General features: G+C 46.4%; 1 long non-coding RNA gene and 5 other non-coding genes across 6 annotated transcripts; all 6 read left to right on the plus strand.

The window, feature by feature from the left end:
* Nucleotides 1-24,363: 24,363 nt before the first annotated feature.
* On the plus strand, nt 24,364-36,974 carry LOC125756518 (uncharacterized). Its single transcript, XR_007414562.1, has 4 exons — nt 24,364-24,620; nt 31,236-31,353; nt 33,402-33,601; nt 36,838-36,974. It is a non-coding gene; the product is annotated as an uncharacterized LOC125756518 (long non-coding RNA).
* A 5,452-nt stretch (nt 36,975-42,426) lies between these two features.
* Trnar-ucg (transfer RNA arginine (anticodon UCG)) lies at nt 42,427-42,499 on the plus strand. The gene has a single exon. It is a non-coding gene; the product is annotated as a tRNA-Arg (tRNA).
* A 244-nt stretch (nt 42,500-42,743) lies between these two features.
* On the plus strand, nt 42,744-42,815 carry Trnar-ucg (transfer RNA arginine (anticodon UCG)). The gene has a single exon. It is a non-coding gene; the product is annotated as a tRNA-Arg (tRNA).
* A 6,459-nt stretch (nt 42,816-49,274) lies between these two features.
* Nucleotides 49,275-49,347, plus strand: Trnar-ucg (transfer RNA arginine (anticodon UCG)). Its single transcript has one exon. It is a non-coding gene; the product is annotated as a tRNA-Arg (tRNA).
* A 3,901-nt stretch (nt 49,348-53,248) lies between these two features.
* On the plus strand, nt 53,249-53,321 carry Trnar-ucg (transfer RNA arginine (anticodon UCG)). Its single transcript has one exon. It is a non-coding gene; the product is annotated as a tRNA-Arg (tRNA).
* A 15,224-nt stretch (nt 53,322-68,545) lies between these two features.
* On the plus strand, nt 68,546-68,618 carry Trnar-ucg (transfer RNA arginine (anticodon UCG)). Its single transcript has one exon. It is a non-coding gene; the product is annotated as a tRNA-Arg (tRNA).
* The last annotated feature ends 3,471 nt before the right edge of the window (nt 68,619-72,089 follow it).

Below are 72,089 nucleotides of genomic sequence, written 5' to 3' on the forward strand. Positions count from 1 at the left end.
AATGGTCACCTGCTCTTCTATCACATTCAACGCATGGTTCCCTGGCGTCACGTGGGGCGGGAGCGCTTTGTCTGAGGTTAGTCTTATTGACTCAGACTCAGATCAATGACGGTGCCGTGGTCCCTTAGGAAGTATCGCATCCACGGAGCAGTTTTGTAGGATTACAAAGCTCGCAGGATAGATAAGTCCGGTTTATTGATGGTGACTCTCGCTGTACAGACACCAATCGGCGTTATCAGGTGGCCTCCAGCTGTCCAGATTTCGGGTCCACTCCAAGCAGTCTTTACTTTCTTCAGCTTGGTGGCGGATTGCCCACTGACGACGGAATAGTCAGCCCCAGTGTCGACGAAAGCGGTGACGTTGTGGCCATCAATGAGAACGTCGAAGTTGTTAGTCCGTTGCCTTGCGTTGCGGTTAGGTCGCGGCGTCACATGGCTGCATCGATTGCTGCGGTGCTTCCATGCTGCGTCGTAAGGTCTTCTTCGGTCCGCAAGGTTTCGTCAGCAGGGCTTCGTCTGCTTCGCATCGTTCTGCAAGTCTTGTCGCGTTGTCGTCGGCGGCGGCCGCGGAGGATCTTCGGCATTTCGTCGTACAGCAACCGCACCTCCACGGTTGCTGCCTTAGTTTCCCGGATAAGGGCTAGGCGACCGACCCGTTTGGGCCAGTGTACTGCCGGCGCTGCGATGACATGTAGCGGCCGGGCGACGGCGAGCGGGAAGGGTCGTTCTTGCCACTGTGTTCCGGTGAGGTAGTCGTCGATGTCGCGAAGCCGTTTCGCCTGGCTGCGGGCACGGCGCGTTAATGGCGAATCCGCGTAGCCCCATCTGTCGGTATGGCATCGGCGGTATGTGTGGCCGGCTTCCCCGCAGTGATAGAAGAGCGGTCGGTGTCAGGGGCACGCCAAACGTCGTCTTTCGGGGGGCGCAGCGTTGTCTGTCGGCGGGCGGTTATGGCGTCGGGGTGGTGGTGGCGGCGGAACTGCTGACGGCGGTGCGGCGTCTTGACGGGGCGAGGAGGGGGGGCGCTGCATCGGGCGCAGCAGCATAGATCAGACTTCCGGCTCAGGTTGCGGCGGTGACTGCACTAACAGCAAACACTGAAGTTCTTCACGAACGATCTCGGCTATCGAATTCCTGAGGTACAATCAGGGGAACATATGCAGCTCTCACGCACGACCGCTCTGAAGGCCTCACGCAGGTCGTTGGTCCCCAGCACTTGAACATCCCCGTTAGTCGACGGTCAGCATGCGGCGGTTATATTGCCTAGTGTGGTAAAAAACAGGTCACTGACCAATGTCAAAAAGCAACAAATGACGTTTCGGGATCCGTACGGATCCCGAAACGTTTGTTGCTTTTTGACATTGGTCAGTGACCTGTTTTTACATTTACCTGACAGACGGTATTCCGTCGAACTCTCGACGACATTGCCTAGTGTGGATTTCTAGTGCCTTTTCGATTGTGGGTCCTATGAAACTAATTTAGAGACATCTTCGCGGGTTGCGCACAAGTCCGGCGAAAAGTTCTTCCTTCACTCCCACATCGGAAGCGAACCTTTTTTTTCTTCGGACATGGTGGTGGGTCGGCATGGCGAAAAAACCAAGTCATTTCTTTGGTGTACAGCCCAATATTCTCATTGGGGAGCTGTACACGGGTCTCTAGAAGGGTTTCAGCCCTTTCTTTCAGATGACACTTGTGAAAGTGTTCAGGAATTCGGTGCGGAAGAGGTCCCATGATGTTAGCGGGACTCTCGATTCTCAACCAGGTCCTTGCGCCATCTTCAAGGGTGAAGTAGACACGACGTAGCTTCTCGTCGCAGTCCCAATTGTTGAATGTGGAAACCCGGTCATATGCCTCCAGCCAGCTTTATGGATCCTTGCATGGTGACCCACGGAATGTCGGCAGCTCCCTCAGTTGCATGACGACCGTTGTAGGTGCCACAGCGGATGTCATTGTCGCTGTTGTCTTCTTCGTTGTGATTGTGGTCTTGTCGAGTAAGAGTCCGTATTCTGGTTCAAGACTTTGCTGCCTGCGACTGGCTCGCTGGTCAGGGTGGTGTCGATGTTCCCTTGACGGTGTGGGCTTGGCTCACGGCAGAGGGGGGCGTCGGTACATGGGCTGGGAAGCACCTCCACCAGATTCACGGGGTCGTGACATCGACGAAGGTGGCAGTTGGCGTGTCGAAGATGAAACTCTTTATTTGGCCGAACTTGTGGCCGGGAAATGGAAAGTCGGACTACAGCATACACACCGTACACTGATACATATTTAAAGAAAAGCGGCGCACAAAAAACGGAGACAAAGAAGAGAACCACACACAGCGCTGCGCGGGTTCTCTTCTTTGTCTCCGTCTTTTTGTGCGCCGCTTTTCTTTAAATTGAATCTGCACCAACTCGCCCAACTTTCTATTCTGGTACACTGATAGCGGCGAACAGAGCGTCGGCTGTCGATGAACAGACAAGCGGTGAAGCGTTATCGCTGGTTGTCACGCAAGCTCTAGAATAAGCTCGAGTATTCGCATCTTGCACGTAATCTCAACAAAACGATCTACAAAATCGCGAAGCTTCTCGAACAATGAGGCGCAGTTTGCGCTGAGCGTTGCTGACAGTCTTTGTGGGCGAAAACCAATACAGCAAAAGTGATGATAAGAAACGCACATGGCAGTATGAAAAGTACGTGTTGCTGAGACAAAACTGCAGCAGCTCGCTCAGTTCGAGGATGTGGAAGGGGTGCGACCAGGAAGACCACTGTCTGCTTTTAGGGCTTCCTCGCACGTGGCTACTGCCAAGTCCACCGGGACCTTGTTAAAGAGTGACATGACGTCGAACGAGACCATGGCGTCGTCTTTACTCAGTGTGACATCCTTTAACTTAGCAACAAGAGCAGACAAATTTTCTATGTTTGTCGAGGTCTTACCGGATAGAGGACTCACACCTGGTGAAGGTAGCCCGATAGTCGGCAGAGCGGTGATCTGGTGAAGTCGACAATAGGCCGAAGTGGAACGCCAGGCTTGTGGACTTTTGGCAGGCCATACATTGCAGAGGCTGAACCGTTCGTGCAGAGCAGACGGTGATTGAACCGGTGTGGGCAGAGGAACCAACTTGAACAAACTGGCCAATGTTTTTGCAGCTTAGTGTGTAGTCTGCTTGTGGGGTCGTACGCTATAACAGCATACATATGATGGTCTAGAGCACTGCACGGGCCGGATTTTACGGCCCGGCCCGGCCCGCTTTATGAAGCCCGAGCCCAGCCCGGGCCCGTGGTTCCAAGTGCGGGCCCGGCCCGGGCCCGGGCGTACTTGACCGTACCCAGCCCGAGCCCAACCTGGGCCCGTCGTTCCAAGCCCGGGCCCGGGCGTTCATTATTAAACTAATCAAGGGCGCGTTTGTTTATGACCAGGCCCGACCCGGGCCTGCTAGAGGATATTAGTTGTGATGATGATTATTAATGATGCCGTGCGCTTTGTAGCGGGCGATCGGACGGAAAATCCGTTGTGTACATGCATCGAAATGTTGCTTGCCCGCGTGGTAGCTCAGCGGTTAAGCTGTTTCGCTGTTAAGTCCTAGGACGCGGGTGCAATTCCCGCGGCCACGGCGGCCGCAATTTGATGGGGGCGAAATGCAGAAACACCCCGTGTATATACTTATCTTAGGTGCACGTTAGAGAACTCGAGGTGGTCGAAATTGATCCGGTGCCACTACGGCGTGCCTCGTAATGATATCGTGGTTTTGGCAGTAATACCAAGGAAATAAATGAAATGTATCGTATGTGTCAACCTCGAATAAAAGACCGAAATCTTTATGCCTCCCATGGGAACCACGGTGATCTGGCCCATTGTTAGTGCTGTTAATATATATATATATGTGTGTGTGTGTGTGTGTGTGTGTGTGTGTGTGTGTGTGTGTGTGTGTGTGTGTGTGTGTGTGTGTGTGTGTGTGTGTGTGTGTGTGGTGTGTGGTGTGTGTGTGTGGGTGTGTGTGTGTGTGTGTGTGTCACTTCAGCTTGGCACAGTATACCTTAGACCATGGAATGCATAACATTCGCGTGTGCTCGAAGGCCCGACTTGCGCCTTTTAATGAGCGGGTCCGAGTCCGGCCCGGCCCGCAGCCTCAAGCCCGGGCCCGGCCCAGGCCCGCGGCTTCAAGCCCGGGCCCGGCCCGGGCCCGCACTTTCAAGCCCGAGCCCAGCCCGGGCCCGCCGGAAAACGCTTCGGACGGCCCGGCCCGGGCCCGTGCAGTGCTCATGATGGTCACCAAGGAGGTGACTGTCATACGCATGCTGCTATAGCCTACGTATACGTGTCAGTCATACATATGCGTATATAGCCTACGTCATACGTATATGTATGCGTATATCTAGCCTACGTATACGTGTCCGGCATACATATACGTGACTGTCATACGTATGTCACGAGCAACATGACAACCTGTGCACATGCGGCCATACCTTACGTCGAAGACATCAGCGAGGCACTTTCGTGCGCATTTTCAAAATACGATTTGCGCATTGCTCACGTCCCAACCAGCAAGCTCCAGAAGCAGCTCGTCATGTGGCCGCCATCGTCGCCAAGGAAAACAACGTGTCATCACGCCGGCTTCTGGAATCACTAATCATTCAGTCGACACCAGCTACAATGAACAGGACACCAGGACACTATGCCTGCCATCTGCATGCTCGTTGCGTCACGTTCTGCCTATAATTGACAACAACTTCGAGTCTGCTCAGTGAACAAGGAACCCGTATGCGGTTCCGAAACGTCGATCATCTCATCCGACTTGGTCAGTGACGGTGAATATTCTCAAGAAGGAAGAAGTATGCAGCCATGCCAGCAGCTGTGCTGCGCTTGTTGGCAACTACTCACCGTTGATGCCGTGTGAGTAGTCAGCCTTGTTGAGAGCAGCAGGCTGCATTTACTGGCATCCGTTCGGCCACATACTGCACCAGGTCCTGGCACAGGAACAGCAGGGGATGCCGAGCATCCACTATCTGCACAACCACGTCACTGCCCAAAACACTTGCATTTATTTTCATGGTCGGAGCAATTTACAACATAGCACACAGTGGAACACCGGTTATACTTTCAGGGAACCACGCAAAACCATCGCATAAATCAGGGGTCATATAATCGAAAAACTGAGAATACTGGCTCCCGTCTCAGTCTTGCCAAGAAACGGGCACACTGCCTGAATGAACCCATGGCCCAAGCTTGCACTGCCCCAAGGCTGGTACATTAAATTATATCTTTAAAAAATGACAGCCAAGCATTAGACTCCAGGAGGTGAAACCGTTAAGACACAAAACTGCTATACCATCCTCCACTACCTTGGCCATGAGCGAAAAAAGAAATTCTAAGTTACTTTTCAGGCATTCGAAAGGAGTGAAGGATGGTATAGAGTTTCGTGTCTACGCTCAGCTGTGAACAAGACGTGTCCTCATAGGATGAAAGAAAGCGTGACGACAAGTAGGCAGAATAAAAGCGTGGGTTTCCCTGATCATGGTGACTAGGGCATGCGAAAAAGTCATCCGAGAGATCAAGTCGGCAACCGGTCGGGCAGGTCAAGAAGTACCTGTTGAAAAAGAAAAAAAATTCCGCAGTCGTGCCATATATTCACGCGCTGTCGCATGGACTAAAAAACGTAGCTGGTAGATACGGCATGGATGTGGTTTTTTCGGTGCCCAACAAATTAGGAGGCATTTGCCGTCATGTAAACAAAAAGCAGAAATGAAAAAAGCAAAGAAGAGTGTAGGCTGTGGCGTGAAACACTGGTCTCAAGCAATCGAGTGTGCCACGTGTGTTGTTTACCGAATCCCCCTGTCATGCGGCGCCGCATACATAGGCGAGACAGGAACGTGTGTTAATGTTAGGATAAGAGAACATGATTCGAGTGTACGTAGTGATGGCCTATCACATATGGCTGCGCATTGTCAGCAGTGTGGATGTAAACCCCAGTTCAGTGAAACTCGCATGGTATCAGGCAGCATAACCAGACAACTCGAGAGATTATCGAGGCTTGGCACATACAAAGGAAAAGAGTCATGCATCAGCTTCCCGTCTGTACATTGCAGAACAAAGAAATCCTCTACTTGAATGGGTATAGTGTTTTTTTTTTTTGTTTATTCACTCCGGTTTTCATACGTTTATGTACAGGTTTGTTATCTGTGTCAGGCCACGCGTGGTTATATATTTGTGTTCTGCGCATGTGAATAAAGTTAAGTTGAGAGTCGGCACTTGTTGTTTCATGTCCTCTTTCTCGTGTGCTTTCGTCTTCTTGTGGCGCCGTTTCAGTAGTATGAACCTACATGGTTGTGTTTTAGAGCCATCTGTGTAAAATTCAGTGTAATCTTCATATTTTTCCTGAAGTGCACGAAATTTTCGTTTCATGTGTTTCTCTTGGAGTGTTTTTTTCAGGTGGGTTAGGGAGAAGTCGCAAAGCTGCGCCAAGACGAGCCAAGGAGGAGTCTCTATGGTATTTTGCGACATTCAGTGTCTCTTCAGAATCATATGGCGGCAATGCTCTTCAAACCGTAGAATCAGTGGTTTGATTGAGTGTGGTTTGTTTGAATAGTGTAGGCGTGTGTTGCATGTAGTCGTAATGTCTTGGCATATGTGCGTGGGTGACGACCCCTTAAAACGTAGGACAGAATTAATAGTACTCTTTGCTGGCACAAGAAGGTTCGTTACATTATAGTATAGACTCTGCACCGGCGATGTCCCTGTAGGCGCCACTGGACAAACAAAGATGTGATGAGCAAGTGCGCGTTTGAAACGGGCGCGACGCAAGACAAACCGAAGAAGACGCGACGATGACTTGCGACCGTAGCGCGTGTGAGCGTGAACACTTATGGTCCAATGAAGAGCCACCACTGGTCCTAGAAGAAAGCCACGGGTGTAGAACAGCAAAGCGACGAGACGTGGCCGGGATGTGACCGAGTGAAGAAGGCGACCAGGGCGAGGGAGTGGCGGCGGCAGAGTTCCTGTGTCGAGGCCGCTGCGGGCTCCCACCTAGGCGCGTATCCAGCTTCTTCAGTCGTCTGGCATTGGCCAGACACACGCTTCCCATCGTCTGGCGTTGGCCAGGCAAGACCGGCGTTTCCCGCTTCAACCCCAGTCTGCAGCTGGCGAACGCCGAAGGGGCGTCCGGCCGTTGACCTTGACTCGCCCTACGCTTCTGTCCATCCGAGTGAGCGTCTACCGCATCTCTAGCCGTCGCCGTATGCGGGAGTTCGTCTGTGCCTTGCCTTCCCCGTCTCCGCTACAAGCTCCGCGTCCCGGTGAACGGTGACACTGCTTTTTTCTCTTGTATTGATCTTCTGTGAACTGTTCGCGTCTGTTAACATGTTCCTACTCTTGTTAACTTCTTTTCCGCTTGCATTTTCTGTACTTTTCTCTCTTCCTCGCTATTCTTATTTCTGCTGTGTAAATACATTGAGTGTTTGGTTTCTGGTGTGCACAAATGGTCTCGCCTCCTTTCTTGATGACGGTTATGTCATCAGTTGAATGCTTACCGAACCTACACAAGAGCTTATTGATTAAACAGCCTCGTGACAATTGGCGTCTGCGACAGGACGAGACCGTTTGTGACACTCGACCGCTGTTCAGAAATAGAGATAAAATATGAGCAGGGCAAGTTTAAAAGAATTGGCGAGGCACATGGGTCTAGAAGGCGAGGAACTGGTGGCATGGTGCGAGGAATGCAAGAGGCGAATTTGCGAAGAGAGGGCTGAGGAAATAAAAGACAGGATCGAACAGATGGAGTGCGAACGTGAAATGAGAGAGAAGAGAAAACTTGAAGAGCTAAGACAAAAAAAAAAAAGAGGATGACCTTATTTTTAGGTCTGGCGGTCCCATGCCGCCAATTTCCCACAGGGGGGTGCCCTCCAAGCGACTATGAACTTCGTTCTGCCGAGCACCAGGCCGGAAGTGCGCTTGTCCCTATTTTACCGGTACGTACCTGGCGGCAGCAAACCTCTGCCTCCCAGCAGCGGCGCGGATGCTCAACTATTTCACCAAGGCTGTGGTGGGTTAAGGTGCGCCCAGGGGCCTTTACAGAACCTTATGGGGCGACCCTTTCGAGATGAGTACCCATTAATAACCGAGCACCAGGTAGGTGTACTCCTCTAGCCCTTTAGAAAAACCGGTGGGTTCCCGGTCGACACTGGGAATCAACCCGGTACCTCCCGCATTGGAAGCGGACGCTCAACCATGTAGCCACCACTGTGGTCTTAGTGAACTGCACTTTAGTGCGGTTCACCAAGACAAAGAGCGCAGCAGTTGCGGCTTAAACTGGCGGAGGTCGAAACGAGGCTACGAGAAGGCAGAGAGTGGCGGGAGCAATTTTCATATCTGAGCTCCAAAGAGCAGGCACTAGATGTGTGCTCCGAAGGCGGGGCCTTCACGAGTGAATCAGTATCGCTCTTTAGTGGCAGTATTGCAAACGCCAACAACACTTTAGGTACAGGCTTTCTACAAATAGAGGACAGAGGTGAGGCGGAGAGTGAGGGTGAGACAAAGCAAGGTCTAGGGACAGTGATATGTATGGCTTCGCAGAACGTCTCAAAGAAGGAACAGTCGAGTTCCTTGGCAAGCAGTGCGGTTATGCAATATGGTGCAGCAGAATGCACGTTTATTGAAGAGGCACATGGTCCTCTAAACAGCCCTGATGAAAGGAAAATTTGCGCTAAACTAGAAAAGGACAACACAAAGAAGGAACACTTAGACAGATCGAGCGCACACTACCAACTGTTTTTATTGAACGTAGAGCATCAGTTAAAATAGGGAACCCCGAACTGCGCAGACACCCCGTGGCTGCGCATAGATGCACAGACACATCGAGGAACATCACGTGTTAACGCACATTATTCATCAAAAAACACTTCTGCGCCGTAGAGCGCTACCGAGGCCTCACTTACACAACTATCTTTTTTCCCCTTAATGAAGAATGCTTCCAAAACCTCCCGCGCACACGTTTTTGCTACGTCCAAGTATTTTAGTCTGTTGAAATCGTGCTTCGCATCCACAGGCAGCGCAGTGAGCTGGCAAATTCGCCATTTCTTTATTTTTGATTGACAGCTGGTGTTCACGCGCGCGGTCATTTACGCAGCGGCTTGTTTGGCCCACATAAGACCTGCCGCAGGAAAGCGGTATCTCGTACACCACTCCTACATCGCATTGCACAACCGGGTTGGCATGCTTTTTGCTACACAGGCTACCGCGCTCTTCGCCGCTCGAAATGCGCGCGCACAGCTTCGAGAGCTTCTTAGGCGCAGAGAACACCATGCCAACGCCGTGGCGATTGGCAACCTTTTTCAGGTGTGTGTCACCCGGTGTATATAGGGTAACACAATCGGCTTCTCACGCCCATTGGACGAGTCCCCCCGCTGCGGTTTTCGCGAACGCCCTTTTAGCTTTTTCAGGAGGGTTTCAGCCACCGCCGTCAGCACAGACTGCGGGAACCCAGCTGCCTTCAGTCGTCCAATCTGAGCACTAAAGCTGGCCAGCCTCTCATGCGGGCACGACCTCACCAGTGCAGACTCCAAACACAGTGACGCGATCGCCCTCTTTACTACCTTGGAGTGTGATGATTGTATGGTAAAGGCTTCTTCTTAGCCCGCGGACAGTACGAGTAACATGTATGGTTATGTTTGAAATGATGAGCTTAGATCTAAAAACTGAAGCGTTCCCTCCTGCGGTAGCTCGTACGTAAAACATAGACCCCTCCCATACTTGTTAAACTTCATTAACACGTTGTCCACACAATCGCTTGTGCTTGTTTGTTTGTCCAAAACTACCAGGAAGTCGTCTACGTACCTGAATATCTTTAACACACCGTCAGTTCTAAACGCCTCAAGCAGATCGCGGTCAATGTAGGCTAAAAAATGTTGCACAAAATTGGGGCAACACACGATCCAATACAAATCCTTCTCTTTGCAGGTACAAACCCTTGTCAAAATTTATGATGTGTGTTTCAGATAGAACTCTAAAAGCGACATAAAATTATCAACACTCAGCCCGTTGAATTTTGAAAACCATAGCTGAATTCTCTAGAATGCAGTCCATAACACACTTAAAAAGCTCAACATGGGAGACAGAATAAAACAAATCTTGTACATCCACTGAGAATGTCAACCCAGGTGAACTTTGCCTTCAAAAAACCGCAAAACTTCGATAGAATTCTTCGTCACGAACGGATCATTCACACTCAACAGATTCAGGCATTTTTGCAAAAACATGCTAGCCTGGTGTTGCCATGATCCTTTTTCACTCACAATAGTGCGAAAAGGTATTTCTACTTTATGCGTTTTAGCACTAAAAAACACTTGCAAGGTGCTGGATTTACTTCCTTGAATTGCATTCGCAAGTTTTGTTAGATTGAAGTCCTTACACAATGTCACTGCTTTAGTTTTTACACGTGCCTCACTAGGCTTTACCTTGACGAAGTTCTTTTCGATGGCCTGGCGAGCTTTCTCCTGGTAGATTGCTGACGTCATAACCACGAATCCACCTTCTTTGTCAGCCGTCGTCAAGCTGAGACCTTTATCCTTGAAGTATCTAACAATGGCACCCAGGCTGTCTCCGGTCCTTCTTTTCGCCGGTCGACTTGTGCTCTTTTGAAGGCTTTCCACCCCGTCCAACAAGCACCTTTCTTGATTTTCTTGATCTGCTTTTCCCGCCATTTTTCGGTTATAAGCCAGAAGCTCGAAGGCAGGTACCACAGGTTCTTGCGAGAACTTTGGACCTTTCTGCAAAACTTTTGAAATACTGTCGGGAAGCTGTGCATCTCCAATCACCGTCAGGTCAGAGTCCTTCGAATCTTTGGTATTAACCACCGGTCTAAAGCTGACAGGGCTTGCCTCAAGTAGAAACACCCCACTGCTCTGTCATATCGGCTGCCAATTTCCTTCCTGCCCGCCACTTGCCTTCGGCCACATCTTCATTGAAGTTGCCATAACACACCACACGTAGCCAGTCCTGAAAGAACCGCACTTGTCTCCATAACTCCGCTTTCCAAATCTTGGCGACTCGTTTCACGTGTCCATTAGATGGCTTGACGCCACCGAACAACATCCAATATCCTGAGGGATTAGGCCTTTCTTGCGGCAAAATGCCAAATACCTTGCCTTGCATGTTGCCACGACGATATGGCTCACCAGTGCATTAATCCTGTCGTCTGGGGTCCACAAAGAAGGAGAGATAAAAAGCCCGTTGTAGAAGAAATATAGTTGATCAGGACGTCTTGAGGGGCTAGTTGGTTCATACTATGCAGGAAAATTTGCGCTAAACTAGAAAAGGACAACACAAAGAAGGAACACTTTTTTTTTTTAGACAGATCGAGCGCACACTACCAACTGTTTTTATTGAACGTAGAGCATCAGTTAAAATAGGGAACCCCGAACTGCGCAGACACCCCGTGGCTGCGCATAGATGCACAGACACATCGAGGAACATCACGTGTTAACGCACATTATTCATCAAAAAAGACACTTCTGCGCCGTAGAGCGCTACCGAGGCCTCACTTACACAACTATCTTTTTTCCCCTTAATGAAGAATGCTTCCAAAACCTCCCGCGCACACGTGTTTTTGCTACGTCCAAGTATTTTAGTCTGTTGAAATCGTGCTTCGCATCCACAGGCAGCGCAGTGAGCTGGCAAATTCGCCATTTCTTTTTATTTTTGATTGACAATGGGCGTGAGAAGCCGATTGTGTTACCCTATATCACCGGGTGACACACAACCTGAAAAAGGTTGCCAATCGCCACAGCGTTGGCATGGTGTTCTCTGCGCCTAAGAAGCTTTCGAAGCTGTGCGCGCGCATTTCGAGCGGCGAAGAGCGCGGTAGCCTGTGTAGCAAAAAGCATGCCAACCCGGTTGTGCAATGCGATGTAGGAGTGGTGTACGAGATACCGCTTTCCTGCGGCAGGTCTTATGTGGGCCAAACAAGCCGCTGCGTAAATGACCGCGCGCGTGAACACCAGCTGTCAATCAAAAATAAAGAAATGGCGAATTTGCCAGCTCACTGCGCTGCCTGTGGATGCGAAGCACGATTTCAACAGACTAAAATACTTGGACGTAGCAAAAACACGTGTGCGCGGGAGGTTTTGGAAGCATTCTTCATTAAGGGGAAAAAAGATAGTTGTGTAAGTGAGGCCTCGGTAGCGCTCTACGGCGCAGAAGTGTCTTTTTTGATGAATAATGTGCGTTAACACGTGATGTTCCTCGATGTGTCTGTGCATCTATGCGCAGCCACGGGGTGTCTGCGCAGTTCGGGGTTCCCTATTTTAACTGATGCTCTACGTTCAATAAAAACAGTTGGTAGTGTGCGCTCGATCTGTCTAAGTGTTCCTTCTTTGTGTTGTCCTTTTCTAGTTTAGCGCAAATTTTCCTGCATAGTATGAACCAACTAGCCCCTCAAGACGTCCTGATGAAAGGACAATAGATGTTTCTGCAGAGTGCACTTTCGAAGACTTTCGGGCCATCTTTAGAAAGGACGCGAAGTCTTTAGATACAGTGAGTGAAACAAGTGGCATAGCACTGTGCGTATGCCATGTCGAGAACTCTAAGGCGACAGCCGCAGAGTCTTCCTGTGTACCACTGGCAGCAGTAACCGGGGGCACAGGCATGGTCGAAGACCATACATGTAGCTCGCCTCAAAATAGCGCGACGCTTACTTTAGATCAAGTTATAGAGCGTAGCGTTCCGGGTGAAGAGCAGGGAACGACTACTAAAGCACTCAGAATGGAAAGTAGAAAGGAGTTAGATGAAGGAGCATGTGACCTGTGCATTAACAGTGAGCTCGAAAGTGGTGGCACTGATGTTGTGCAGGGTTCCTTGAGTAAAGATAAAGGAGCTAAGTTTTCGATCACATCATGCAAGGCAGCGGTTGTTCGGACGCTCTTGTCTCGACGCGTCCAGAGGCACTGTGTTGGGCTCAGATTCATTGCATCCTACGCAGAGACTAGCGTTTTAGCTCAGCGTACGAGACTTTTTACGCTTACTTACGGACGAGCGTTTTGTCGATAGTCCTTCCACGGCCTTCCGGTTGTTTTCGCTGGACATGTGATAAGGGTTGTGCGTCTTGTGTGGACGCTATCACTTGAGATAGTTGAAAGCAACCTGTAGCTGCTCTCGGATTTCGACTGAGGAGAAAGGAATGATATTGCTTGTAGATATTTTAGGTTTTCAACTTGCCTTTGGTGTGAAGTGTGACGTGATAACTGTTTTTGCATGAAGCTGGAACCATGTATTGAAACGTGTGGTGGAATTAACCAGCGTATTTTTGTGTGAACGTTCAAGGTGCAGTAAGTGTGTTGGTTTAAGATTGTGTAGTGGACGTTGTGCCGAACGTGCGTTGTGCGTGGTGAAACGCACACTTGCCGGCAGTTTTTTCCTTGGGAAAAACTTATCGAAAGGGGGGCTTCTGTGATGAGCAAGTGCACGTTTGAAACGGGCATGACGCAAAGGCAAACCAAAGAAGACGACGATGATGACTCGCGACCGTAGCGCGTGTAAGCATGAACACTTTGGTCCAATGAAGAGCCACCATGGTGTTCTGGAACAAAAGCCACGGGTGTAGAACGGCAAAGCGACGAGACGTGGCCAGGACGTGACCGAGTGAAGAAGGCGACCAGGGCGAGGGAGTGGCGGCCGGCAGAGTTCCTGCGTCGAGGCCGCTGCGGGCTCCCACCTGGGCGCGTACCCAGCTTCTTCAGTCTGGCGTTGGCCAGACACACGCTTCCCATCGTCTGGCGTTGGCCAGGCAAAACTGGCGTCTCCCACTTCAGCCCCAGTCTGCGGCTGGCGAACGCCGAAGGGGCGTCCGGCCGTTGACCTTGACTCGGCCTACGCTTCTGTCCATCCGAGTGAGCGTCTACCGCATCTCTAGCCGTTGCCGTCTGCGGGAGTGCGTCTGTGCCTTGCCTTCCCCGTCTTCGCCACAAGCTCCGCGTCCCGGTGAACGGTGACACTGCTTTTTTCTCTTGTACTGATCTTCTGTGAACTGTTCGCGTCTGTTAACATGTTCCTACTTTTGTTAACTTGTTAGTCTCTTGGAGACAAAAGGCCACTGGCGAGAATGAATTGATAATGTCCTCGATGTCACCTAGTTTGTGAATAAAACCTCTACACTTCCAATATACAATAAAAGCCATGATGTATTGAGCAAATGTATAACGTGAAGCGTTTCGCTATTAAAAATTGTCGGTGGCATACATTGGACAGTTGGACTGTTCATACATTGCACAGTTGGACTGCTACTTGATAGTGCCGACTACCACAACAAAATGATGGCTCTGCTTTCAGACAGCAGCACGTACCAATGCCTTGGGAAGGACCCTACATCGGAGTTGCAACGGGACTTTCAAAAGCTTCTTTTCGACATTTTCCGTTGCATTCCCCCTCAAGACAAGCCCCTGTACTACTCCCTCCTTTGCCATAATGGTTCTGCGCCAGCCTGGTATGGATTGCCCAAGATTCATAAGCCCGAGGTTCCAATGCGCCCCATCATAGATTACACTCGCTCACCCCTTCACAAGCTGTCCAAGTACCTGCATCGGGTGCTGCGACCACTTGTCAGCAGAAGCAACACGTACGTCCGACATTCCGGTGACTTCATAGACAAGGTGCACGACATCGACCTCGAGGATGGCGATATCCTGGTGTCTTTTGACATCCAGTCTTTATTCACTAGCACACCTACGGGCTTAGCAGATGACGCATGTGTCTCAGCCCTCGAAGCTGATGCAACATTGCCCGAGCCTACACCTATTGAAGTCCAGGATTTGCGGCGCCTCTTGACATTTTGCCTTGACAACACGTACTTCACATTCGAGGGTTGCTTTTACAAGCAGGTACACAGAACAGCAATGGGTCCCTACTGAAACGTTCCGTATAAAATCGTATGGAAAAAATATGGACTCCATACAGTTTCCTTATGAGAGATACGGAAAAAATATGGAATTTTATGGAAGCATACGGAAGTTGTATGGTATATACGGAAAGTTCATTATGGAAAATATGGAAGGATAAGGAAATTTTACGGAGTATATGGAGAGGTCCTTATGGAAAATATGGAAGGATAAGGAAATTTTACGGAGTGTATGGAATGTTCCTTATGGAAAATATGGAAGGATAAGGAAACTTTATGGAGTGTACGGAAACTTTCATAAGGAAGATGTGGAAACCTAAGGTGTTATGGAAACGTACGGAGTTTGTAAGGTGCATACGGAAAATCGTCATAAGTGTATGGAAAGCGTGTGGATTGTGGCCTATGCGGAAAATGTATAACTTAATTGTGTAGATACATTTTCACTGGTAAGGAAATCCGAGCTATAGTTGGTACGAATGCATTGTGGAATAGCGCAAATAAGACACAAGGACACAGGCGAGTGCCTGTATCATCTCACTCGCCTGTGTCAATGTGCGCTATTTGTGCTATTCGAGAATGGATACAACTTCTGCAGATGACTGTGTGCAATACCCCTGTCACACGGCAAATCTAATATCATTTACAGCGAATGACATTAAGTTAATGTCATTTTACCTGTGTGCTGTCACACGATGAAATGAAGGAAACAAGCATAAATTTAAGGGCCCGTTTTCTTTGTTAGGCACAATATTATTGAGAACTAACACTCAATGAGAACACGTCAATATTGATAAGAACTGTTAGTTCTCATTAATATTGGCGAAAACAAATGTCATTTTAAAATGATGACCATGACCTTAGCCCTCCTGAGCCGTGACTTTGGGAGCAATAAAAATCTATGAAAACATGCTTGACATGCACGTAGTACCAAAAATAATTTTTTATCACTAAAAGGTGCTCCTAGAATATAAACGCAGCCATTTTACACAACTTGCCACAGCTGCACGACACGAACGAGGTCAAGCCAAGAGCCAGTTGAAAAGCAACGTGGCCAACAACTGAGCTGGCTGCAGAAATGAGACAGCTGCAGCAATTTCGTGTAGCCACCGCCTCAATCACCACAACATGAGCAATCGGACGATCAACACCCGCGATACAGGCAAAAACGACACCAGAGCACAAATGAACATGGCCGGCGCCCCCCTCCCAATTATGCCAGCGCTTCCTCGGGGGGGGGGGCTGACATTGCGCCCCCCCCCCCCCGAGTCGCAGTGCCTCCTTCCCTATTATGTCAATGTGTGGAACTGACTTTGCGCCCCCCCTCTTAGGTGAATAGGGGGGGGGGCGCCCCCCCCCCTTGTGCGCACGCCTATGATAAGGAGGATGCATGGGCGCACTGGTGAAATTGAGTGGAACCATTCGTGTGATACGCATGTGCGGAAAACATTTGTACGGCAGAAGTGAAAATATTTTTAGCGCATAAGCTTCTCTATCAAATATGCAGAATATTTATTTATTTGTTTCTGAATACTGCAATATTAAAAGATCATATTAAGGCGATTAAAAAATAAAGATATGCAGGCTTGAATAAACAAACAAGGCACAGTAATTAATGCAGGAATAAGAATATATATATGCAAAAGTATAAAAACACAAATAGACATACCAACCCAAAAATATACCCAACACGAGTATTCACTCATGTTCATAGTCGTCTGTACGGTATGATGTTCATACTTACGTCAACTCACACCCCTCAACACTCACCCATACTCAGACTCACGGCTACTCACACCAATGAGTATTCACATGGTGTCTACTCACACCTCTCGAAGACTCTTACTCACACCTACTCACACCGATGTCTATTCACTCACGTTAATACTCACGTCTAATCCCACCCGTCAACACTCACTCATGCCTACTCTTATTGATGAATATTAACTCATGTTCATTCTCATGCCTACTCCCACCCCTCAACACTCACTCATACTCACACTCATGCCTACTCACACCGATAAATATTCACTCATGTTCATACACACATCTCGCATCCCTCATCACTGGTTCATACTCACACTCACGAGTACTCACTCATGTTTATACTCACACCGAACCACACTCATTGATACTCACTCACGTCCATACTGCACACCGACTCATACCATGAGTAACCACTCAGGCTCATACTCAGGTTTGCTTACGCCCCTTGTCACTCACTCGTAATCACACTCATGCCTTTCAAATGACTGTGAGTGTGTACTCATGAGCATAGGTCGGCAAAAAATGTGGAGTTCACTCAGGCTCACTCACCAAGCATATTTTGCCTTTAGTGCTCACTAGAACTCAGACTCACCAAAATTTTTCTAAACCAGACTCACTCGGACTCAGACTCCCTGAAAATTTTCTCAACCGGACTCACTCGGTCTCAGATTCACTAAAATATTACTCAACCTGACTCACTCAGACTCAGACTCACGGCTCGATCTGAGTCTGAGTCGACTCATTAGTGAGTTTGCCGACCTATGCTTATGAGTGAGTATGCCGAGCTGATTTTCACATCTTCTCTAGGTAAAAGACCTGTATACGCATTGATGGTTGCAAATGATTCAGTTCAACAAAAGTGAGTTTTGTATTCATAAAAATATTTGTCTATGTTCATGGATTGGTTACCCAGAAGCTGTACAAGGTGGGCTGAAAGTAACATGTCTTAAAGTAAGTCAATGAAGTTCTTTAGCTGCGGTTAGGTTAAGCACAGCGTGAAATTACTAGTTTAACCCATTGTAGTAGCACATGAGCACTGGCAACAAAGACACATTCTCTTTGCCATAAAATGACTCCACAAAAACTTTTTCTTTTGTCATAATTGTGTGTTATTGAACTTCTTGTATTCTCAGTATTAAACCAACAATGACTTCAATCAAAGAAGACCCAGTGGCCTGTAGGCGTTGCTGTTTGGAAAGATTCACATTGAACAAGCCCATTCTCTGAAGTAGTATTAGGCAGTACTTCCTTCATTTTATATCTATGTGTACGTCATAAGAACACACTCAGAGTCACCTTATTATTGCTTGCACACCTAAGTTCTGCCTAAAAGCCCACATTAAATATATGATATATCAGAGATCATGATTTAAGGTATACACGTGTAAATCGTTCGTAAACTAGTGGTGCTACCTGCGTGTCCTCTTTATATGATGCAATTTTAACTTCTCTGAGACACTGGTCTTAATTAAACACGTTTTCTTACATATTGTGATATGCATACGCACAGTGTTGTACATATGAATACTTCATCATGAAACAAATGTATGCAGTTTTTGTTTAAAAGCTTCACTCTCAACCATTTAGTTGCTCAAAAGGGTTTAAGAGCACACATGTGTTTACATAGTTCAGCCATAAAGGAAGTGTTGATGTACTCAAATCTGTAGAAGAGAAAGCTCACTGCTCTCATTAAGAGTGACAATGTTGCACTTCTGATCCTAATACTGTAATACCTTTGTCATCAGCTGGTTATACAGCTGAATAAGTGCCTGATCTTTTTTTACATGTTGTCGTATGTGCTAATAAGTAAGAATGCTGTTCAAATCTCAAGTGATCAATAACACATACGCATCGTGATACTGATGCTCACTGTCGAAGATCCCAAACCACATGTCGAGCTGCTTGGTTATCAGTTTTCATGCAAGTTATCAACTAGCCAACTGTAAAATACAGACATGAAGCAAATTTGCCTCTCTGCTCTACTTTCCTATAGACCCTGGGTGTTGATGCACGTGATTAATACCTATTCATACTACAAGGGTACATAAAATGAAACAGAAAATAAAAAGATAAAAGACGAAAGAATTAAAGGCAGGCAGGTTAACCAGGTTGAACTGACTTGCTGCCCTACGGTGGGAGGGAAGGTGGTCAGAAAAAGAATTACTCATGAAAGCACAAGGGATGTGTACGCACACATAACAGTGTTCATCATTGATGCACCTATGAGGACTCACGTTCGTACTCGACACCTACTCACTCACATTCATACTCACGCCAACTCACTCTGATGTGTACTTACTCACGTTCATACTCAGGTTTGCTCATGCCCTCATCACTCACTCGTACTCACAGTCATGCTTTCAAATGAGTGTGTGTACTCACAAGTGAGTAGTATGCCAAGCCGTAGTCGTCATATCTACTGTAGGTAAGAGGCCTATATACACAAAGATGGTTGTAAGTGATTAAGTTCGACAGAAGTTTAGTATTGAGAAAAATATTTGTATATATTCATGGTTTGGCTACCCAGAAACTTTACAAGGTGGGCTGTAGTAGGATGGCCTAAAGTAAGTGAATGAGTTATTTAGGTGCAGGTAAGCACAGCATGAAATTATTCGTTTAACCTTTGTAGTAGCACATTCGCACTGGCAACAAAGACACGTTCATATTGTCATAAAATGACTTCATGAACACTGTTCTTCATTTGTCATAGGTGTGCGTTATTGAACTTCTGGTATTCTCAGTATTAAAGCAACAAAGACTTCAACCAAAGAAGGCCCAGTGACCTGTAGGCTTTTGATAATTGAAAAGATTCACATTGAACAAGCACTTTGCCTTAAGCAGTATTAGGCACTACTTCCTGCATTATATACGTCATGAGAGCATACTCAGAGTCACCTTAATATGTCACTTGCACGCACTTAACTTCTGCCTAAAGGATCATAATAAATGTATCTCAGGGATCCCAATTTGAGGTAGCAAGTGTATGTGGTTTAAAGACTAGTAGTGCTACCTGTGTGTCCTGTATATGATGCCATTTAAACTTCTCTGAGACTGGATTTGGTGAAATACGTTTTCTTCCACGACGTACCACGCTTGTGCACAGTGTCATGCGTATGAAAACTTTATATGTTTTTGGTAAAGAGCTTCACTCTCTCCCATCTAGTGTACAAAGAGTCTTAGTGCACAGATCTGTTTACGTAGTTCAGCCATAGAGGTAGTATTGATGTACTTACATCTGTTCAAGAGAAAGCTATCACCAAAAGTGACAATCTTGCACTTCTGATCTTACTACTGTAATACTTTATCATTAGGTTATGTGGCTGAACAAGTGACTCATATTCACATGTTGTATGTGCGAGCAAGTGTGGACGTTGTTCAAATCACAGGTGATCAATAACACATATGCATCGTCATACAGAAGCTCCCTGTTGAAGAGCCCAAACCACATGTCGAGGTGCTTGGTTATACTTTTCATGCAAGTTATCAAGTGGCCAATTTTAAGTACAGACGAATGAAGCATATTTGCCTGTGCTCTACTTTCTAATACACAATGAGTCTTGACACATATGTTTAATACCTCTTTCAACAACAAGGGAGATGAAATGAAGCGGAAAAAAAAAAGAGGAAAAAGATGAAAGAAAGGCAGGGAGGTTAACCAGGCTGAACTGATTTGTTGCCCAACAGTGGAAGGGGGGGGGGGGGTCACTGGTCAGAAAAAGCCCAACTGATGTGCATGGACACATAACAGTGTCCATCATTGATGCACGGATACTCACGTACAGAACTGGGTTGTTTTGAGAAATTGCAATAGCATTGTTTCGGCCCGAAGTGCAGATTATGCTTGCAATGGCATGTTATATGATAAAATTTAAGCGCCTGTTTTAATAAGTTTGGAGACGCAACAAGGGCTTTAGAATTTAGATCATGGCTGCGTGGAGACCATAGGTCGGCAAACTCCTCATGAGTCGACTCACTCAGACTCAGATCGAGACGCGAGTCTGAGTCCGAGTGAGTCCGAGTGGGTAATGTCTTTGTGAGTCTGAGTCCGAGTGAGTCCGGTTGAGAAAAATTATAGTGAGTCTGAGTCCGAGTGAGTCCGGTCGAGGAAAATTTTTGTGAGTCTGAGTCCGAGTGAGCCCTAAGCGCAAGCTATATTTCATGAGTGAGTCTGAGTGAGCTCCAGATTTTTTGCCGACCTATGGTCCTATCACCTCAACTTCAGCATTACTATCAACTTCATTTATGTTGGCTCACGTTTATACTCACGTCTACTCACACATACTTGCACGCGCTACCGTTGATACGTCGGCTTGATATCTATAGATCAGAGGCGTGAGTTGTGCAGGGAGAGGAGGAGGAGGTGCCTTGACCTCCCCCCGCAGATTATTTCACGGGAAGGTATTGATAAAAATATCTCGTGTGAGTCATCTCTTTTAATAAAAATGTCCTTACTAAATTGCAAACTGATAACTCGTACTTCAAGGTGCGAGATGAAAATGTGCAAAGTAGAGCACCGATTTTGCGAGATATCCTTGTTAAAGAGCTTTGACACTACGGTAGAAAAAGCTAATTATAGGCGAACGGACTCATGAGTCGAACTCACTCAGACTCACTCAGACTCAGATCGAGCCATGAGTCTGAGTCTGAGTGAGTTCGAGGGAATTATAATTCGGTGAGTCTGAGTCCGAGTGAGTCCGGTTGAGAAAAATTATAGTGAGTCTGAGTCCGAGTGAGTCCAGTTGAGGAAAAGTTTGGTGAGTCTGAGTCCGAGTGAACCCTAAGGGCAAGATACATTTCGTGAGTGAGTCTGAGTGAGTTCCACATTTTTTGCTGACCTATGGTGGAGACACATGCGCAACACAGAGAGTGCAATAAAGTGAGGATGCTCGAGGTTCACCTTAAAGAGTGGAGCGCGATAGAATAATCGCGGGGCCCCGAGTGCATCATCTTCTCACTTGCTAGCGAGGTACACTTTCTATCACTTTACTTTGTACCCCTAGTTTTTTGTTTAGCTCGGTCCCTTTTTGCGGTCCTTGTTTTGCAATATCGTCAAGTGGATAATGCCAAAAAAGAGAAAAATAACCGGCGTGCAAGCAAACACAGTGCCACACACATATTCTAACCTAATGTTTTTTGTTTTATTTTTAAGTTTCAGCTCCCAAATGTAAATAAAAAGAATAGGACTCGAACCCACGCAAACAAGTCGTGATCTCTACGCGTGAGCCTGCTACTCCAGCCTGCTACGCCACCCGCACACTGGTCATGACATCTTCCTAATTTAATAGATGAAAGTGCTTACGCGCTATCTGAGAGTGCATAGTAGGTACAATATGAGATCATACTTATTAGCATATATTTGGGACCGTATCTACGCCTCACACTTTTCTCGTATCTTTTCACTATAGGTTGCCGATCGCTCGCGTATGAAAACACGGATGCTTACACACAAGTGTAATTTACACAAGCAGTTGAAGCTTGTTCCCCGAGGCTCTCTTGCGATTAATAGTCGGCCATTGCGCGAAACTGGAGTGATACGTCGTTAACCCGTGCGTCTAGCTGTGTTCCCCTCCGTGGCTGTTTCGCTCGATCACGAATTCAGCGCGGGAAATGAATGAAGCACACGGCAGTGCCGCGCGTAGCGGCGACATCAGCTGATCACGCCGGCTTGCTTCTAGAGCACTGCACGGGCCCGGGCCTGCCCGAAAGCCCGGGCCCGGCCCGGCCCGCGGGCCGGGCCGGGTAAGGGGTTGTTGGATCGGGCCCGGGCCGGGCTCGGGCCCATGATCTTCGGGCTCGGGTCGGGCCTGAGCCAGGCCCGTATTAGGCCCGGGTCACATACGTATATGTATAATTGCGTGTGTACGTTGTGTGGCTTTGTTTTTGTTGTTTTGTGGGGTTTAATTCCCGAAGCAACCCAGGCTACATGAGACGCCGTCGTTGAGGGCTCCGGGTAATTTAAACAATCTGGAGTGCATTGGCGTGCACAGAAATTGCACAGTACAAGACGTCTACAATTTTGCTCCATCGGTATGCTACACCAGATTTCAAGAAACGCCTAATATAAGTTTCCGCCATTATAGTGAGTGAAAGACGTTCTTGGGTACCGTGTAAGGAAAGCAACGGTAAACTGCCTAGATTAGTGTATATAAGATGTGCGCGTTCGCATCTAGGGAAACATTTCGAGTATGCAGCTACGCTCGCATGCCCGTAGACTGGCCAACGCGACTTGTGAGTCATTAATATCTCAGGAGCTGTTTTTCGTGCATTTTGAGTGCAATATGCGGAGCGACTCTTATCACAGGGCGAACGCCGTTGTTGATTTTGCCATTACTAGTGGTGAGGCGCCAGACCATAGAGACACCAATTTCCCCGAGTGTGACTCAACTGGAGTGATCAGGCTAGAGAAGCAATCCGGGAGTCTGGGAATAACCAACACGCAGACTGATTAGTTTTATTTAAAGCACCCTTTATTCAACACACCGTTACTGTACACACGTCTGACACGAGGACGGTGGCTCGCTCGTTAACGGGTGTGCCTTGCTTTGACAGATCTATGGCCCTGCGGTGGCGGTGACTCGGGGAAGAACTACGTTTTCGTGCTCAAAACAACAAAGAACCTTGTTGTTTTGAGCACGAAAACGTAATGTAGATTGGGTGCAGTTGCCTGCCGAGGAGTCAACACGACAGCTTTAATTTATGTAACGCTGCCCAGCCTGGTGTAATCCTCCCAGAAGCAGCTAGAGCACGTTTTTTTTTTTCATTGCTTGTGCAATAGAGAAGTTTGCAGGAGACTTTCTACTTTTACTCAACAGCCCTAGCTCGTATGCAGTTGATGTAGACTCAACCTAAAAATGTCTGCCGTGCTTTTTTTCTCCACTTTATGCAGGTATTATATTTTGTAGTTGTTCTTTGAAATGCAAAAATGAGATGGCGTGGTTAGCACTGCGTGCGTACATGAAAGAGCCAGCTATGACTCCAATTATATTTTATATTGGCCTGCAATCATTTCGCAAGAGTGTTACGCGCGTAATTTACCGAAAGTATACACAGTACCAGTGAAAGTCGTGACACTGAAATAAGTTCCTAAAACAATCTCTAGAAAATATATTTTGTGGGGCAGGTATCTTCACAATAACCGAAGTTTGGACAGTGCCTCCTTTATGCTCAAGGCATAACTAGCTGAAACGGGCCGGGCCGGGCCGGGCCCAAACCTTTCGGGCCCGGGCCGGGTACGGGCCACATTTAAGAACACCGGGCCGGGCTCGGGCGGGCCGGAGCATGGCATTTTCGGGCCGGGCCGGGCCCGGGCCGGAAAAATCGGCCCGTGCAGTGCTCTACTTGCTTCACTTTGCTTCAACGCAACGAAACATCATGCCTTGCAAGATCACATACTGCATTACGTAAAAGTGTTACTGCTTTGGAGTCATCCTGCTATTCACTGAGGACGTACATACAACTACTGTAGAGTTTTGCTTCGGCGGCAAGCATCGATCGTAAAGCCGCACTACTACGTCCGTGGTACAAGCAGTAGAAACCTGTCGTCTGCTAGAACAAAAAAAAAAAAAAGCTACTGGAAAATTATTTACCTTTTTTCATATAACTTTTTCTTGAAGACGTCATTATTTTTTAACTATTTTGCCCAATAACATGCGTTCTCTAACAATTTCACACGGCCACATTTTCTTTTTCTTTTTCACGAACAACAATTCAAGCTAGATCCATCCATAGCCGAAGGCAGATGTTATTTGCCTTTGTTTGCGAGCGTCTCACGCGTGTTCTCGTCCACAAGAAGATTGAAGGTAAAAGCGTTAAATTTACGTAAGGAAGCTTCGTTCCTCGTTTGTGCGGTGTGCAAAGATTGCGTGCAATTCCCGCTGTTCTCGGAGTGCCGATGAAGTACGAGTCGTTCAAGGTATCAACGAAATGTGCGGGCGCTCGAATGACTCCATGGCTGACGCCCGTGGCCACCTGCTACACGCCAGTGCGAAAGGAACTAAAGGTAAGTGGGACAGCTTATTATGTAAAGTATGCTACTCAGCGCAAGGCTCTGTTACCGCACTCGGACGTGGCGTCGTAAAGAGGCAGCCTTACGCACCTTTGCGAGCGACGACATTGTGCGCGTTTCCGATTCGCTTCGACTACGCTGATCTGAGCGTAGCCATGGCGCATCGGCACGGCCTTACGGGAGCGAATTCGCGAGAACTGCGAGAACATGCATGTGTGTGATGATCGATTTTTTCTCATGTGCATTGCAGTCAGCAGGACGCAAGTGGCGCTTGCTTCGTTTGTTGTTGATAAATCAAAGCCTGCAGCGCCATTTGCTGCTGGGCAGCATTTTGCTCACGTTCATGGGCTATATAATTTGTAACGTGGCTCAATTCAGCTAGCCAACCACTTAAATTGTAATAATTAGCCTACATTCACGGTGAAGTGTTTATTATGCGCTTGAACGCTGGCTTGAGCTAGTTAAACGTAATCGTGTGTTTGCCTTCTGTAGGGAGAGGTGTTAAAAGAATCTTTGTGTGTATATGCACGTCGCCTTCGCGTGTCAGTGATATTGCACCAGCCAGCATCCACGTTGGACATCTGACGGTTATGAAAACTTGCATGCACAATGTGAGACTTCATATTCTGTCAGAGTTTCGCTTTTTATACATTAATGTGCTGCCAGCATGTAGTAGAATACATTACGCTGCTGTGTGGCAGTGGTGTGATTATCACAGTGCTGTGGAGTTGCTGATGCAAAGATTTATAGGTACGATGCAGGAGAATTTTTCATCTGACTAGCTCATCAGGCATGTGCGTGTTTTAGCGCAAACAAGACAAGGACAGAAGGTTGACATGTAACGACAGGACCAGCACACAGTTACGTCTCACCCTTCTGTCCGCATCTTGTTTGCACTAGAACGCCTATGTTTGCATACTTTTAGCAACAGGCTTTTCTTGTTATGCTTTTCTTGCCCAATTTGTGCTATAGTACAGTGGTCAGCAATACGAGTGTAAGCACTGAAGTTAGCATTTAAAGTTCAGGGTGACTTAATGCATAGTAATGAACAGCATAAAGCAAGAACGAGAGACATAAGTTAGAACAATGCGGGACAAGCACAAACTGTCAAATGAAATATTTATTGCCTTGCCTAAATAGCATTAAGCCATACACCTCGTGCACGTGAGAGTCCGGTTAGAAAAACAAGTTACAAAATCAACAGCTTCATTGATTTCGTAACTTGTTTTTCTAACCGGATCCTCATTTGCACGAGGTGTGCGGCTAATGTTATTTAGGCAAGGTTCTGCGCAATAAATTTTTCAGTTGACAGTCTGTGCTCGTCCTGCATTGTTCTTCCTTTTGTCTGTCGTTCATACTTTGCGCTGTTCATTACTATGCATTCATACCAACTGGCTTATTTTACGACTATTTTGGACTATATGTAGTTGGCAAGCGCAATAGTGTTCATAACAATTGCTCAAGCGAAAAGGTATCCCTTGCTGTTCAGTAAGTCACATTTATATTGGTAATCATTGATTAAACATGTATTCGATGTTCTCTCTCGTAGTCCTCACAAGCGTACATATCAAAATAGTTGAAGCATATATCAAAATAGATTAAGCATAGGCGTGCTTTTTAGCAAAGCAAACTATGCTATTACATTGAACACCTCACAAAAGACCGCTGCATGCTTACTTTCCACTCATTCAGGTGTGTTTGAAATAGATTTCAATTCCTCAGTGCACTGGCAATAACCTTAATAGCACCAAATGTTGACACGTTGTCGCCGCCACATTGAGAAAGTTACGTGAATGTTGTGGCAACATTGCTTGCTGCTAGGGAACACTTCACACTGGGGGCAACATTAACCATTGTTTGAGTTCTATCTTTAAAAAATGTCGGCGTTCCTATAGGAAGCTTACACGGTGGGGGATATAGGTGGCTATTTTGTTGTCATAGCCAGTTGACGTGGTAGTCGGGAAAGTGCACACGGCAGCAGCTCCCGCTTCAAAGGTTCTGCCGTGATGATGCACTGTGTGGTATATGTTCCCCTTGTATTGTAGCGAGCATATAGCTACTCTACTGTAGAAGTTGCACCCAAAGTAAGACAAGGAAGTTGCAGTTGGAGAAAGATGGTTGCTGCGTCTACAACACACTGAAGGGCACAAGGTAAACCCTATACATACCATGCATTTTTGACCATGTCGAGGAACAGTTTTTTCAAAACCTAATAGAGTTATCCACATAATACAATAATAATTTTCTTCAAAATTTGGCACTCTTTCAACTGTACCAGATTCATTAAAATCTGATTGTTATCACTTTTTCAGTGAACTTTTTACCACTAGCACCTAAATTTTGGGTTAATTTGCATCTTTCAAAATTTGTAACACAAAAACAGGTAAGTGCCTAATTTCAATTCTGGTACAGTATTTGTATGCACTTAGGCTGAATACAAAGAAAAATAATGAACTAGTTATCTTGAAATACATGGAAAATAATGGTAGCTAAGTAATAAAAAACATAGTTTGAAGTCAATCAAGGTTAAAGTAAGAAAACAACTGAAAGGGGATCTCTTGCCACAAACAACGTTAAACTTTTATTTAGTACCTACAAGCTTGGTAATCATTGCCAAAGTCATTTTTTTTCCCCTTTGGAGCCTGTAGTCTTGCTTGCCTTGCTTTTATGTGACATTAGGAAAATTAAATTTAGCGCGAAATGACACAAGGACGAGAAGGGAGGACACAACACGTGCGCTAACTTCCAACAAAATGGTTTATTCCAACCGAAGCACAAATATATGCAGTGGTGATGCTCAAACACTACAGCCAGATGTCATGCGCAGAGAACTTTCTTGTCATTCTGATTTTAACAGGAGACGTGCAGAGAAGTGATATTTTCTTATCATAACCTTTTATACAAGCTATGCGCACCAACCACAAAACTAATGCATGTTAAAAAATACAATTCTTTTTCTGACAGGGACGGCATGCTTACACAATCGCTACCCAACTTTGCGATTTTGGCGGCCTCTGCTATTAGTCTCGTTAGTTCATCACGGTTGGTCAATAACATCTTGATGTTCCCAAAACCCGGGGCGCACCCACAAGCTCTGCAATGCATCGTGAGCCAGCCATCGTTACCCTTCTTCACAAGGCTGAAGTGCTCTCGTAACCTGTCATTTAGACAGTGCCCGTCTGTCCGACGTACTGCTTTCCGCAAGAGAGGGGAATCTGATTCACCACCGCCTACCTACAGTCCACGAACTGAGTCCTATGTCTTATCTTGCAAGCAGAGGCGTTTTGCGGTGCTGGACTACTCAGTCTGCAGATAGAATTAATCGAATTAAGCTTAATTCTACCTGCAGACTGAGTAGTCCAGCACCGCAAGACGCCTCTGCTTGCAAGATAAGACATAGGACTCAGTTCGTGGACTGTAGGTAGGCGGTGGTGAATCAGATTCCCCTCTCTTGCGGAAAGCAGTACGTCGGACAGACGGGGCGCTGTCTAAATGACAGGTTACGAGAGCACTTCAGCCTTGTGAAGAAGGGTAACGATGGCTGGCTCACGATGCATTGCAGAGCTTGTGGGTGCGCCCCGGGTTTTGGGAACACCAAGGTGTTATTGACCAACCGTGATGAACTAACGAGACTAATAGTAGAGGCCGCCAAAATCGCAAAGTTGGGTAGCGATTGTGTAAGCATGCCGTCCCTGTCAGAAAAAGAATTGTATTTTTTGAACATGCATTAGTTTTGTGGTTGGTGCGCATAGCTTGTATAAAAGGTTATAAGAAAATATCGCTTCTCTGCACGTCTCCTGTTAAAATCAGAATGTCAAAAAAGTTCTCTGCGCATGACATCTGGCTGTAGCGTTTGAGCATCACCACTGCATATATTTGTGCTTCGGTTGGAATAAACCATTTTGTTGAAAGTTAGCGCACGTTTTGTCCTCCCTTCTCGTCGTTGTGTCATTTTGCGCTAAATTTAGTTTTTCCTAATGTTTTACCAACAAGGCCGAATTTCTCCCCTTGTGCAGTTCTTATGTGAGCTGTCATGCAGCTCTGTTCACAATCTATCGTCGATTGTGGTCAACTTCTTTCAGCAAATTTACTGTGCTTTGGCCAGGCTTCAGTCCTAATGATTTCAGAATTTCGGCACGTGTGATACTGCCATCATTAGATGAAAAAAAAGCATCCATCATCGCAATCTTTAAGACTCTGAAGCCTAAACAAAGCAAGGACTTTGCGACACAATTCGGTTTAGCTGAACACTTGCACCACACAGTTTGCATGCGCAGTTCTGTTAATTGCATCACAAATAATATTGATGCCCATTAGAGCGTACCCGTTGTCACCCTGTGCGCGAGTTGCCTTGAAGGACGCTGAAAAGGCTGGGATTCAATGACGAAGAGTGTGATGGTTCAGTGTTCGGCACCTCAGTACGTTGCTAGCATTTATTTGCATTTACAAGACAACTGAATTAGTTGCCACGAAATATACTGTCGCTGAAGGCTTTCTCTATCCTCAGCATCTCAACTTATCGATTGGCACGACAGACACAAGGTGTAATGAAGCTAGGAGCTAAAATTGTTTGAATAGACGCGCTCTGAACCACGAATGGGAATAAAGACGCACACAGCATCTTCGGATTGTCTTTGCTGAAAAATTAGGCATGCAGAAAGTTAGCCGACAATTTCAGAAAATGGACTGTAAGCACTGAGTGCACGACGCTTGTCTTGGGTGCGTGTTCACTCACTACTTGCTTTCGGAAAATGAGGTTCTCAGCTACAAAAAAAAACATTCAAAGAAAAGCACGAATATGCAAAATATGGAGAAAAGGATACACTTCCCAAATTGCAAACAACAAAAAAGTGATTTTTTTTAAATTTTGCCTTACCCCTTAAAGGATACTAACACGAATTTTAAAAATTTTCGTATTGTTTCTCTAAAAAAATACTGGTGTCGAGAAACCTAAAGCGAGTATTGTGGTGCCTGGGAATGCATCATATATATTTTAATTACCGCTACCTTAAAAAGACACATTCGGTTTCGATATCGAGGGGGCGGCTTCTCAGTGACGTTTCATAGCAGTGTGACGTCACGGGGATACAGAAACTCGCGACGTACTAGGGGCAAATCCGTCATCTGCTCGTTGTGCACGTAAGCAACGATGAGCAAATTGTCGTCCAGTGACTCTGACAGTGATTTCTATGATTTAGGCTGCATGCAGGATGCAGAACTCGCTAACTCAGGGGAACTGTCTTGACTCGTTGGGATAATGTCCATTGCAGTGGGGCTGGCTTGCAGATGCTCAGCAACGAAAACTTCAAAGTCAAATTAAAATATTTTATAGATATTCAACTCTGGTGTGTGGACAGCGTTATCGCTGCATACGGAAGAAACAAAAAATGTCCCTTTTTCAATGTCTCAAAATCGTGTCAGTATTCCTTTAACGAGCACGACAAGACAAGGATTTATTTTGAGCAGTGTCGTGGTAAATGGCTCACGCACAGGACAGTCCCAACAAGCATCACGTCTATCCTCAGCACTTTCTTCTGGTAGGTAAACTATGCTTGGCTTTCGGAGTTTCTCTGTTTCGTGTGTAGTGGACTAAACAGAGCTACTGAAACGTTTCGGTCTCTTTAGGGACTTCGCGAAGCTTTTCTGGGAGCGCGTGCGGTAGCTTCATGGAAAGAAGCGCAAGTACAGTACATACTGGTGTGATCTCCTTGATGACATTGAGGTTGCAATCTTTGACATTAGTTTGAGCAAGGAGCATGAGGTCAGCAAATATGTACTCAGCAGCACCCTTCTGGAAGGATCCTTACGATACAACGAAAAAAGCCATTTATCCTCACCCGTTCACACTTCATGCAGCCGACTGCATCATGTACGTAAACCTGTGGCCACGTGTTGACGCCTCGGACATTTGCGAATTACTTGCCTTACGTTTTGTCGAGCTTTGTCATGCAGCAGCAGTGAAGTCATAAACGGCTCTAGGCCACAACACTGTGAGAAGTGGCTAGTTACACGAGCCTACGAGAAAAGCTGGGGCCGATAGCGTCGTGGTCATGACATGAGCAAGTTGTAAGGACGCTCGAACTACTGGTAAATATTAATTTTATCATTGTTTTAATTCGTCTGTACAGTGGCCCAGTTGCAGAAACAGTGAAGGCCTCATTAAAAAGGGACCTTACACATGAAGCCACAACGATCCTGGGTCGTCACAGCAGAACCTGATACATTTTGTGTGCATTTGCCTACCCTAAAGAAGCAATGAGGACAAACGTGATGCTTGTCAGGGTTGCCTATGCGCTAGAGCCATCCACGCTGGCACTGTTCTGATAGCTCCTTCGTCTTGTGCTCACTGAGGCGCACCTTCGGCATCTTGAAGACGTTGCAACCATCTTTCTGTGACTGTGACTTTGCCATACTTTGCATGCAACTACTACAACCCACAACTGCACGCACTTCCCCGATTGCCAGCTCAACTGGCTGTGACAACAAAATGGGTGCTACCTCATTGCCACCGTTGGTGCAAGCTCCCTATAGAATGCTTCTGTGTCTTGCATGTATACTGTGACTGAAAAACATTAAGTAAACTATGCTCATCTCACAAATTGGTTGCAGCACTGTGGGGGCTGCAGGGTGGCTTTGCCAGTAGGAAGGGCGGAAATTCCTGAAGATGTATTCATCCATGCTGCATCAGCTGCTTGGTGTTTTCATGGCATCTCTGCACATGTGCTGGGTAAGTAAAGTAAGCTGGTAGCAGAACAGGGAAAACGAAAACATGACAGCACGACTTGAAGCGCGTGCCTTTCACGTCGAATTTATCAAGTTGTCATCGTGCACTGTGTGGCCTGTAATTTTTAAGGAAAGAAGATTACTTTTTAAGGGCTCGTTTTTCTTTGTTAGACACAATATTAATGGGAACTAACAGACAGCAATGCCAAGGAAAGTATAGGGGGTGTTATTTGTAGTAATTAGAATAAAATGTGAAGAATGTAAAGTGGACGAAAGATAACTTGCCGCCGGCAGACCGAACCTGCGACCTTCGAATAACGCGTCCTATGCTCTACCACTGGCTACGGCGGCGGTCATCTCCCCGTCCACTTTATAGGGTATATATGTGAATTGAAACTTAAGAGTGTCAGTCAGCGCCAGTCGCAGCCATGGCGGCGAGTGTGGAACACTCTTTTTTTTGCCTTTTTGGCGTCACGTAGCACGTTATCTATTTACGAGCAGGCAGCTGACCAATAATCCCTCGCATACTACTTGAAGGCATCATGTCTGCCAGAACGAGACCCTCGCTATGAATGAAGGAAAGAAGATTACTTTTTAAGGGCTCGTTTTTCTTTGTTAGACACAATATTAATGGGAACTAACAGACAGCAGTGCCAAGGAAAGTATAGGGGGTGTTTTGTAGTAATTAGAATATAAATGTGAAGAGTGGCACTTTTAAAGTGGCACTTCTATTTGCTTTACATTTGCATCCTCATGCTTCGACAGCAATGTATTTGTGACTATTTTACATTGTTTCCACAATGTACTCTCAAGTTCTTGGTGACAAGGCTTAACACATGTGACTAAACAACAACTGATCTCAATAATGACAAAACACACCTGATGCTTTGTTCTCAGCGTAACGTGGTTCATAGCTATAGCTGACTTTACCGTTTATTTGTGGCTGATGGTTGGGGGCAAGCAGCAAACGACTTCGGATTGAAGTGGGCGGTCATGGCTGCATGGGCTGTGCCATGTTGCTTCGTAACCACAGTTACTGGTGGTTACATATACAATAAAGGCACACGACGTACATTCGAAACGAGGTTAACATATCGGATATCACTGTGACAAATCATGTGCCAAACAAATGCAAATGTCTCAAGCTTGCTACTTTAAACGGCCCTAAACCACCCAGAGGTCGAAATTTAGTTGTGGTTTTGCAGTTGTGCATAAGTCTACAACGAACACATAACCATGAGAATTTTTTGAAACTGTGCCGTAATAGTGGAGTTACACGCGTTTGATGATACAGTACAGGCCCTCTCTGGTTTCACTTTTTCCTTCTCTATGCTTCGTTCGTCAGCTCGTCTCTCTTCCTGGCCGAGTGCTCCTCTTCACCATGCCAGGGGAAGAGCGCCCAGTCTCATAGAATGAAGCGTATATTTACAGGGACCAGATGACGTGTCTAAATGAACCGATTTTCCGAATTAACGGGAGTCAAATTAACGAACTTTTACTGTACAGCAAACAGAACGACTCGATACACATCATCAGGCATCTTCTGCTAGGATGCATGACATACTGTTTTTTTACCTTTAAACGCAATTAAAAAATTTAATCCTACTCAAATTGCGAAAAGCATGCCCTGCAATTCACGGTCTTTATATTTCCGCCAGGATCTATGACACGTTCTGGCCAGTTATCGGTCCCTTTAATGATTAATAAATCTTTGCATATTTTTCAGTGTAGTACCACCATCAGTGTCAACATAAGCCATTTCATAAAGAAGCCGTCCAGAACATTCAGCTAACGTTGCTTGCCTGTCCAGTTAGGGTTGTGGTTGTGCTGGATGAGCTTTTTTTACATACAGTGCATAGTGAACTAACACGTTCGAAGACAAGCGCAGCTTCAAAACAAAAGAACTAAAATAGAGGTTGCAAATGCAGGGCCTTAACTTTAAGAAGGGATGCCTCAATGTGCCTTCTGGAAAATGGGAGTGTTTTCATTTGCTGTAGAAATTCGGCTATCATAATTTACAATTCTAAAGACCTCATCTACGACCTTGTGCAGGTTGATCTTAAGCAGAAAACCAGAAGCGGCAGTGGTCTCCAGTAGAGACCTAAGGACCCCAAGCTCTCTGTGACACAAACAGGAAGGCTACTGTGGTGCATTGAAAACCTGCGCCAGTAGTGCATACCAGTGCACTATGCTGCTGTTTCATCAAGGAGAAAGGAGGTGACCACCCCCAGAGGAACTTCATGCTCTACAGTGTGAGTGCCTGGATGGTTTCGTTTTTGTCCTGTCACACGTGCTGAATAGTGGGTGAGATTCAGCCGGGGTGGCTAGAGGAATAGGGGTGACAAGTGTGGTAATTTCTCTAGCCAGGTAGTGTCGGCTTTTGCACCAGTGCTGTTAGTGGCCCCAAGTGGTGCAGCTGTTCAGAAGTTTCAAAATGGTTGTGGCTGCCGCCACAGACTACTGTAGCTTTGTCACCTCAGTAAATGTTCAGATGCATCAGGAAAATTCGCTATGCTGCCAACATTTTGCATTATACTTGAGTTGTTCCGGGCGTAAGAGCACAAATGAGCCTAGCATAGATTAAATGCTGAAATTTTACTCACGGGAGGCCCTGCATGTATGCTTGGCATTGTTATCATAAGCACCTTGGTTGGTCAGCACGTATGGTGAAAAATTGGGTATCCGTTGCATCATGGATGCTACATATTCCATTGATCACATCCAGTGAATCAGATGCAGTGGCATACTGGTCAAACGGTCTCGTTACAGATAAATGATGCATAAATGGCCATTATTTGCCAAAAAACCATATCAGCACATTCATTGAATAAACCAGGTACAGCATGGACCGCTTATAACAAGTTGCCAGAGTCGCAAATATCTGCACTATAAGCGGTACTGCCCTGTAAACAAACAACATTTGTGAAAGGCTGTACATCTGGAAAACATGACCAACAGGCACCCGCATGATTCCGACTATCTAGGCATGCAACTTGGGCATAAATTTGCCAATGTTGAAAGGTTAATGTCTGCGGACCTGCAGTGTCGACATAGTGAACGCGGAAACAAGAAAACAAAAAGAAAGAGTGCCGTAGTGGAAAGCCGCTGACTGACTCTTTCAGACCTCCACATTTATGCGAACTTCGCTGTGGTACCACACTGGCCAGAAAGTATACGTCGAAAGGCTATTGAAATTCCGGGGGCGATGTCCAAAAAACAGTGGCAACCATGAACCACCAATCTAGTGTTGCACATGCACTCCCTAGTTTTTGGTGAAGATTTAAGTCACTCCTAAATGCAACAACTGCAAAACGTTTCATTGACTCGGCACCAAACTGCAACCTTGATTGTCCGCAGACACTAACGACTAGGTAGCTAGTGCTCATTAGGCCTAGCGTGTGGGAGTTTGCCCCAAACAACACGGATATCGGGCGTAGAAGATGTTGCACTCTTGTCCTAAACAGTGGGCAGCAGGTGTGAAACGAAGTTCCGGTCCGCGATCGGGAAAGTCACGCCAACTATCCTGAAAGAGTCTTCCAAGCTTGTAAGTCCACCTGCTGGTGGCAAAGGCAAAAGCTCTGTCGTGTCTCAAAACATTATCACTTGCTGGGGAATAGAGGTCGCACGTACAATATCTCGCTCTACGATGAGACTGTTTTCCCGACAGAAAACCGAAGAGCCAAACAGCAGTTACGTGCACTTCATGCCGACACGGGTGGCCCTTCCGAGCGCAGCACACACACAACAAGCAGCCAGAGCAAAGGGAGCAAAGGCTTTTCTGTTGCCTAGGCAATCACTTCCCCTCCTCACACCATGATGCCCCCCTTGTTTTTCTTTTTTTTTTCTTCCACTGTTTCCTGTTCATTCGCTGCATCTCATCCTCCATAACGCTGTGGTTCTTCTCGCCCAGGCTGATCCGAAGCGCACTCGCTCCGTGTCTCTGAGAATTTTGCGGCAGCCGCCTTATAGCCGGTGTTTCATGTGGGGGGACTGCACAGTAAGCATGCGTGTATACGTGGTGCTTTATGGGAGGGTATGCTGAATTCAGAAAAAAACTGCATTATAACTGGTCCTGCACTGTAAACGATTGCGTTATAAATGGTGTGAACTGTACATAAATATTTTATACACCTTAGACTGGGGCACATGTTTACATTGAAAAGTTGAAGATACTGGCAAAAAGGAAATATAACTAAACGTAATTTTTTCTTGTAGCCATTTGAAATGTTTCTTCTCGTTCCACAGACAGTCCTTACTGCATTTCGTGGCCTTGGATCACAGGATTCAGTGTTATAATTTTTCTTCCTATGCTGGTTAGGGTTAACCAGATGGTGCACTTACTTGCATTATGACTGCAGCACTAATTCTGTCAACCAAATTTTATTATCGTTCCCTTGTAATGCGCACTCTGAACTTCCCGTCCTGCGATGGCAGTTAGGTTGCCAGATGTCCGTTGCTTTGCTTTGCTTCGTGCTTTGTTTTTTTCTGCATAATTGAGTTTGAAAATTAGTCTTATTGTACTCGAGCGGGGTGCTATTCCATGTCATTTCTCTAACAATGATATTACACTGCTGTGTCATAAGCGCCGATTAGGTATTTTCTAGGGGTGTGTTAGAAATTTGTGGATAGGTGGTTAAATATTTCTCTAGTCGATCTTTCTATTGGATATATCGTCAGTGTTCATGAACGCAAGTACTTTTTGGTTTTTCAAGTCTCCAACAGTGTAATAATTTTGATTTCTAATTGCCAGAGTTCACATAATAAATTTGATTTTGTGTAGGGGAAATCACCTATGCTACCATACTCTTCCAGCTCAATTGCAATTCACTTTCTATATGTCTTGAGTATGCCAATAAATTACCTTTGTTTATGATGTGCTATTATGCTTTTGATAGAGAATGCTCCACATTGTGCAGTTGTATTCAATTTTTTATGACACGAATTGATTAATTCTAAAGCTTGCCGTTCGCTTATGCCTATTTCTGTTTGGTGGGCTGTTTTGGTCTGGCTGGCACAGACCTGCCTACTTGTGTGCTGCTTTTTCAGCTTCATAACTTGCAGCATTTCATGTTACAAAGCTGTTCAAGATGGTATTATTGCAAACTAAAGTTTAAGGGAAGTAAATGCACATGTACACATTACTAAATGCTCATTTAGGGCTTTTACTGGCAATACTTGTTTTTGTTAGTATACAGGAGACATTTAATTCAAGGTTTTACGTAATGAGATTTCACCAGATTTACTACACATAAATATGTTCAAAATAGTAAGAAGCACCTAGTTATTTTCTATGCAATAAGCATGCCATTACATTTTTTGCATGCGGTGGAGCTCACTCGTGCTTTTTCCTTTTCTATTCACACAAATACATAAAAAGCAGTATGTGCATTTCTTTTTCAGCATCATTCTGTGTGTTATTTCTTCTGCATGTGAACTAAGCTGCTTACATGTGCGTCTGACATCATGTGTTTATGATTTATGCATGCAGATGCCTACGGAGAACACCTCAAGGCGCATCCAAGCAACGTCCTGGAGGCACAGCGCCACCAGAATCTCGTTCGCCATTTGGGGGACCTGCTTAAAGTCCTTAAGAAATGATTCCAGTGTGAGGCTTTCAAAACGGCATGAATATTAATTCATTATAAAGTTTTCATTTTTAAAGTCCTGTTGTTGCACATTGTTTTGCACCATCTTTCCATGGGTGAGATACAACTCGTGAAGTGATGGTGCAAGGTCACCTCATTTGAACAGTCAATTGAGGTATGCAAATTGACACAGCTAGAACGTGCTATATAAAACAAGTTTTAGTCCTTGCAGCGGGCTGGTTTTGAAGAGCATGTAAATTCTGTGTTTATGCGAAGACTAATTTTATTGAATTTTACCAAAAGCTAAATTTTATGCCGTCCTAAGCAGGGAGAGTTTTAGCTGGTGTTTTTTCTATTACATAAAACCCTGCATTATTTCATTGCAGTATGACTGCAGCTTATGATGTCCAGCATATTAATTCAGTAGCTTCTTAACACATTTGTTTCTTCTAAAAGCCTGTTTGCTCATCAAGGCTGTGTCTAGATACCAATCATATTTCACCTTCATGCAACATTGAAAAGAAATATTCACACGATTTCTACACAGTACAGCTTTACAAACAACGTGAATGCCAATTGCCTCTTATGTTGCTTTCCACGAGATCTAGGACGTCCATCTGATTTTCGCATTATGCGGTTTTCCGTAAGCTGCTGTTGTCCGCATATTTCCGCACGATATGGCACTTTCCATAAGCTGGGGATGTCCGCATCTTTCCGCATGATATGGCACTTTCCATAAGCTGGGGATGTCCGCATCTTTCCGCACGATACGGCTTGCCGTAAGATGCGGATTCCGCATCATGCGGCTTTCCGTAGTCCAATAATTCCGTATGTATGGATCCGCATATACGGATCGTTTCAGTAGGGGTGCTCCGTTTGGCCATCATGAATATTTTCAAACTCGCCCAATTTGCTACTCTGTGGCAGTGACCGCCGCTCTTTAAGTTCTTTCTAGGGGTGTGCGAATATTCGAGTTTCGAAATCGAATCGAATAATTCGATTCGACTTTCGAAGAGCTAGTATTCGAAGTTTCGAATAATTCGATATGACGAATACCTAAAACGCGACAAAGGGCAACGGTGCAACTTGCTTAGGGTGGGGTTGCTGAAACTAACTCTAACGCCTTTACAGTACGCCTTTCGTTAAAACTTGTGCCGATATCCTGGTTCAAAATGACCACATGTTTTTTAAAGGAGATTATGCCATTTCCGCAAGCAAAAAGAACACACGAGAGAACTATCAAGCCCTTCACAACTTCGCTTCCGAAACCAAGACACTGACTTCTGGCGAAGTTCGGTCGCTTATGCCGCAAGCGCCGTAAAACGTCCCGAATTTCAAGCAAACGTTCAGCAGTTCCACTTTACCACTTAGCCTTTTAAAGCTCACCAATTCATATGTGGTCACGAAGTTCACAACGATCCATTCTTTTACCCGAAACGAAACCAAAACACAACAATAAACACAGCCAAAAGTGCGTACGAAGCCCGAAAGCACGAAGACTAGGCAAATCCGTGTACTACCCATCATTACCACGGTGGCTAAACGATCGCAGCGTCAGAGTTCCCTCTAGTTAATATTAGGAAACTCTATGCCGAATTTTGCCCGCGAAAACCTCCGTGATTGGCTTGGTATGTGAAAATTTGTTCACGCTGTGCAGTCGCCACTGCTGCATCGCACCACTCGTTCAGAAACTCCCATCGTTCTGGCGCGCAGTTAAAACGCTGCTGTGAACGGGCGGCCGAAGATTTTTTGGGCCCGGAGCACTCATGACGATAAAGCGCAGCATTACCGTTCTTCTTTGTTTGAATTTTCAATAAAACCTTTTGTATTCGATGTTGGATTAGAAATTCGTCATTTTGGCCACTATTCGGTACTATTCGATTCGAGATGAAATTTCACTATTCGCACACCCCTGGTTGTTTCCCTTTCTCTATGCTTAACCACTTTTGTTTTAAATATTTCGTTCTAATTACGGGATACACTCTGTGTATATATGTATATACACAGTGCACCATATATATTAATATTAATATATATATATCTATATATACACAGGGTGTCTACCGAGTTGACATTCCTAATTACCCCGAGTTTCCCAGGTTTTTGAGTGCTTTTGCTAAAATTCCCTGAGTGAAACAGAACTTTGTTTTATGTCAAGATGGGCAGACGTCATGTCGACTGATGATGTCACTCTCGTACGCACGTTAAAAATAAAAATGACTTAATCCCATTCGAACAGTGCAGAGAACAGTTAAACCTCAATACAGCGAAGTTGATGAAAGCGGTAATTTACTTCGTTATATCGAAACTGAAATTCCACTTTTCATGCAAGGCATAGTTACCGAAGGATTAATTTTAAACTGAAAATGCCACAAGAATGCTCGACTAATACGGCAACATAAAATTTTTTTTGCGTGAAAAAAATTAAATTTTGTTGAGCCTGAGGTGCAGCAATCACAATTAGACGCCTTGCCAAGTGTCACGTGTAGAGACGAAACAAATGCAGGTTTAACGCACTGTGGAATTGCGCTTATTCTGCTGCTGCGGCTTGTAGTCAAATCCTCGCGCGTTGCCCAGAGCACTGCGACCCTCTGCTATCACGTTGCCCAGCCGAACCATTTGCTCTCCACGAACGTGCAACTTGAAAACTGCCGCACGTTAAAAAAAAAGTCACAGTTTCACGCGAGAGCGAAATAATGAATCCGATAGCAACAAATAGGAATTTTATACGAGTATAGGCCAGCAGCTCACTCCTTCAGGAAACGCAGCCACTGCAGTAAGAGACGTGACCTATCTATGGCTCAGGGGCAGATCCAGGTGTCTACATTGGAAGGGGGGGGGGAGTACAAGGGCTGAAGCCACCTCCTCAGCAGTGCATTTTGGGGGTCACGCATATTTACAACAACCCAGATTATGGCGGCGCCTAAGAAGTCTTCGTTGGAAATGTGCATAGGGAAGTAGGAAAGGGTAGGGCGATGAGGAGAGAGGTAGAGAGCAGGGACAATATCCTCCTTACCCCTTTGGGCAGTGGCAGGCAAAGGAACCTGACAAAGGGGCAACTCAACAGGCAGCCTGACAAAGGAGGTGGACGACAGGCACTGAAGGGAGGGGGCGGGGGCTGGCTTTGGAGGAAGGGGGGGGGGCGATCGCCGCTACCGCCACCTCCCCCGTCTAGATCCGCCACTATTATGGCTTCAACGAAAGTTTTGCAATTAGCACAAACACCTACAAAGGTATGAGCCGTCTGCTGATACCCTCTGAAGATATCGCGGCACACGCGACCACACCCGCTGGTACAAAGCACGCACTTCCTGTCGGACTTACGCAGCCCCCCCCCCCCTCCCCAACCCTCCGGCTCTTCTCTCCATGTGCCCAGCGCGAAGGAGACGGTCGGCTCGTTTCACCTCTGCTTAAGCCCCGTTCGTCGGCAGCGCTCGCGCACTTTCACTTGCATATGGAGTACGACGCGCGGGGTGATGTAATCGCGATTTGGACTTGAGGAGGAAGATCATGGCGAAAGCAAAAAATTCGCATGGAGTGTATATAATTGCTATCGCAAAAAAAGAAAAGCTTGACAGCTGCGGGTTAAGATCGCTAAAGGACGGCAACAGCCTGAATTACGGCACATCCGATTATGGCGGCCACGTTTCCGTTTTCCGACATCGCGCGCCGAATCGAGAAAGTGGGACTCGTGCCGGTGTCGCGAATTTCGGTCGCCGCTATGCCTTGGCTCTGAAAAGTTTTGTAATTCGGCTTTGTAGCAAGACATCCACATAGGCAGTTGCGTGGCTGATAACTGCGAGCTGCAGCCCCAAAAATATTGGTCGACTGCCTAAACTTCTTTCAGCAGTGCCCTCACCTGGAAAAAAAAAAGATAAAAGCTTTCACTTGCTGTAAATGGGCCCGTTAATTACGCTCGTTCTCGCCTGGAAATTTATTCTATTCTTCACAGAGTCCTAAATAGCATCTTTGAAGCTCGGGATCAGAGCGAGTGAGGTCTCCGATAACCGCCAACAAGCGTCGTCGTCTTTATCTCGCCGATCGGGATGGCTTGCAAGATACTAGCCTTGTAAACGCTACAGGTACGCAAAAAATACAGACTAAAATTAATGTTTTCGCTGAAAAATAAACTCTTTGCCATAAACCCAAGTCCTTATTTAATGTCACTTACTGCTCGAACAGCACGGCATCGTCACGCTGACTCTCTAACAACCTATCAGGCACGCAGTAATCTTTTCAAATATTCCTTCTTCCCGCGAACTATCACCGACTGGAACAACCTACCGTTTTCCCCCTTACATACGCCGATTTCTTAGAACATGTAACTGTTTGAACTTCTGACCGTGATGTGCAATTTTTATACCTTCACTATCTGTTATTTTCTGTTTCCCTGATCCTTAGTCTAAAAAGCCAGTGTCACTTGACTTATTTGTGCGTCTATGGTATGATTATGTGTATGACTTACTTTTACAACATGGTCTTATTTCGAGTGTGTGAAAATTTTCGTTTGATTATGTTTCTACTTTTTGCTTACTTTGGAGTGCCACTTCTAAAGAAAGTATGCTGATCTTGCCTTTTTTATGCTGCAGTTTCTTTTTTTACATTTATCAATGTTATTTTCTGCTGAGTATGCGACTGCTCTGCCTTTATTTATTTCCCGTCCTTGTGTACTTTTGCCCGCCTGTTGGGCCCTTTTTGGGCCTGCAGTATTAGTGAATAAGTATAAATAATGAATGAACGAATGAATGAATGAATGAATGAATGAATGAATGAATGAATGAATGAATGATAAGCCGTTTGACTTTGGATCAGAAGATTGCGGGTTCGAGTCCGTCGCGGACGACTTTTTTTTTTTTTACGTTACCCCAGCCTTACAGCCTCTGCGTACAGATGGCGCTGCAAGACTGCACCAGTTCTTGTACGCCAATTATTAGAAAACAAAAATGATGGTCCATAGTTCCAAATTTTGATAATGGATGCCAAGTTGTTTTCGACCTTTAATAAGATAGACCAAACATAACAAAAAAGAAAGACACGATAAGGTCAACGCATCGACAACGTCACCACCTAGAAACAGTGCAGGTTTTGTGTCCACGTGGCCTATCTGTGGGACATTTTGCAGCGCACCTTGAAAAAGGACTTGCCAATCACGCCATACGGTATTAGATTTTTGGCTACGGAAAATCAAGATGATGTGCCTTATGACATGTTTATGTTGCTTGTGCTTCACAGCGTGTGGCGAACAAGAATGGCTGTGCGTCATGTAGATAAAGATGCCGATCTGCGCATGAATATTTCACAGAAAGCATTGTATACATGAGAGATGTGTACAATTCTAGGGACGAACAACCCGAATGGGTGTTATTAGATGAGTTGGCTGCAATGAAGCGCTTTTAAATAAGCCAGTCGCAGCCAGGCTGGTGATTTTAGACTGGTTACGAAGTGCTTGTAAATTTCTGTTATGTCAAAGGTGGCAATAAAGATAAAAAAAAGTCCACGTGGCCTAATGGATAAGGCGTCTGACTTCGGATCAGAAGATTGCAGGTTCGAGTCCTGTCGCGGACGACTTTTTTTTACGTTACCCTAGCCTTACAGCCTCTGCGTACAGATGGCGCTGCAAGACTGCACCAGTTCTGTGTACGCCAATTATTAGAAAACAAAAATGAGGTCCATAGTTCCAAATTTTTGACAATGGATGCCAAGTTGTTTCGACCTTTACTAAGATAGACCAAACATAACAAAAAGAAAGAGAACGATAAGTTCAACGCATCGACAACGTCGCCACCTAGACAACTGCAGGTTGAAGTACGTCCGCGTGGCCTAATGGATAAGGCGTCTGACTTCGGATCAGAAGATTGCAGGTCGAGTCCTGTCGCGGACGACTTTTCTTTACGTTACCCTAGCCTTACAGCCTCTGCGTGCAGATGGCGCTGCAAGACTGCACCAGGTAAATGAGGGGGGACAGATATATGGAGGGTACAAAGGAAAGCATCGGTAGCAAAGGGAAAGAGGAATGCTGCAATTATGAAGCACAGAGCTTTATTGGGATACAATAGGTACGAGGTGCTTCGAGGGCTGTGGAAGGGTGCGATGGTTCGGGGCTTACATTTGGGAACTCAGTGTGGTGCATGAAGTCAGAGGTGCAATCAGGAATGGATGTAAATCAAAAGGACGGTGGGCCGCCTCGCGTTGGGCGCTCACGGGAAAGACGACAAATGAGCGGGTGAAGGGTGATATGGGATGGGACAGGCTTTGAAGTGAGGGAAGCGCAGAGCAAAATGAGATTCGAAGAGAGGCTGAGGAAAATGAAGGAGAGTATATGGGCAGAGAGCAGCAGAGAGGTTTCAGGTATTTGTATAGAAAAAGCGTTGACACGCAGTGGAGAAAAAGAACTAGGAGGCTCACCAGTAAATATACGGCCGGCAGTGCGGGGCGATATGGCAACAAGGAGCATTAAGCGGAAGGTCAGAGAGGCGGAGAGGACTTATTGGATGACAGCGATGGAAAAGAAAGCCGGCTCTGAGTAACTACCGAAAAGGAAAAAACGAAATAAGGAGGGAAAGGTTTTATTCCAGGTTATTCAAGGAAATTCAAGGTTATTCAAGGAAAGGTTATTCAAGGGGAAGCGCTTTACTGTTTGAAGCAAGGTCGGGCTGCCTTAGAACGCGTAGTTATAAAGCGAGATTTAGTAACGAAGAAGAACAATGTACATGCTGCGGGGGAACTAAGGAAACGATGGAACATGTACTGATTGAATGTGGCGATATTCACCCAGGTATACGTGTGGGCACGAGTCTACATGAAGCCTGGGTTTTAGGGACACAATGGAAAGCTGAACACGTCCGCGATAGAAATAAGTAAGAGACGGTTAGAGTATTGGTGGCAGAAAAGTAGAGATAAAGAACAAAAATAAATAATGGGGGGAAAAATAAGGTCATTCTGCCTTAAGAGGCAGAGAGATGGACCGTGAATTTATATTTTTTTGGTATAATAACATAGATTTAATCAATGTAGGATAAGGTATTAGGCCAACATGAAACAAGGAAGCTTTTTTTTGTTTTCGTCGAGCCTGGTGGCAGACATGTCACCGCCCCGTTTTAAAGGGACGCTCATAGCATCCATCCATCCAGCTAGAGGACGGACGTGTTTTTCGTGGGCTCCGGAATCACAGCGTCAGATAAGTTTTTTTTTTGCATGATTCGAGCTTGTTTTTTTAGTTATATGAGTACATAAGCCACTAGATGGAAGCTTAATAGGGCTTACAAATTGTACTGTTTCCTGTGTGACAGTCGCCTGGGTTGTTTTTTTATTATTTTGTTTGTTCGGACACCACGTGGCTGAAAGGTACACAGGTGCTTTGAAGTTTAGCGTACTTGCGGAGTTTTGTGATATCATTTGGCTTTTAAGTGTGAACGCGTGTGAACGATCGCCGTGTGAACGATCTAGTCATGGTCAAAAAGGACCGTAAAGTGTTCAGGGTGCGGAATGGGATGGAAAATAGAGGTTTGTACGGATGAGAGACAGAGTGAGCTGACGCCAAGTGTTAAGCATGCGAGTTAGAGGCTAAAATGGAAATAATGATGGCTGCCCAGAATGAGCTCATGGTAAGAATCGCCGAGCTGGAGAATGCGTTGGCGACAGAGCGGAAAAAACGATGGCTAATGGGGAAAGGCTTAAATCAGCCGAGGAGGGGTTAACAAAGGTAGTCATGGTGAACAATGAAGCAAGCGATAGCGGACAGCGGGGCATCGACCCCCACAGTACCCCCACAGTGGTAGACGCGAAGGGGGAAACAGGTTTGGAAAAGACAGGTGCAAGGGTCACAGACCCAGCTTCCGCGAAGTAGTTTGGGAAGGGGAGGGGACAATACAGCAACAGTGACACGCGCTAGTAACCGAGGCAGTGGCCAGGTGCGGGACAGTACAGTAGAAAAGTTGGAGCACGTGATAATCGCCGGGGACTCGAATTTAGTTAGATGCGCAGAAGCAGTCAAGAAAGGGTGAGAGGCGACAAACGAGTTTTAATAGGGAAGTTCCCGGGACATAGGCTGGGATCAGTGATGAGACAGCTAGCTGAAAACTCGCAACTAAGGCTAATGGACGATAACCTCGTGATAATCGCGGAGGTCTAAACGACGTCTTGATGAAGAATCAGCCGAACTAGCGACCACATTGGCGAAAGGGGTCGATGACATGTGCGGCATTTCCCCTCAGGTGCAGATAGTGGTATACACAATACCGGAGATACCGGTGCGTGACGGCAATCTGCAAAGAGCGGTTGTTGACGCAAACAAAGAGATATGGCAGATGAGTCGAGAGAAAGGCATCGAGGTAGGGAAAATAAACAGACAGGTGCACAGGTGGGGTGGTTTTCGAAGAGACGGAATACACTCGATAGGAGGCTTGGTCATGAGGTGGGTTGGCGACTTGCGGGACGCGCAGTAGCTTTTTTGGGGGGCACGCGGGCCCTTCGGTGCCCAGGTAGCTTGTAATGAGGAAAACAACCAGGGGGACTCTTTGACAGGCAGTATAGCGAAAAACCAGAGAAAAGGTAAAGAAGGGAGAAGGCGCGTGTTGCAATTAGTAACATTAACATGCAGGGTGGCAGAAAAAAGGCAAAATGGTTAGAAATTGAGGGACAGTTAAACAAGGAACAGATAGATGTTTATGCGGTACAGAAACACACCTTAGAGACTTGGAAGAGCCACCACATATTGACAATTATATTTGGGAAGGTGTAACAGGATCACATCAGAAAGGACAGGTGGGGGTGTTGGAATGCTAATTCATAGCAGAACAAAATGGGATAGAGTGAAACAGACGTGTTCAGAGCACCTCTGGGTTTCGGGCACAGTAGGTGGAAAGAAAATGTGGCTAGGTGTAGCTTACTTGTGGACGGGAATAACTGCAGAGAAAAGAATCTGGAGATAGTGAAATGCATAAGCACCGATATTAAAGAATTTGGTTCATGATGCCGAAATAATCCTTCTAGGGGACATGAACGCTCACATTCATGACCTTGACGGATATTCAGACACACCAATGGCAGTTATTGCTAGATCTCTGCGAGCAACATAGTCTTGAGATAGTTAACGTGGGGCCTAAGTGTGAGGGGCAGATCACGTGGGAAGTCGGAAACAGGCAATCGAGCATTGATTATTGTCTCATGACAGAAGGAACATATGACAAACTTAGAGAGGTGAGAATAGACGAGGAAGGCATTAACAGCTTGGGTAGTGATCATAAACGCATAATATTACAAATGGGATATAAAACTCAAAATAAGAACGTAGAATCAAATTTTGGCAGCTTGTATCTAAATGACAAACAAATAACAAATATAGCCGCAAGAGTCGAGGAAAAAGTAGACCAACTACCAGGCAAAGACTGGAAGTATAGTGAGCTGCTACATGTAATCACGAAAGAACTGGAAAAAGAGAAGAAACTATTTGTTGAAAGGAAAGAGAAAGCCAAAAGTTGGTGGAACAAAGAAATCCGGGAGGCGATCGAGAAGCGACGTGAGGCATCACGAGAGCACAGACAGGCAAAAAAGGAGAAGCGGCCACAGGACGAAGTCAACCAAATATGGGAAATATATTAGAGCAAAAATCCATTGTGCAGAAATTAGTCGTGGCAAAAATTAAAGATGAAAGTGAACGCTGGATGACAGAGATTCGCGAAAAGAAGAGGCGCGCCTAGGATATTTTGGAGCCACCTAAAAGCGCTAGGTAGGAAGTCTGTCACAATGCAACAACGTTTGGTAGATGAAGGAGGAAATCCATTGGAAGGGTACGAAGCGCTAGGTTACATCCGAAGATACAGCCGATTCGTTAAAAAGGTCACCCAGGGGATTCCCCCGGTGAGTAAAGTACGCAAAGGAAGTGCAACTGACGAAGACGTCGTACTAGAGAATTCAATTGGAAGAAGGCCGAAGGAAAAATTCCTAAGCGCACTACTCCGGGCTTACATGGGGTTCCCGTCAGCCTCATTAACGAACTCGGACATAACACTAAAGAAGCACTGCTGAAAGCCGTAGAAAGTGCTTACAGGAGAGGGAAATACCAGACAGTTGGCGAAAAAGTAGAATGAACTTAATCTGTAAAGGCAGGGGAGAAAGGGATAACATTCGCTCATATAGACCACTAACCATTACATCGGTGCTATACAGGTTGGCGATGCAGGCAGTAAAAATTAAAAATAGAAGCGGGGGTAGAACAAAATGATATTTTGGGAGAACTTCAGAATGGATTTCGAATCGACAGGCGGTTAGACGATAATCTGTTTGTTCTTACCCAGTGTATAGAAATATCGAAAATAGAAAACAGGCCCTTATACGTAGCTTATCTAGATATCACCGGGCGTATGACAACGTTAATCAGGAAATTTTGTGGGATATATTGAAAGAAGTGGGCATAGGGGACGACTGTATACAGATTTGAGGGAAATATACCGAGAAAATACAGTTTGTATAGAATGGGAAGGAATAAGTAGCAAGGGCACAGCGTTGAAATTAGCAAGGGGCTGAGACAGGGATGTCCTTTGTCCCCGCTGTTATTCATGCTGTACATGGTGAGGATGGAAAAAGCGCTAGAAGGTAGCAACATTGGATTTAATTTGTCACACAAACAGGTCGGAGCGATGGTTGAGCAGAAGCTTCCAGGTCTATTTTATGCTGATGATATTGTCTGATTTGCGGACAGTCAAGATGATATACAGCGACTGGCAGATATATGCGGAAGGGAATGTGAGGCCTTAGGACTAGGATTTAGTGCAACAAAATGTGGATTGGTGGTATTCAATGATCACGAAGACCATGCGGTCTTCATACAGGCCCAAATAATACCGAGGGTAAGCGAGTACAAGTACCTCGGAGTATGGGTAAATGAGGGGGATAGATATATGGAGGTACAAGAGAAAGCACCGGTAGCAAAGGGAAAGAGGAATGCTGCAATTATGAAGCACAGAGCTTTATGGGGATACAATAGGTACTAGGTGCTTCGAGGGCTGGGAAGGGTGTGATGGTCCCGGGGGCTTACATTGGGAACTCAGTGGTATGCATGAAGTCAGAGGTACAATCGGGAATGGATGTAAATCAAAGGGCGGTGGGCCGCCTCGCGTTTGGCGCTCACGGGAAGACGACAAATGAGGCTGTAAAGGGAGATATGGGATGGACAGGCTTTGAAGTGAGGGAAGCTCAGAGCAAAATTAGATTCGAAGAGAGGCTGAGGAAAATGAAGAAGAGTAGATGGGCAGAGAAGGTTTTCAGGTATTTGTATAGAAAAAGCGTTGACACGCAGTGGAGAAAAAGAACTAGGAGGCTCACCAGTAAATATACGGCTAGCAGTGCGGGCGATATGGCAACAAGGAGCATTAAGCGGAAGGTCAGAGAGGCGGAGAGGACTTATTGGATGACAGCGATGGAAAAGAAGCCGGTTCTGAGTAACTACCGAAAGGGAAAAAATGAAATAAGGAAGGAAAGGTTTTATGATAATTCAAGGGGAAGCGCTTTACTGTTTGAAGCAAGGTCGGGCTGCCTTAGAACGCGTAGTTATAAAGCGAGATTCAGTAACGAAGAAGAACAATGTACATGCTGCGGGGGAACTAAGGAAACGATGGAACATGTACTGATTGAATGTGGCGACATTCACCCAGGTGTACGTGTGGGCACGAGTCTACATGAAGCCTTGGGTTTTAGGGACAACAATGGAAAGCTGAACACGTCCGCGATAGAAATAAGTAAGAGACGGTTAGAGTATTGGTGGCAGAAAAGTAGAGATAAAGTACAAAAATAAATAATGGGAAAAAAATAAGGTTATTCTGCCTTAAGAGGCAGACAGATAGACCGTGAATTTATAATTTTTTGGTATATTAACATAGATTTAATCAATGTAGATAAGGTATCAGGCCAGCATCAAACAAGGAAGTTTTTTTCTTTTTTCTTCGAGCATGGTGGCAGACATGTCACCGCCCCGTTATAAAGGGGACGCTCATGGCATCCATCCATCCATCCAGTTCTGTGTACGCCAATTATTAGAAAACGAAAATGATGGTCCATAGTTCTAAATTTTTGATAATGAATGCCAAGTTGTTTTCGACCTTTACTAAGATAGACCAAACATAACAAAAAAGAAAGAGTTGCTTTACATGATTTGTTTTCTTTTGTTTAACCAGCACAGGAGGTCCCCTTGCAGCCTAGAGCTTTGGGACCTCCTTCTGTATATTATTTTTCCTATGTATTATCTTTTTCGAATGAATAAAATCATTTCTTCTTCTTCTTCTTAGAACGATAAGTTCAACGCATCGACAACGTCACCACCTAGACAACAGTGCAGGTGAAGTACGTCCGCGTGACCTAATGGATAAGGCGTCTGACTTCGGATCAGAAGATTGCAGGTTCGAGTCCTGTCGCGGACGACTTTTTTTTTACGTTACCCTAGCCTTACAGCCTCTGCGTACAGATGGCGCTGCAAGACTGCACCAGTTTCTGTGTACGCCAATTATTAGAAAACGAAAATGATGGTCCATAGTTCCAAATTTGGGTAATGGATGCCAAGTTGTTTTCGACCTTTACTAAGATAGACCAAACATAACAAAAACAAAAAAGAAAGAGAACGATAAGTTCAACGCATCGACAACGTCACCACCTAGACAACAGTGCAGGTTGAAGTACGTCCGTGGGCCTAATGGATAGGCGTCTGACTTCGGATCAGAAGATTGCAGGTTCGAGTCCTGTCGCGGACAACTTTTTTTTTTACGTTACCCTAGCCTTACAGCCTCTGCGTACAGATGGCGCTGCAAGACTGCACCAGTTTGAAAATTATGTTTGGAAGGATGTAATTGAAAATTATGTTTGGGAAGGATGTAACAGGATCACATCAGAAAGGAGAGGTGGGGGGGTTGGAATGCTAATTCATAGCAGAACAAAATGGGAGAGAGTGAAACAAACGTGTTCAGAGCACATATGGGTTTCGGGCACAGTAGGTGGAAAGAAAACGTGGCTAGGTGTAGCTTACTTGTGGGACGGGGAATAACTGCAGAGAAAAGAATCTGGAGATAGTGAAATGCATAAGCACCGATATTAAAGAATTTGTCATGATGCCGAAATAATCCTTCTAGGGGACATGAACGCTCACATTCATGACCTTGACGGATATTCAGACACCAATGGCAGTTATTGCTAGATCTCTGCGAGGCAACATAGTCTTGAGATAGTTAACGTGGGGCCTAGTGTGAGGGGCAGATCACGTGGGAAGTCGGAAACAGGCAATCGAGCATTGATTACTGTCTCATGACAGAAGGAATATATGACAAACTTAGAGAGGTGAGAATAGACGAGGAAGGCATTAACAGCTTGGGTAGTGATCATAAACGCATAATATTACAAATGGGATATAAAACTCAAATAAGAACGTAGAATCAAATTTTGGCAGCTTGTATCTAAATGACAAACAATAACAAATATAGCCGCAAGAGTCGAGGAAAAAGTAGACCAACTACCAGGCAAAGACTGGAAGTATAGTGAGCTGCTACATGTAATCACGAAAGAACTGGAAAAAGAGAAGAAAACTATTTGTTGGAAAGGAAAGAGAAAGCAAAAGTTGGTGGAAACAAAGAAATCCGGGAGCGATCGAGAAGCGACGTGAGGCATCACGAGAGCACAGACAGGCAAAAAGAGAAGCGGCCACAGGACGAAGTCACCAAATATGGGAATATATTTAGAGCAAAATCCATTGTGCAGAAATTAGTCGTGGCAAAAATAAAGATGAAAGTGAACGCTGGATGACAGAGATTCGCGAAAGAAGAAGGCCGCGCCTAGGATATTTGGAGCCACCTAAAAGCCGCTAGGTAGGAAAGTCTGTCACAATGCAACAACGTTTGGTAGATGAAGGAGGAAATCCATTGAAGGTACGAAGCGCTAGGTTACATCCGAAGATAACAGCCGATTCGTTTAAAAAGGTCACCCAGGGGATTCCCCCGGTGAGTAAAAGTACGCAAAGGAATGCAACTGACGAAGACGTCGTACTAGAGAATTTCAATTGGAAGAAGGCCGAAGGAAAAATTTCCTAAGCGCACTACTCCGTGCTTACATGGGTTTCCCGTCAGCCTCATTAACGACTCGGACATAACACTAAAGAAGCACTGCTGAAAGCCGTAGAAAAGGGCTTACAGGAGAGGGAAATACCAGACAGTTGGCGAAAAAGTAGAATGAACTTAATCTGTAAAGGCAGGGGAGAAAGGGATAACATTCGCTCATATAGCCACTAACCATTACATCGGTGCTATACAGGTTGGCGATGCAGCAGTAAATTAAAAATAGAAGCGTGGGTAGAACAAAATGATATTTGGGAGAAACTTCAGATGGATTTCGAATCGACAGGCGGTTAGACGATATCTGTTTGTTCTTACCCAGTGTATAGAAATATCGAAAATAGAAAACAGGCCCTTATACGTAGCTTATCTAGATATCACCGGGGCGTAGGACAACGTTAATCAGGAAATTTTGTGGGATATATTGAAAGAAGTGGGCATAGGGGACGACTGTATACAGATTTTGAGGGAAATATAACCGAGAAAATACAGTTTGTATAGAATGGGAAGAATAGTAGCAAGGACAGCGTTGAAATTAGCAAGGGGCTGAGACAGGGATGTCCTTTGTCCCCGCTGTTATTCATGCTGTACATGGTGAGGATGGAAAAAGCGCTAGAAGGTAGCAACATTGGATTTAATTTGTCCACACAAACAGGTCGGAGCGGATGGTTGAGCAGAAGCTTCCAGGTCTATTTTATGCTGATGATATTGTCTGATTTGCGGACAGTCAGATGATACAGCGACTGGCAGATATATGCGGAAGGGAGTGTGAGGCTCTAGGACTAGGATTTAGTGCAACAAAATGTGGATTGATGATATTCAATGATCACGGAGACCATACGGTCTTAATACAGGGCCAAAAAATACCGAGGTAAGCGAGTACAAGTACCTCGGAGTATGGGTAAATGAGGGGGATAGATATATGGAGGTACAAGAGAAAGCATCGGTAGCAAAGGGAAAGAGGAATGCTGCAATTATGAAGCACAGAGCTTTATGGGGATACAATAGGTACGAGGTGCTTCGAGGGCTGTGGAAGGGTGTGATGGTTCCGGGGCTTACATTTGGGAACTCAGTGGTGTGCATGAAGTCAGAGGTGCAATCAGGAATGGATGTAAATCAAAGGACGGTGGGCCGCCTCGCCTTGGGCGCTCACGGGAAGACGACAAATGAGGCCGTGAAGGGTGATATGGGATGGACAGGCTTTGAAGTGAGGGAAGCGCAGAGCAAAATGAGATTCGAAGAGAGGCTGAGGAAAATGAAGAAGAGTAGATGGGCAGAGAAGGTTTTCAGGTATTTGTATAGAAAAAGCGTTGACACGCAGTGGAGAAAAAGAACTAGGAGGCTCACCAGTAAATATACGGCTGCAGTGCGGGCGATATGGCAACAAGGAGCATTAAGCGGAAGGTCAGAGAGGCGGAGAAGACTTATTGGATGACAGCGATGGAAAAGAAGCCGGCTCTGAGTAACTACCGAAAAGGAAAAACGAAATAAGGAGGAAAGGTTTTATGATAATTCAAGGGGAAGCGCTTTACTGTTTGAAGCAAGGTCGGGCTGCCTGAGAACGCGTAGTTATAAGCGAGATTCAGTAACGAAAGAACTATGTACATGCTGCGGGGGAACTAAGGAAACGATGGAACATGTACTGATTGAATGTGGCGATATTCACCCAGGTATACGTGTGGGCACGAGTCTACATGAAGCCTTGGGTTTTAGGGACAACAATGGAAAGCTGAACACGCCCGCGATAGAAATAAGTAAGAGACGGTTAGAGTATTGGTGGCAGAAAAGTAGAGATAAAGTACAAAAATAAATAATTGGGGGAAAAAAGGTTATTCTGCCTTAAGAGGCAGAGAGATGGACTGTGAATTTATATTTTTTGTTATAATAACATAGATTTAATCAATGTAGATAAGGCATTAGGACAACATATGAAACAAGGAGTTTCTTTTTTCTTTTTTTTTCTTTTTTTATCCTTCGAGCCTGGTGGCAGACATGTCACCGCCCCGTTATAAAGGGGACGCTCATAGCATCCATCCATCCATCCAGTTCTGTGTACGCCAATTATTAGAAAACGAAAATGATGGTCCATAGTTCCAAATTTTGGATAATGGATGCCAAGTTGTTTTCGACCTTTACTAAGATAGACCAAACATAACAAAAAAGAAAGAGAACGATAAGTTCAACGCATCGACAACGTCACCACCTAGACAAGAGTGCAGGTTGATACGTCCACGTGGCCTAATTTATAAGGCGTCTGACTTCGGATCAGAAGATTGCAGGTTCGAGTCCTGTCGCGGACGACTTTTTTTACGTTACCCTAGCCTTACAGCCTCTGCGTACAGATGGCGCTGCAAGACTGCACCAGTTCTGTGTACGCCAATTATTAGAAAACGAAAATGATGGTCCATAGTTCCAAATTTTGGATAATGGATGCCAAGTTGTTTTCGACCTTTACTAAGATAGACCAAACATAACAAAAAAGAAAGAGAACGATAAGTTCAACGCATCGACAACGTCACCACCTAGACAAGAGTGCAGGTTGAAGTAGCGTCCGCGGGTCTAATGGATAAGGCGTCTGACTTCGGATCAGAAGATTGCAGGTTCGAGTCCTGTCGCGGACGACTTTTTTCTTACGTTACCCTAGCCTTACAGCCTCTGCGTACAGATGGCGCTGCAAGACTGCACCAGTTCTGTGTACGCCAATTATTAGAAACGAAAATGATGGTCCATAGTTCCAAATTTTGGATAATGGATGCCAAGTTGTTTCGACCTTTACTAAGATAGACCAAAGATAACAAAAAAGAAAGAGAACGATAAGTTCAACGCATCGACAACGTCACCACCTAGACAGAGTGCAGTTGAAGTACGTCCACGTGGCCTATTTATAAGGCTCTGACTTTGGATCAAATTGCAGTTCGAGTCCTGTCGCGGACGGCTTTTTTTACGTTACCCTAGCCTTACAGCCTCTGCGTACAGATGGCGCTGCAAGACTGCACCAGTTCTGTGTACGCCAATTATTAGAAAACGAAATGATGGTCCATAGTTCCAAATTTTGGATAATGGATGCCAAGTTGTTTTCGACCTTTACTAAGATAGACCAAACATAACAAAAAGAAAGAGAACGATAAGTTCAACGCATCGACAACGTCACCACCTAGACAACAGTGCAGTTGAAGTACGTCCACGTGGCCTAATGCAACTAAGTCGTATTATGTTAGAAAATGAAATGGATTTTTTAGCGGTCCAGGAGACCAAATTGCAAGCGAAGACTAACTGATCGAATGGTTCAAGTATTTCGTGAAAGATATAATGTATGTGTAAGTCACGCAGTTGGAAGGTCTGGAGGCTGTGCTATATTTATCCGCAAAGCGTTGGCATTGTCGAGTCAGTGTTATCTTGTGAAAGCGGCCGCATGATTGTTTGTGATATTAACACTTTTGGAAATCCTGTGCGTGTAGTTTGCATTTATGCACCGAATAGATTGAGTGACCGAGAAGTTTTTTTAATAGCATTCGCCCTATACTAGAATGTGGAAGAAATGTGTTTTGCTTGGGGATCTCAATTGTGTCTGTCGACCTGAAGACAGAACGAACAACCACAACCAGAGAGATAAGAGCGCGGTTGTATTACGAGAAATGACAGATAAAAATGAACTCGAAGATATAGGTTCAGTGCTGGCACATGTCCAGAAAGCAGCCCCGCCACGGTGGTCTAGTGGTTATGGCGCTCGACTGCTGACCCGAAGGTCGCGGGATCGAATCCCGGCCGCGGCGGCTGCATTTTCGGTGGAGGCGAAAATGTTTGAGGCCCGTGTGCTTAGATTTAGGTGCACGTTAATGAACCCCAGGTGGTCGAAATTTCCGGATGATGATGATGATCAAAACTTTATTTCACCCAAAAGAGGGACCGACCCAGAGATCGGTTACGCTGCTTAGAGGAGTCAGCGGGAATGCCTTGGGACGCCGCGGGCTCCAATGCGCGTGAGATTACCCGGCGTTGCTGTGCCGAGTCGGTGGTACGCAGAAGGGACTCCCACGTATCTTCTGTGTGTGAAGCGTCAGCGTATTGTGGGCATGTCCACGCCATGTGTATGAGGGTGGCTGACTGTGAGCAGTATCTGCAGTGTGGTGTCACGAGGTGTGGGTATACCTTGCTATAAAGCCAGGGGTTGGGAAAGACACCCGTCGGAAGCTTGCGCCACAGGACGGCATCACGTCGGGGGAGGTCTTTATGAGCTGGAGGGTAGTGGAGACGGCCTAGTCTGTAGTGCTGTAAAATGTCTGTGTAAGTAAACAAAGGAGTTTGTTTTTCGCAGGCCTGCGAGGGCGAAGAATGGGAAGTGTGAGGCGTAAGGAACTCCACCCGGTAGTTGAGATCTCGGGCGAAAGTGTGTGCCTGCACATTTCCACTAAGAGATTCATGGGCCGGGGCCCAGATAAGAAGGCGAGGTGAGGTAGGTGGGGTGTGGTCCTTTATGATTGAGTATGCCTGTGTAGAGATACGGCCTGCGTCAAGAGAGAGAGAGAGAATTATTTACAGAAAGGCAGAGAGGTCGGCCTGAGCTATAGTTTGCTCTGGCCTGCTACTCTACACTGGGGAGGGGGGACAGGGGAGCGAAAGAGTGATGAATGACGATGGTAAGGTAGGGATGAGAATATAGTTCGTGACGCTGGGGCAAATCTAAAGACGTGCATCCAGTCCAGTGGCTTGTAAGAAGGCTACGACTGCATCGATGACCACACTTGTGCTGCTGACGTCAGGCCAAGGACCTAACACAACCTCATCGGTTAAAGGCCTACTATGATACTGCCCAATCGATGAGATCAGTTTTTGTCGTTCTCGTGCGTACGCTGGACAGGCGCAAAATATATGTTGAAGTGTCTCTGGTATCCGACAATGACCACAATCGGGACCTGTGTCACTGCAGCCGATCAAGTGGGCATAGCGTCTTGTGAATGCCACACCAAGACGAATGCGGTGAATGATGCATGTCATATTTCGCTTCAGCTTGTGAGGCATACGAAACTTCATTTCTGGGTCCCATTTATGAAGCCGCTTGTGCCGGCGTTCTGGTTTGTTCCAGTGCTCCGAAGTGTAGGTGCGCATTACTTGCCGAAGTAAGGCGTTAGTGTCTGCTCGCGAAAACGCAATGCACACTTCCGGGGCATTATGTAAAGCTGTTTTAGCTTCGGCGTCAGCCTTTTCATTCCCCATCACGCCACAGTGAGCAGGTATCCACTGGAATGCTACATGATGTCCATTTTTCATAGCATTGCCAAGAAGCTCAGCAATTTCTATCGATAAGGTATAATACGGGCCTTGTATCATGATGCAATCGATGGTTTGGAGAGCAGCTTTGGCATCACAGAATATAGTCCATCTTCGAGCGGGCTCTGCGGAAAGGAATCTTATTGCTTCCCGAATAGCAACAAGTTCCGCAGCAGTTGAAGTGGTCTTGTGATCCAACTTGAAACTTCTAGCGACGGTCATTTGCGGAATGACAAAGGCTGCGGCAGAAGCACGTGAGGTGGTAGATCCATCAGTGTATACGTGTGCCGCACCGCCATACATTGTATAAATGTGCAGGAGGGTAAGTTGCTTTAGGCCGATAGATGGTACCAGGGACTTCTTCGTAATCCCAGGTATCTGAAGCCTAACAAGCGGTCTAGGCAGAACCCACGGAGGTGTCACAGGAATAGATGTTGGAGAGAATCTTGATGGCATAATGTTCTCGTGCCGCGATAGAGCTCTAGAATAACAGCAGTCTGGGTGGGTAACTGGGAGTGCTGATAGGGGATGTTGCCTGTGTCGGGTCAGCAAGCGAAGATGGACTCGAAGGGGCTCGCAGAGCCTATACATCCATGGGACAAGCCCGAGCTTCGGCGATAGTACCATTGGTTGATGTGCACCGTGGCAGTCCCAAGCATGTGCGCAAACCTTGAGCTTGGATGCTTTCTAGCGTGCGCACACAACTAGGTTTCATGTTGGAGAGCACGGGCATGCTGTATCGTAAGTATCCTACGAATAAAGATTGGTACAGTTGTAGGAGAGCAGCCTCCGGCGGACCCCATCTTGCTCCTGCCAAGAACCGAACCACGTGGACAAAACTTTTCAGCTTTGTCTTCATAGCAGCGACGTGTTTAGACCACGATAGATTCCGGTCGATGATGACACCAAGGAATTTGTGTTGTGCTACCGTAGGAATCTCGGTCCCATTCACGATTATTGGGTACCTCGTCATTTGTTTGCGCGTAAATGCTAGCAGTGCGCATTTTTCAGTTGAGAGTGCGAGACCTTGACGTCGTAGGTACCTTGCTGTGATGGTCACTGCACGTTGCAGTCGGGCACGCAATTGAGGACGTGTAGCTCCAGACGCCCATATGCAGATGTCGTCAGCATATGTGCTAACCTTCACCGTGTCAGGAAGTTCAGCACCAAGTCCAATCAACGTGATGTTGAAGAGGGTCGGACTGAGAACACCCCCTTGGGGAACTCCGCGGATAATATTATAACGATCGGTATCTCCGTCGCTCGTCGACATATACACGGTACGGCCACTAAGGTAACTCACGATCCATGCATACATTCGGCCGCCGATGTCTAAATCCTCTAGCGCATCAAGGATGGCATAATGCAAGACATTGTCGTAGGCGCCCTTTATATCAAGAAAAACTGCGGCCACTAATCTGCGTCGACATCTTTCCTGCTCAACGTCGGAGACCAAGTTGATGACACCGTCAATGGCTGATCGGCCTCTCCTAAAGCCATTCATGAATTCAGGAAAGCAATTATTGCTCTCTAAGAGCCACTCTAACCTCGACAAGACCATCCTTTCCATCACTTTGCCAACGCAACTGGCTAAGGCGATCGGCCGGTAGGATGAGAGTTCGTTAGGGCACTTCCCCGGTTTAAGCAGCGCAACTATGCGACTGCACTTCCACTTCTCTGGAACATTTCCCGACTCCCAGGAGGTGTTGTAGTAGGACAACAGGATCTGTCGTGCTTCTGTATCAAGATGGCGGAGCGCAGCGTACGTGATTCCGTCCGGCCCTGGAGCCGATGAGCGTCGGGAAAGTGAGATTGCTGCTTCCAGTTCTTGCATTGTAAAAGGTACATCAAGGCGCTCATCAAAACACGGGGGGGCCGTGGTGGTAAGAGTTTGAATCATGGTATCAGAAGTGTCCACGACAAGGCAACAGTAGTCCTTGGCTACCTCCAATTCGCTCCGACCCTGATGCAGAGCAACGGCACGGAATGGCTGAGTTTGTTGTGGAAATGACTGCAGACTTCGTACTATCCGCAGATCTTAGATAGAGGCTGTCTTGGGTCCAGAGATCCGCAGAATGTCCTCCATCGCTGCCTGTCAAGCTTGTCGAGGTGCCGAAGAACGTGTCGTTGAGCTTGACGACAGGCTGAGAGGTCTGACGGCGATCTTGTTCTTCTGTATCGCCGTTCTGCGCGGCGGCGGATAGCACGAAGGGCCTCGTATTGTACATCGATAGCTGATCGCTGCATCGGGATGTTAACTTGTCTTGTTGTGTCACGCAAGGAAGAAGCAATGATCTCTTCAACTTCGGATGGCATAGTTGTGCGCTGACAGCCGGTTTTCACCGATGTCCTGAATAAACTCCAGTCTGTTTGATGACTACACCGTAAGTCGAAGCGGCGGAACCACTTAAACTGAACGTAGGTTGGAAGGTGGTCACTACCATGAGTCTCTATATCCGTGGACCAAGATGCAGAAGACAGGAGACTCCTGGACACAAACGTAAGGTCGAGACAGCTGCTGTAAGAAGTTCCTCGAATGAATGTAGGTGATCCGTCGTTGAGCACCCTTAGTCCGAAATTACACACGAAATCCGACAAATCTCTGCCACGACCATTCATTACCGTGCTACCCCAGAGGGGATGATGAGCGTTAAAGTCACCAATCACAATGTGTGGGCCTTGTGCAGTCTGAAGCATGGACCGAAGGTGGGAGCAGTCGATCTTCGCACTTGGATGGATGTATCCTCCAACCAGGGAGAGCCTGCGTCTTTTATGTTTTAAAGTCAAGCATACGTAATCGTTCGTAGTATGCGGCGTGATGTCGTGTCTTACGTACGTCAGGTCGCGGCGTATACAAACTAATACTTTGCTTGCTCGTTGATCACTGCGAGACCAAAGCTGGACATACCCAGATAGACGAAATGTAGAATCCATGTTTGGCTCGCAGATTACAATCACTGGAAACTGGTACTTCAACACCCGCTGTCTAAAATCAGACAAACGGCCACGTAAACCACGAGCATTCCATTGCATAACAAACGTTTGACGCATGCGCTCTTCGAACACCGATGCCATATACACTTACTGTAGAACCACCAGAAGTGGCTCCAGCACCTCAAGTAGCTGTACAGCAGCCTTAGCAGCCGGAGTGTTTAGACCGCCAAGGATCTTGCGCATTGAACCCATCAAACTTTTAAGCATACTCTTGACGTCAGTGTTATCCATCCTGTCTCTCTCCTCACTGCGTTCATCAGCATTATACGGTGAAGGCGTGCACGTGGGTTGGATATGTGAGGCATCCGATACGCCCGTACGTGCCGAGGCCTCTACAGTGTCATAAATGCATGAAATTCGGGCATGTCAGTGCTGTTTGTAAGGGCGTGGTAACATGCAAACGATGTGGTGGACCTCATGATGATGGCAACTGCAACGCCGCTGCAAAGTGTCCAAACTGCTCGGGCGCCCCGACGCAACCTCAAAGGAATGTCCTAAAATGAGGAACCAAATAACTATCATGAAGAAGATGGTTAGAGATCACTCCACGCACAGAGAAGCTGCAAGGGCTGTCCGGCGCAGTAGACGTCGTTCACGACACCGACGCAAACGTGGCAACAGTGCTCATCAAGTCGAAGAAAGAACACCGCAGGTCCAGTCTTCATGTCCTCCTCGCTTGCTTTTACCGGCAAGAAATGAAGACGCATGTGCTTCAGCGCCTTTACAGTGGACGAATGGACAAGGCAACCACTCATTGGCCCCTAATACTTCGGAGATACAATGGCCTTCTTTACCATCAAGCCCGCGTCAAAATTTCGGATGGCGAGTTGGGAATCGCTTACGATCACCTTGGTTGTACGGTCGGTCATTGCCAAAGCAATGGCAACCTCTTCAGCAACTGTTATATCGGTGGAGTGAATTACACTGCATGCCGTGCTCCAACCGCGGTGTGGGGCCAGGGCGACAGCCACCATTGTTGAACGATGTGGGTGCCGAGAGGCGTCTGTGTAGGTGACATCGGGGCGACTTGCGAAACGTTTCTGTAGTTGGCGCGCACGGTCGGCCCTGCGATCCGCGTGATGTTCGGGGTGCATGTGTTTGGGGAGTGGAGGAATACAGAGGCTGAGTCGTTGAGCTGTCGGTATGTCTTGGTAAGTGGTGGCCGCCCGCGTGGGGATGAGTCCAATTTGGTGCAATACAGCGCGTCCCGCATGCGTGAGTGAGAGTCGCTGGTACTGGGACGTGAGGGTAGCTTCGATAAGCTCGTTGACCGTGTTCGACACCCCAAGGGCCATAAGTTTGGAGGTAGAAGTGGACATTGGGAGTCCTAAGGCGGTCTTGTATGCCTTGCGAAGCGAAGCATCGAGGCGATCGAGATCAGCGCGCGTAAGGCGGAGGTAGGGGGCCACGTAGGTGACGCGTGTGCAGACAAATGCCTGAACCAGCCGAAGAAGGTTGGATTCGCGCATGCCTGCGTGCTTGTTGGCAACCCGCTTGAGAAGGCGACCAATTTGGATGGCAGATTGGTCGATTCGCTGAAGAGCGGTGGAGTTGCCACCATTGGCCTGTAGGTGCAGTCCTAGGATGCGGATGTGATCTGTTTGAGGGATTTGCATCCCCTGTACTTGGAGATGGAAAGAGACCTGTTTAGGTTTGCGTCCCTGTGATGGAATAACAATGTACTCGGATTTGGTTGCCGAGCAGGACAGGCCAACCGTAGAGAGATAGCTGCCCACGCGGTCGATGGCTGTTTGTAGGGTTTCTTCGATTTGGCCGTCGCTACCTCGTGTAACCCACAGCGTGAGGTCATCTGCATAGAGTGTGTGATGCAGATTTGGGATGTCAGCCAGAAGTTCGGGAAGTCCTAACAGTGCAACATTGAAGAGGAGTGGGGATAGCACGGAGCCTTGAGGTGTTCCACGACTGCCGGGCGTGATGGTGGAAAGCTCTCCTTCGCCGGTGTCAAGTTGCACTTGGCGATTGGTAAGGAAATCCCTCACATATGTATACGTCCTGTTCCCCACTCCCAAAGCCTGTAAATTCTGCAGGATGGCGGTGTGATGTACATTATCAAAGGCTTTGGAAACATCAAGACCAACAATGACTTGGGTGTCTAGAGTGCGGTTGTAGAGCACCTGGTGTTTGAGTAGGAGCATAATATCCGGCGCCGCCAGGTGTGGGCGGAAGCCGAACATGGTATCGGGAAGTAGATGATGATCCTCCAAGTAGCGGATAAGACGGGTCTGGACAACATGTTCCATCAGTTTGCCCACACAAGATGTGAGGGAGATGGGACGCAAATTGGCAAGCGTGGGGCTCTTTCCCGGTTTGGGAATCAGAATGAGGTTGGCAAGTTTCCAGCTCTGGGGAATGGTGCCTTGCTCCCAACATTGCTGCATATAGTCCGTGAGGGCTTGGATAGAAGAATCGTCCAGGTTTCGGAGCATGCGATTGGTGACTCGATCGGGACCAGCTGCAGAATTTGTCTTGAGACGATTTAGTTCCGCCCGCACCTCTGCTCTAGTTATGGGGGCATCAAGGAGCGGGTTACCTACCCCCTGATATGCAGGAAGAGGGATGACGGGTCCAGGACGGATGTAGGTGTTGATGAGCTCTTGACGCAGGGAAGCGGACGAGCCGGAATATTCACGAAAGATACGTTCAAGTTGATATTTAGCTTGCAGCTTGCCACCATCAGGATCCAGCAAGTGACGGAGCAGTTGCCATGTGTTCTTAGAGTTAGGAGCCTTATCCATTTGGGAACAAATATCATTCCAGTTCTGACGGGTGAGGTCTATGGCATAGTTTTCAATGTCTGTGTGCACTCGAGCCAACCGGCGGCGGATGTCTTTATCCCATTTTCGGGTCTGCAGAAGGGTCTCAAGTTGCGTTTCCTCGCCCAAAGCTTGGCGTAGTGTCGGTCACAGCTAGGCACCGACTTCTCGACTTCGATGTCCGTTGTGGCGTCCGCGACGTGCTGAAGGAGGGTAGCGGACCAGCTGGAAATATCAGTAATACGCTGAGAGGTCCCCGATGCTTGTCGTTGGGTACGAAAGCGGTCCCAGTCGGTCAGTCTAGCTGAACGAAGACGCTCACGCGTGGGCTCCTGGATGACTATTTCCAGAACATAATGGTCACTGCCGAAAGTTTCTAGTGTATTGCACCAGGTGGCATTTACTCCGGGCCCCACGAAGGTGAGATCCGGTGTGGTGTCACGGGCCACTCCCACCCCTCTACGCGTTGGATGTGCTGGGTCGGTAAGAAGATTTAGGTGTAGCGAGTGCCACTCTTCCCATAGAGAACGGCCTTTGGGAGAGTCGTAGTGGTAACCCCACGATGGGTGGGGAGCATTGAAGTCCCCCATTATGATATGCGGCTGGTGCTGGGCTAGTTGTTGAACACGGAGAAATAGGGGGCCGAATTCGACACGGCGGTCGCGGGGAGGACTATAGACGTTGAGCACAAAAAGACAGTGACCAGGTTTACGAGAAGGGCGGGGCAAAATTTCTAAAAGTACGTGATCGGGGAAATTAGAGCCAATGTCATGGGGGATGACATTCATGTTACGTTTCACTAGAGTTGCCACCTGAGAGTTGGCGCGCCCCGACGTGTATGTCTTGTATCCGGCTAACTGAGCGTGCTTGCCACCCTCTTGAAGCGCTATGATTTCTGGACGATCGCGGGAGGCAAGAAACTGCTGGAGAACAGGACGCTTACGCGCGAAGCCCCGACAGTTCCACTGCCAGATGGTGGTGTTACGCGAGCGGCCCGCCATGATTAGGATGAGAGTTTGTGCCGCCTGTCACCGAGGACGAAGCGGGGCCAAGGGCAGCGTCATAAGATTTGCACCGAGCGTCTAGTGCTTTACTCAACGAGTCAAGTTGCTGGGTGAACTGCGCTGTGAGTGTTTCGAAATATTTCTCCATAGTGGCTTCCAGAGCCGCGAAGCGTTGGTCTGTGCGTGTTTCACTCATAGTCAGAGCTGACGTAAGGCGTTCAATTTGGGCCTGAGTGTCACCCGGTTGTGAACCGCCCACCTCGTAGGCCTTTCGTTTTGTAGCTGTGCCTGCCAACGATTCAGTGTCCATGGGGGTGGATGTGGATGTTTTTGTCATGGAAGGTGGATGTGAAAAAGCACTGGACCCTATGCGCTGTTCTATTGTTGTAACCCTGTGCACTAGCTGTGTGACTACCGCAGTGAGGTGAGTAATGGCTTTTTCAAGTGTAGTGTTGGTAGTCCCTCCCTGCGTACTCACCGGCGGCGCCGCGGAAGGAGTTCCGGGAACTGTGGATCCATGTGGCTTCCCCGCCGGTAGACCTGGCGGAGTAGTAGCAGAGGTAGGCGCCCTCGAGCTGGACGATGGCCGTGATGACTTGTGGGAAGAGTCGGCCTCAAGTGGTGGGAACGAGGCAGAACGGTCCCTGTGCTTGCGCTGGGTACTACCAGACCGTTGACGGTCCCAGCGACTGGAGCGTTTAAGGGCGACCCGCCGTTGGGTCGCTTGATCTTGTTGCTTGGAGTCTTCTTCCTGCTGGAGGGCCTCCCATTGGCGCCGCTTTATGATATACGGGGTCCTGTAGATTTCCTTACAACGGCTGTCGCCGGTGATATGCTGTTTTCCGCAAAGGCGGCACGTCGGGACGCACACGTGATCACTGGGTGGGTCGGGGATGGCGCAGCCCCTACACTTGATCACTGTACTGGCACACACGTCAGCTCTGTGGCCAAGTTCACTGCACCGGTAACATACTTCGAACTTCTTCTTGTACAGGTTGCAACGGTGACGGGCATTGCAGAGGTAGATCCACATGGGAACACGAGGTTCCTTGAAGGTCAACAGCACGGCGGTGGTGTTCCCCAGACGGCGAAAGTCAACGATGGGAGGGTTACGGGGGTCTTCTAATTCTTCTTGGATACCTTGGCGGTCTAGGCGGAGGTCAACGCCCCGGATCACACCGCGTCCTTGACTTTCATCGGGTGCGCAGTACACTGAAATTTCGTACGTGTGGGTGCCAATCACCAATTCCTTAAGTCGCAGCACCCGTTCGGCTCGTTCGACGGCCGGGGTGCAATAGGCGAACGTGTTCTGCTTGGGGTTTACTTGAATGAGGTCTTCGCCGCGAACTGAGGACTTGGGGAAGTTTGCTGCAGTGCAAACCGCTTCGAATAGTATAAAGTTGGTAATCTTGGAGAGTAGGAGTCCTCCCCTGGGGCGGACGATGAGCTTGAGGGCATCGCTGGGCAGTCGAGGCTGCTTTGAAGCCACCGAGTTGAGAGCTAGTCGCCGCCCACGTTGGCGTGGTGTGAGCGAACGATCGGTCGCTGCGGTATCATCATTCGAGGCATTTGAGGTCTTATGGGACGTAGATCGTCCGTCCTGGGTGTCGGAAGCCGGGGGATGGTGGTCCCTTTCGATGTGCGGGCTTCACGGCTCTTGTTGACTTGCGTGAGCCATTCGCTGGCTTCAAATTCTTCTGGGGTAATTTCCGTGCCCGCGACGATCTCCTTCATGGTACGCCGGCAGCCCGCGAGCGCGCTCGACGCCCAACGAAGCGGGCGGCGAGGCCGCGTCGACAGATTACGAGCGCGACACGGCGCGTTAGGCTCAGAGCCGTATATTCCTTCGGAGAGTTCGGCGGAGGGGCGGAGCCAACAACCATCCAAATTTAGCGGCGGCGCGGCGCTGTCCGCCATTTTGTGCCGCGGCACTGTAAGCTCGCGTTGGCGTGCGCCCGCAACGCTCCGTCTCTGGCGAACCCTTTCTTCAGCGACCGCGCTGCAAGCCCCCATTGCGACGTCCGTGCAGGTCCACGATGTTCCACGCAGCCGACACGTGCACGATCAGCAGCAAACACACACCAGGTCGGTCACAGAGGAAGCATAAATGCCGACAGCGACGTCACGGGTACAGCATCACGAGAAACCTCGGCACGAAATGGCGTCGGCGGCGCGGAAGCGCGCTGTTGCCAGACTGGCGGCGAGATCAAAAGAGCGCCGAACTCTCCCAAAGGGAATATACGGCTCTGGTTAGGCTTAACTGGCCGGGGTCGTGGCGGGACGGAAAACTTGCCGTAAAAGACTTGAAAACGGTCGACTTACGTCGACGAAGGCGCCCAGAGATTCCCGGAGACGTCAGGAATCCGCTGGTATTTGTGCAAATTCGCTAAGATAGAATTTCCGGGTATGCGCGTGAAAACGTACGGAGCCCATGTAGTGCACGACCTACTCGGCTGCCGAGACAGTGGCGCCCCCGAAATTTCCGGAGCCCTCCACTACGGCGTCTCTTATAATCATATCATGGTTTTGGGACGTTAAACCCCAGATATTATTATTATGTCCAGAAAGCAAAATACACTCACTTTCAAGGCAACACTCATGATAGATTGGATAGAATATATGTTCCTTTAAACCTGGTGTCTCTCTGCTCCCATTATGCTACACAATATGTTAGTTTCACTGATCATTCATTAGTGATGGTTACCTTAGGAACTAAGAAAAAGTGTTCGAGGTTTAGCTGGGAGCTGTGGAAATTCAACAGCAAATTACTAGAGGATGAAATTTTTGTTGAAAAGATAAAGAAGTATATCGAGGATATGCTGTCGAATCAAACAAATAATTTCGTGGGACTTTGGGAACAATTTAAATGCGAATTCAAGATCGGCGCCTTGGAAAGAGCGAGCGTGTTAAGGCAAAAAGAAAAGCAGCAAGAAAAGCAACTGCTTAGCACGCTAGAGTACATGCTTGATGCAGAAAGCAGCAAACCTGGCTTGTTCATGAAAGAAATAAAAGAAGTAAAGGCGAAGCTTGAGGCGATAGATACGGAAAGGTACCGCGGAGCGATGATAAGAGCTAGGTGTGAGCGGCTTTGGTTGGGTGAGACGCCCATCAAGCGAGCACTCAGTGAAGAGAAAAGACATGCCTTGTCGAAGGAGATTAGCGAAAATTGTTTTCGGAACAGCATTACCCGCGGGACTGAACAAATAGAGCTTGCTTTCACCGAATACTACAGAAACCTTTTCAGCCTTAAAACATGTGACACCGAAAGATCTAGGAATGTGTTTTTGTCACTTAGGCCTAAACTAGATGATGAATAAGGCTATCACTTGAAAGGCCGATAACGGTCTCAGAAGTTGAGCAAGCCATAGAAGAACTGAGCTCCGGGAAGTCTCCTGGGCCAGATGGTCTTGGAGCCGCGGTGTACAAGTTTTTTAAAAGCGAATTGGCAGAAGCGCTGCATCGAGTTATACTTGAATGCTATGATAAACTTATACCTTCGTCTTTTCGAACATCTCACGTTATACTGATTCCCAAAACTAAAGAACCATCGAAACTGCTTTCAGTAGAAGCATATAGACCGATAAGCTTAACAAACACCGATTACAAGGTCTACATGAAAGTTTTAGCTCGCCGCTTACAAAGTGTGATAAAGTCCCTTGTTGGTCCTCACCAGACCTGTGGAATTAAAGGCAGATCCATTTTTACAAATATTCACATAGCAAGAACAGTTCTCGAATGTTGTGATGCCATGGAAGGTCGAAGTGCAATGGTTCAACTAGACTTAAATAAGGCTTTTGATAGAGTGATACACGAGATATTGTTTTTAATACTGGAACATGTGAATGTGGGATCAGTAATTCTGGATGGTGTTAGAATGGTATATGACAAATGCACAGCGCGGTTAGTGATAAACAGAAAATGGGGTGAATGCATTGCAATTGAAGCCTCTGTTAAACAGGGATGCTGTCTGTCGTCCCTCCTTTTTGATCTGTATTTAGAACCCTTTTGTTTAAAAGTTCTTGGGAATCCAAGTATTCATGGCTACACTTTTTTCAATAGTGAAGTCAAAGTACTCGCTTATGCGGATGACGTAGCTGTCTTTTGCACAGATGAGCAGAGTGTTCAAGAAATCATTGAAGAGGCTAAGGATGTCTGTAATGCAACTGGAAGCATGATTAGCTGGAGAAAATGTCTCGGCTTCTGGCATGGAAACTGGGAGCATACTCCAGATATGGTAGGCAGTATACTTTTCAGCACAATCCCTGGAAACCATTTAGGAGCGCCTCTCGATCAATACAAAGGAAGTAAAGACTACTGGACAGACGAAGCAAAAGAGTAAAACTGCAAACAGAAAAGTGGGGTGACATAATTTTTCCATGTTTGCAAGAGCAGCTGCTTGTAACGTCTTTCTGATCGCTAAAGTCTATTATGTGCTACACGTTTTAAGCATGGCTAGAGTATCAGTTCAAAAGCTGCACAGGGTTTTTGCAGTGTTTATCTGGGGATCAGCTTGGGAGCGCACGACCCGATCCAATCTTTTTCTTCGGGTTAAAAACGGTGGTCTCGCGTTATCTCATTTATTTTTCAAGCAGATTGTAACAAGATTTCTTTTCTTACGGGACCAGAGTGACCCTTTTCTTCGCTCGGTAATCCAAGTGCGATTGCGAGATTCATTGCAAGACTACGTAATTTCAACGCATTCCTTGGGAACACCGAAATTGTCTGCCTTCTTACGTGAAGTTGTAGCCTCAATGGAGATTCTTAAGGCAAGATTTTCCTTACTGTACTTAGCGGTTGTAGCGCGTAAAGGTTTGTATAGAGATCTACTAGATGTTTTTTTGCCGGTTCCAATGTATCGGGGATTATACCACTTGGGCCCTGAACGTGATGTGCTCAAACGGGTAAAACGAATGCCAGTGAAACCGTCAATGAATCTTTCTTTTTTCAACTGCACACGGGAACCCTCCCTACAAAGCCATGGTTGCAGAGCAAAGGCCTCTTTGTTCCATGATCGGTTGACTGTCTTATTTGCAGAAAACCGGAAACCATCGACCACATATTTCTGGACTGTCATGACTCGATTTTCCTTTGGGATGTGCTTTAACGGACTTTAAAAAAGACTTGCCTTTAAGCCCTTTCGGAATTCGCTACCTGCCATGCACGGTAGGTGATGAAGCGCCATGCGATATGTTTATGCTTATGTGTATGCATAGTGTCTGGCGCACGAGAATGGACGTCAGACATGCGCATTTGAAAGTGTTTCCGGCAAATCATTACTTTTTGGAAGAAGTAATCTATATGCGTGATGTGTTTAATGCACTAAGTGATCCCTCAGAGTGGATAACAGTTCTAGATGAACTTGTTAAAGCTAAGTACTTTTTAATATTAACGTTCTAACCGAGTGCTAGTGATCTGACCTTTTGCATTGTTGTACACTTCTTTTTTTATGTACTGTTTGAGTCAAGGCAATAATGAGCAAAAAAAATCCATGTGGCCTAATGGATAAGGCGTCTGACTTCGGATCAGAAGATTGCAGGTTCGAGTCCTGTCGCGGACGACTTTTTTTTTACGTTACCCTAGCCTTAGAGCCTCTGCGTACAGATGCCGCTGCAAGAGTGCACGAGTTCTGTGTACGCCAATTATTAGAAGTCGGAAATGATGGTCCATAGTTCCAAATTTCTGCTAATGGATGCCAAGTTGTTTTCGACCTGTACTAAGATGGACCGAACATAAGAAAAAAGAAAGAGAACGATAAGTCCAACGCATCGACAACGTCACCACCTAGACAACATTGCAGGTTGATGTACGTCCGCGTGGCCTCAACCTGCAATGTTGTCTAGATGGTGACGTTGTCGATGCGTTGGACTTATCGTTGTCTTTCTTTTTGATTATGTTCGGTCTATCTTAGTACAGGTCGAAAACAACTTGGCATCCGCGTGGCCTCGATGAGGCGTGACAATGTTTTTAGACCAGCTTGCGCAGGTGGTCTTGTGTTGGTGCATCTCTTTATTAGACAATTGGCCGGGTGTCTCGTTTTTTCTATTTTCGGGACTGCGATCATCCGCTGCTTCGAACATTTTTACAAGTGAATCTCGTCGATGTTTTACCAAGTTTAGTGGTATCTGCTCGCTAATTGTGCCTCGCCTCCCTATTTATTTATTTATTATTTATTTATTTATTTATTTATTGTACCCTCAGGGCTTTACAGCATTGTAGAGGGGAGGGGCAAAAAAAAAAAAACACAAGATAACATTCCAACAAAAAAGAATAGAAGAAGGCGTATTTAACAGAAAAGTGCAATACATACACAAGAAACCAAAAGCGTAAAAAAAAAAAGTCGCGGTATCACGTAAGCATGAAATGAAATCAAAGTGACGTATTTACATTTCGGAATGTGTCAGGGTTAGTAATATGACGACTGATACTGACAGGTGATTCCAGTCGCGGCACGTTTTCGGAAGAAAGGAAGCAGAGTACGTTACCGTGAAGGTACGAGGGATGTGTACTTTGTTGTTGTGATCTAAACGAGATGATGATAAAGATGCAGGCTGTATTAAACGCGATTTTAAAATGTGATTGTGATAATATATTTTGTGAAAGATACAGAGGCGTGCTAGCTTTCTGCGTGTGGCAAGTGACGTAAGGTTAAGGGTGGCTTTCATGGCAGATACACTGGATGATCGATGATAATTTGATAGGATGTAACGTGCCGAGCGATTTTGAACAGCCTCTAGCTCGTTTATTAATGTTATTTGGCCGGGGTCCCATATTGATGAAGCGTATTCTAACACAGGGCGAATATAAGTGATAAATAACTGTTTCTTTAATGATGATGGTGCACGAGGAAAGTTACGTTTCATGTAGCCTAGCGTGCGATTAAACTTAGATATTACATAGTCAATGTGATCGGACCAGGACAGAGTGTTAGTAATGTTGACACCAAGGTACTTATAGGACCTGACGTATTGGAGCGGGATTGAATTCAAGGAGTATGAGTAGTTAGATGAGTGCGTGTGGTTACGAGAAATTTTCATTGCCCTACACTTAGAAGTGTTAAGTTGCATTTTCCAGAGATCGCACCAACGCAGAATGTTATTGAGGTCATTTTGAAGGGCTTCGGAATCACAGTCATTGGTAATTTCGTGGTAAATGACGCAGTCGTCTGCAAAAAGGCAAATAGGAGAAGTTATATTGTTAGGCAAATCATTAATCTAAATTAAGAATAGTAGTGGGCCCAGAACAGCACCCTGTGGCACACCGGAACGCACAGGTATTTGAGAAGAGTCAGTATCGTTAGCGGAAACAAACTGCGTGCGGTTAGAAAGAAATTCTTGGCCCCGCCACGGTGGTCTAGTGGTTATGGCGCTCGGCTGCTGACCCGAAGGTCGCAGGATCGAATCCCGGCCGCGGCGGCTGCATTTTCGATGGAGGCGAAATGTTTGAGGCCCGTGTACTTAGATTTAGGTGCACGTTAAAGAACCCCAGGTGGTCGAAATTTCCGGAGCCCTCCACTACGGCGTCTCTCATAATCATATCGTGGTTTTGGGACGTTAAACTCCAGATATTATTATTATTAAAGACATTCTTTTATCAAAGTGAACAACAAATGATCAATGCCTAAGGATTGTAATTTTAGTAGGAGCAGCTGGCGGTTAACCTTGCCAAATCCTTTCGCGAAATCTAAGAAAATGCAGTCAGTCGCCACGCCTCCGTCCAAAGTAACATGTAAATCATTAGTAAATATAATTAGCAGGGTTCCGCATAAATATAATTACGAAACCATGCTGAGATTTCTGAAAGAAGTTATTTGACTCCAAATGGTAACAAGATGGGTGTAAATTACGTGCTCCATAAGCTTGCAAGGAATAGATGCAAGGGAAATAGGTTGAAAGTTGCGGGCGTTATGTCTGTCACCAGACTTATGAAGCCATCTTGTAGTGATTTATTGAAGATGAAACCTAATATTATTGAGCTATATTCCTTCGTATTCTGAGGAATTTGGAGTTAATGGTGTCAATTCTGCAAGAGGACGAACGTTTCAAGTTGTTGATAATCGCTGCAATGCCGGTCGCGTCGAATGCAAGAGGATCGACGGGAGCATAGTTAGTATCGTGTATGTACGGGTGATCGATACTGTTAGAGACGGTGAAAGAGGAAGCAAATGTTTCATTAAGTAACGAGGCGCAACGATGTTTAGGAACAGGATTACCGAATTCATCGACGAGGCACAACGTTATTTCATATTTCGGTTTAACTGTGTTCCAAAATTGCTTTGGGTTCGTTTTTAATAAAGCGGGAAGCGTAGAGTCAAAGAAATGGTGTTTAGCACACTTGATAGCCTCAGAGTAGGATGTAGTAGCTGCTTTATAAGCGGACTAGCGTTCAGGGGTTTGCGTTCTTTTTGCGGCACGAAATAGCCGCGATTTTGTTGGTAATCTTTGCAAGGATTCATGCGTGAAGTGTATGAATCTGCGGTTTTGGACAGTAAGATTCTCTAATGACTATTTATTCTCTAGTTCACGAAAAGATCTATATAATGCCATATTAGATATGTTGTTTCCTGCACCTTTGCACCGCTCACTATATGTTGGATTGCCTCGACACGACGTGCTTATGCTTGTGAAGAAAATGCCTATTTCACCAATATCCGAGACATTCTTCTACAAAGTGCATACACAGACGCTGCCTGTGAAGACCTGGTTAAGCAGCAAAGGCATCTCTGTATCTTCAGTTAATTGTCGCCTCTGGGAAGTTCCGGAAACTATAGAATATTACTTCATCAGCTGTAAAGACGCCATACTCTTTTGGAACATTCTACATAGGGCTTTTAAAAAACAACTCGATTTAAATTCGTATAGGATACGTTATCTCGTGCCACCCAAAAGCCATTATATGCCTGTTGACATGCTATTACTAATGAGTATGCACAGTTTATGGAAACTCGCATGTTGGACAGGCATGCGGAACCCATGGTATCATCGCGGTTGCATTTCATTCAAATGGCTCTTCAGCTAAAAGACTTTATCAA

This window comes from Rhipicephalus sanguineus, unplaced genomic scaffold (assembly GCF_013339695.2).
Source record: "Rhipicephalus sanguineus isolate Rsan-2018 unplaced genomic scaffold, BIME_Rsan_1.4 Seq1129, whole genome shotgun sequence".
NCBI classification, from domain to species: Eukaryota; Metazoa; Arthropoda; class Arachnida; order Ixodida; family Ixodidae; genus Rhipicephalus; species Rhipicephalus sanguineus.